The sequence below is a fragment of the Ranitomeya imitator genome, chromosome 3, assembly GCF_032444005.1.
Source record: "Ranitomeya imitator isolate aRanImi1 chromosome 3, aRanImi1.pri, whole genome shotgun sequence".
In the NCBI taxonomy this organism is placed as follows: Eukaryota; Metazoa; Chordata; class Amphibia; order Anura; family Dendrobatidae; genus Ranitomeya; species Ranitomeya imitator.
In genome coordinates this window covers 56582765-56654853 of record NC_091284.1, presented here as the reverse complement: position 1 = coordinate 56654853, position 72089 = coordinate 56582765, and positions in this window count along the sequence as shown.

Genomic DNA, 72089 nt, shown 5'->3' with positions numbered 1-72089 from the left:
GTGTTCCGGTGCCCATGCCCGTGTCTTCTGCTGACTCCTGGGTGGCAGACTGGGCTGTGGAGGCACGGGACATTTGGGACCGCACGCAGGATGTCATTCGGGCCTCCAAGGAGAGAATGAGGTCCTCCGCCGATGTTCATCGGCGCCCCGCTCCGACTTTTGCTCCTGGCGACTTGGTGTGGCTCTCCGCCCGTAACATCAGGCTGCGAGTTGAGTCCACTAAGTTTGCTCCTCGCTACTTGGGTCCCTTCAAGGTTCTCGAACAGGTTAATCCTGTGCTCTACCGTTTGGCTCTTCCTCCACGCTTGGGTATCACCGACACCTTTCATGTGTACCTCCTGAAACCCGTATACATGTCCCGGTTTTCCGAGTCATCTGCCGGGACATCGGGTTCGTCTACGGACGATTACGAGGTGAACGCTATTTTGGGGTGCAAGGTGGTACGCGGCAAAAAGTTCTATCTGGTGGATTGGAAGGGTTATGGCCCAGAGTACAGGTCATGGGAGCCTGCTGAAAACATTCGGGCCCCACAGCTCATTGCTGCCTTCGAGCGTAGCGAGGCCCAAGGAGGGGGGGCCCTAGGAGGGGGGGTAATGTTAGGTCTTGAGTTCCCGCTTCTGCACAGGGGAAATCTCAAGCCATCTCTGCTGTGGTCTCCCATTCTTATCCAGCTGCAGTGGAGTCTGCTCAGCAGGGACGTCGGTCCCAGCGTCTTGCTCAGTCTCACTCTGTACAGAGAGTTACTGCTGCTTTTTCAGCTCCTGCCATTAAAGCCAGTGCTGGTCAGCAGCGAGCGGACTTCTCTGGGACTAAGTCCTTGTCTGCACACACTGAGCATGCCCAGGGCAAGATCTCCCGTTGGAGATCGAGGGTCATGTGCTCAGGCCCTGCAGCACATTCCATTGGTCCTCTTGGCAGGTCTTGGAAGGGCAAAGTTTCTGTGGCCACTTCCTGTGATGCAACTATATAAACTGCGCATGACCGCACGGCCATGCGCTAGTGTACATTTGCTTACGTGTGTTTGTTGTGAGTGCAAGTCGTCCTTGGATACCCCTTCCCTATTGAATGTCTGTTCGCGGAAGGTGTATGGTTGCTATCTAGCGCCCGACTTAGCCTACAGCACTAATCACATATTACAGCGTCCAGTTGCTGTGACCGCCAGTACGGCGCCGTGCACTTCCTCTGTGCTTTCCTTACCCAAGCCTGGGTGGTTATTGGCGTTCGTCAGTGCGGCACCGCATGCACTTTTGTGCCCTAATATTGTTATTAAGCTTCCTTACACACCCAGTTGCGGTGTTGTGCCAGCAAGGGTCTAATCGGACTTCAATCCTAGTTGGGGTTGAGTTCGCTGACTACTTGCTCGCCTTCTATGTGCGGTACCGCGATCCTGTGACGCAACAGGATCGCTTCCTGTTGTGAATTCTGTGGCAGAGCTCCCTCCTGTGGTCACAAGTGGTACTTCGGCTGATTCCATCTGGGAGCTTCCGTTTGTGGAGGAAACTGGTACTGCTGCTTCTGAGTTTCCTCCCTCAGGTGATCTGGTGAGGTCGTTAGGTGCTTCTCTACTTAACCCCACCTAATGCTTTGATTCATGCTTCCTGTCAATGTTCCAGTGTTGGACTTGTGTTTCTCTGGATCATTCCTGTGGCCTGCTGCTCTGCATAGCTAAGTGCTTCTTTGCTATTTGTTGCAATTTTTTCTGTCCAGCTTGTCTATTTGTTTTGCTGGAAGCTCTGGGACGCAAAGGGTGTACCTCCGTGCCGTTAGTTCGGTACGGAGGGTCTTTTTGCCCCTTTGCGTGGTTTTCTTTAGGGTTTTGTGTAGACCGCAAAGTTATCTTTCCTATCCTCGTTCTGTCTAGAATATCGGGCCTCACTTTGCTGAATCTATTTCATCCCTACGTTTATCTTTTCATCTTACTCACAGTCATTATATGTGGGGGGCTGCCTTTTCCTTTGGGGTATTTCTCTGAGGCAAGGTAGGCTTATTTTTTCTATCTTCAGGCTAGCTAGTTAAACACCTTCTTCTCCACGGTATTCACGGTGGAAAATGAAATGCTAGGTGAAATCTCAAGAAACAATGAAAACCCTATATTAAGGGTCACCAATCTAACCCAAGAAGAGGTGCGAAACCGGCTAAATAAGATTAAAATAGATAAATCTCCGGGTCCGGATGGCATACACCCACGAGTACTAAGAGAACTAAGTAATGTAATAGATAAACCATTATTTCTTATTTTTAGGGACTCTATAGCGACAGGGTCTGTTCCGCAGGACTGGCGCATAGCAAATGTGGTGCCAATATTCAAAAAGGGCTCTAAAAGTGAACCTGGAAATTATAGGCCAGTAAGTCTAACCTCTATTGCTGGTAAAATATTTGAAGGGTTTCTGAGGGATGTTATTCTGGATTATCTCAATGAGAATAACTGTTTAACTCCATATCAGCATGGGTTTATGAGAAATCGCTCCTGTCAAACCAATCTAATCAGTTTTTATGAAGAGGTAAGCTATAGGCTGGACCACGGTGAGTCATTGGACGTGGTATATCTCGATTTTTCCAAAGCGTTTGATACCGTGCCGCACAAGAGGTTGGTACACAAAATGAGAATGCTTGGTCTGGGGGAAAATGTGTGTAAATGGGTTAGTAACTGGCTTAGTGATAGAAAGCAGAGGGTGGTTATAAATGGTATAGTCTCTAACTGGGTCGCTGTGACCAGTGGGGTACCGCAGGGGTCAGTATTGGGACCTGTTCTCTTCAACATATTCATTAATGATCTGGTAGAAGGTTTACACAGTAAAATATCGATATTTGCAGATGATACAAAACTATGTAAAGCAGTTAATACAAGAGAAGATAGTATTCTGCTACAGATGGATCTGGATAAGTTGGAAACTTGGGCTGAAAGGTGGCAGATGAGGTTTAACAATGATAAATGTAAGGTTATACACATGGGAAGAAGGAATCAATATCACCATTACACACTGATTGGGAAACCACTGGGTAAATCTGACAGGGAGAAGGACTTGGGTATCCTAGTTAATGATAAACTTACCTGGAGCAGCCAGTGCCAGGCAGCAGCTGCCAAGGCAAACAGGATCATGGGGTGCATTAAAAGAGGTCTGGATACACATGATGAGAGCATTATACTGCCTCTGTACAAATCCCTAGTTAGACCGCACATGGAGTACTGTGTCCAGTTTTGGGCACCGGTGCTCAGGAAGGATATAATGGAACTAGAGAGAGTACAAAGGAGGGCAACAAAATTAATAAAGGGGATGGGAGAACTACAATACCCAGATAGATTAGCGAAATTAGGATTATTTAGTCTAGAAAAAAGACGACTGAGGGGCGATCTAATAACCATGTATAAGTATATAAGGGGACAATACAAATATCTCGCTGAGGATCTGTTTATACCAAGGAAGGTGACGGGCACAAGGGGGCATTCTTTGCGTCTGGAGGAGAGAAGGTTTTTCCACCAACATAGAAGAGGATTCTTTACTGTTAGGGCAGTGAGAATCTGGAATTGCTTGCCTGAGGAGGTGGTGATGGCGAACTCAGTCGAGGGGTTCAAGAGAGGCCTGGATGTCTTCCTGGAGCAGAACAATATTGTATCATACAATTATTAGGTTCTGTAGAAGGACATAGATCTGGGGATTTATTATGATGGAATATAGGCTGAACTGGATGGACAAATGTCTTTTTTCGGCCTTACTAACTATGTTACTATGTTACTATGTAGTTTCTCAGGCTGTGCCGAGTTGCATAGTTAGCATTAGGCGCAATCCACGGCTGCCTCTAGTTGTGTTTGGAGAGGATCAGGGATTGCGGTCTGCAGAGTTCCCACGTCTCAGAGCTCGTTCTATTATTTTGGGTTATTGTCAGATCACTGCATGTGCTCTGACCTCCATGTCCATTGTGATACTGAATTGCCTCCCATAACAGTACAGGAAGCCAAAAGTACTAATGATTCTCAATAGAGGGAAAAAAGAAGTTCTGAGACCATTTTTTTTTCTTGGCTTTGTGTTTTGTCTTTTTTTTCCCCTAGACATTTGGGTGGTTCAGTACACAGGTGTAGCGATGGACATTAGAAGTCTGTCTTCATTTGTGGATCAGCTCTCGGCAAGAGTACAAAAGATTCAAGACACTATTGATCAGAAATCTATGTTAGAACCAAGAATTCCTATTCCTGATTTGTTTTTTGGAAATAGAACTAAGTTTCTGAGTTTCAAAAATAATTGTAAGTTGTTTCTGGCCTTGAAACCTCGTTCCTCTGGTGATCCAGTTCAACAGGTTTTGATTATTATTTCTTTTTTGCGCGGCGACCCTCAGGACTGGGCATTTTCTCTTGCGCCAGGAGATCCTGCATTGAGTAATATCAATGCGTTTTTCCTGGCGCTCGGATTGCTGTACGATGAGCCTAATTCAGTGGATCAGGCAGAAAAGAATTTGCTGGCTCTTTGTCAGGGTCAGGATGAGATAGAGGTATATTGCCAGAAATTTAGAAAATGGTCAGTGCTCACTCAATGGAATGAATCTGCGCTGGCAGCTATGTTCAGAAAGGGTCTCTCTGAAGCCCTTAAGGATGTCATGGTGGGATTTCCTATGCCTGCTGGTTTGAATGAGTCTATGTCTTTGGCTATTCAGATCGGTCGACGCTTGCGTGAGCGTAAATCTGTGCACCATTTGGCGGTATTACCTGAGCTTAAACCTGAGCCTATGCAGTGCGATAGGACTTTGACCAGAGTTGAACGGCAAGAACACAGACGTCTGAATGGGCTGTGTTTCTACTGTGGTGATTCCACTCATGCCATCTCTGATTGTCCTAAGCGCACTAAGCGGTTCGCTAGGTCTGCCACCATTGGTACGGTACAGTCAAAATTTCTTCTGTCCGTTACCTTGATCTGCTCTTTGTCATCATATTCTGTCATGGCGTTTGTGGATTCAGGCGCTGCTCTGAATTTGATGGGCTTGGAATATGCTAAGCGCTGTGGGTTTTTCTTGGAGCCCTTGCAGTGTCCTATTCCATTGAGAGGAATTGATGCTACGCCTTTGGCCAAGAATAAGCCTCAATACTGGACCCAGCTGACCATGTGCATGGCTCCTGCACATCAGGAGGATATTGCCTTTCTGGTGTTGCATAATCTGCATGATGTGGTCGTGTTGGGGTTGCCATGGCTACAAGCCCATAATCCAGTATTGGATTGGAAATCCATGTCGGTGTCCAGCTGGGGTTGTCAGGGGGTACATGGTGATGTTCCATTTTTGTCAATTTCGTCATCCACCCCTTCTGAGGTTCCAGAGTTCTTGTCTGATTACCGGGATGTATTTGATGAGCCCAAGTCCGATGCCCTACCTCCGCATAGGGATTGTGATTGTGCTATCAATTTGATTCCTGGTCGTAAATTCCCAAAAGGTCGACTGTTTAATTTATCCGTGCCTGAGCACACCGCTATGCGCAGTTATGTGAAGGAATCCCTGGAGAAGGGGCATATTCGCCCGTCATCGTCGCCATTAGGAGCAGGGTTCTTTTTTGTAGCCAAAAAGGATGGTTCGCAGAGACCTTGTATAGATTATCGCCTTCTTAATAAGATCACTGTTAAATTTCAGTACCCCTTGCCTTTGTTATCTGATTTGTTTGCTCGGATTAAGGGGGCTAGTTGGTTCACCAAGATTGATCTTCGTGGTGCGTATAATCTGGTGCGAATCAGGCGAGGCGATGAATGGAAAACTGCATTTAATATGCCCGAGGGTCATTTTGAGTATCTAGTGATGCTATTCGGACTTGCCAATGCTCCATCAGTGTTTCAGTCCTTTATGCATGACATCTTCCGAGAGTACCTGGATAAATTCCTGATTGTGCACTTGGATGACATTTTGATCTTCTCGGATGATTGGGAGTCTCATGTGAAACAGGTCAGAACGGTTTTTCAGGTCCTGCGTGCTAACTCTTTGTTTGTGAAGGGATCAAAGTGTCTCTTTGGTGTGCAGAAGGTTTCATTTTTGGGGTTCATCTTTTCCCCTTCTACTATCGAGATGGATCCTGTTAAGGTCCAAGCCATCCATGATTGGACTCAGCCGACATCTCTGAAAAGTCTGCAAAAGTTCCTGGGCTTTGCTAATTTTTATCGTCGCTTCATCTGCAATTTTTCTAGTATTGCTAAACCATTGACCGATTTGACCAAGAAAGGTGCTGATGTGGTCAATTGGTCTTCTGCTGCTGTGGAAGCTTTTCAAGAGTTGAAGCGTCGTTTTTCTTCTGCCCCTGTGTTGTGTCAACCTGATGTTTCTCTTCCGTTCCAGGTCGAGGTTGATGCTTCTGAGATTGGAGCAGGGGCTGTTTTGTCGCAGAGAGGTTCTGATTGTTCAGTGATGAAACCATGCGCTTTTTTTTCCAGGAAGTTTTCGCCTGCTGAGCGGAATTATGATGTGGGCAACCGAGAGTTGCTGGCCATGAAGTGGGCATTCGAGGAGTGGCGTCATTGGCTTGAAGGAGCTAAGCATCGCGTGGTGGTATTGACTGATCATAAGAACCTGACTTATCTCGAGTCTGCTAAGCGTTTGAATCCTAGACAGGCTCGTTGGTCGCTGTTTTTCGCCCGTTTTGACTTTGTGATTTCGTACCTTCCGGGCTCTAAAAATGTGAAGGCGGATGCTCTGTCTAGGAGTTTTGTGCCCGACTCTCCGGGTTTATCTGAGCTGGCGGGTATCCTCAAGGAAGGAGTAATTGTGTCTGCCATCTCCCCTGATTTGCGGCGGGTGCTGCAAAAATTTCAGGCTAATAAACCTGATCGTTGTCCAGCGGAGAAACTGTTTGTCCCGGATAGGTGGACAAATAAAGTGATCTCTGAGGTTCATTGTTCGGTGATGGCTGGTCATCCTGGAATCTTTGGTACCAGAGAGTTAGTGGCTAGATCCTTTTGGTGGCCGTCTCTGTCGCGGGATGTGCGTTCTTTTGTGCAGTCCTGTGGGATTTGTGCTCAGGCTAAGCCCTGCTGTTCTCGTGCCAGTGGGTTGCTTTTGCCCTTGCCGGTCCCGAAGAGACCTTGGACACATATCTCTATGGATTTTATTTCAGATCTTCCCGTCTCTCAAAAGATGTCAGTCATTTGGGTGGTCTGTGATCGCTTTTCTAAGATGGTCCATCTGGTACCCTTGTCCAAGTTGCCTTCCTCCTCTGATTTGGTGCCATTGTTCTTCCAGCATGTGGTTCGTTTGCATGGCATTCCAGAGAATATCGTTTCTGACAGAGGTTCCCAGTTTGTTTCGAGGTTTGGCGAGCCTTTTGTGGTAGGATGGGCATTGACTTGTCTTTTACCTCGGCTTTTCATCCTCAGACTAATGGCCAGACCGAACGAACCAATCAGACCTTGGAAACCTATCTGAGATGCTTTGTTTCTGCCGATCAGGATGACTGGGTGTCCTTTTTGCCTTTGGCTGAGTTCGCCCTTAATAATCGGGCCAGCTCGGCTACCTTGGTTTCGCCATTTTTCTGCAATTCTGGGTTCCATCCTCGTTTCTCTTCAGGACAGGTTGAGTCTTCGGACTGTCCTGGTGTGGATACTGTGGTGGACAGGTTGCAGCGGATTTGGACTCATGTAGTGGACAATTTGACCATGTCCCAGGAGAAGGCTCAACGTTTCGCTAATCGCAGACGCCGTGTGGGTCCCCGACTAAGTGTTGGGGATCTGGTTTGGTTATCTTCTCGTCATATTCCTATGAAGGTTTCCTCTCCGAAGTTTAAACCTCGTTTCATTGGTCCTTACAGGATTTCTGAGGTTATTAATCCTGTGTCTTTTCGTCTGACCCTCCCAGATTCTTTTTTCATACAAAACGTCTTCCATAGGTCATTGTTGCGGAGATACGTGGCACCTATGGTTCTATCTGTTGACCCTCCTGCCCCGGTTTTGGTGGAGGGGGAATTGGAGTATATTGTGGAGAAGATTTTGGATTCTCGTGTTTCAAGACGGAAACTCCAGTATCTGGTTAAATGGAAGGGTTATGCTCAGGAGGATAATTCCTGGGTTTTTGCCTCTGATGTCTATGCTCCCGATCTTGTTCGTGCCTTTCATGTGGCTCATCCTGGTCGGCCTGAGGGCTCTGGTGAGGGTTCGGTGACCCCTCCTCAAGGGGGGGGTACTGTTGTGAATTCTGTGGCAGAGCTCCCTCCTGTGGTCACAAGTGGTACTTCGGCTGATTCTCTCTGGGAGCTTCCGTTTGTGGAGGAAACTGGTACTGCTGCTTCTGAGTTTCCTCCCTCAGGTGATCTGGTGAGGTCGTTAGGTGCTTCTCTACTTAACCCCACCTAATGCTTTGATTCATGCTTCCTGTCAATGTTCCAGTGTTGGACTTGTGTTTCTCTGGATCATTCCTGTGGCCTGCTGCTCTGCATAGCTAAGTGCTTCTTTGCTATTTGTTGCTATTTTTTCTGTCCAGCTTGTCTATTTGTTTTGCTGGAAGCTCTGGGACGCAAAGGGTGTACCTCCGTGCCGTTAGTTCGGTACGGAGGGTCTTTTTGCCCCTTTGCGTGGTTTTCTTTAGGGTTTTGTGTAGACCGCAAAGTTATCTTTCCTATCCTCGTTCTGTCTAGAATATCGGGCCTCACTTTGCTGAATCTATTTCATCCCTACGTTTGTCTTTTCATCTTACTCACAGTCATTATATGTGGGGGGCTGCCTTTTCCTTTGGGGTATTTCTCTGAGGCAAGGTAGGCTTATTTTTTCTATCTTCAGGCTAGTTAGTTTCTCAGGCTGTGCCGAGTTGCATAGGTAGCGTTAGGCGCAATCCACGGCTGCCTCTAGTTGTGTTTGGAGAGGATCAGGGATGGCGGTCTGCAGAGTTCCCACGTCTCAGAGCTCGTTCTATTATTTTGGGTTATTGTCAGATCACTGTATGTGCTCTGACCTCCATGTCCATTGTGATACTGATTTGCCTCCCATAACAGCTTCCTTCACGCTGGGTGAAGTTTAACCCACGTGTGTATACTTATGAGTACCGCCATATAGTCCGTCATTACTTGGCAGCAGGTTCCATCTCTGCACGGTGGACCCCGGGCTGCAAACGCACCATACTCTATCTGTCATATTATTTGGTGTGTTCCGCTAGCCCTAACACCGTGTATGGCTATAAGGGCAGCCCCCGTGCAGAGATGGCGTAATAGACGCGGTGTCCACCGCCAGTCGGACTAGCGGTGGACACCGCGTCTATTACGCCATCTCTGCACGGGGGCTGCCCTTATAGCCATACACGGACCATCACTCTGCATCATTATTGAAATTAACTATTGTCAGCCCATATGGGAACATCCCTTCCAAGAACTCTACATAGCACGTGACTGATGAAGGTCCAGTTTTTGGGACCGAAACGTTTTGTTGCTGATAAATAAAAAATATCTCCAGACATAAAGTTGAGTGCCAGGTTTTATTATATATGGTTATAGTGTTGGAACCTACCTGAGCACCACCAATATACAGGCAGTGCACAAGTTTATAAATCAAGTCATGATTAATTAAGACCAGCAATTTACATGCAGGTCTTAATGAGAAGATGTGCTGCAATCAGACACTCCTGATTCATGAAAAAATTTACCCCATTCTAGTGGCCTACTGCAGTATCTGGCTTTATGGACTTGTACGTATCTAGCATTTCTTGCTATGTCCATTTGTGGCAGGAAGGAAGAATAATTGAGTTTGAAAAGACAGACAAATGTCAACTACTATGTTGCGAAAAAAAGGGAATGGAAACTGGTGTGGTAGTGCAAAAGAAAGAAAAAAATGCCACTACTAAAATTTTGTGAGCCGCAAGCAACAACAACACTATCACCACTAGTACAATACCTCTGGTTAACAGTAGTACCAAACGCCAGTTACAATAATCCTCCTTTGCAAGCCTATTATTGGGTATGAAGCAGAAGGTTTCATGGTATATATGGCACATTACTCATCTCAATCACATGAGAATGATGTTACCTCTGAAAGTGACACTGTCAGGTTGAGTCAGAATTTTCTACAGTCCTCTTCATCCACCACCACAACCATTAGACTGCAGACTTTCAATTTTTTGTCACTGACATCTCTATCTCTACTGCCCCTTAGTTTTCTAAGCCACAGGATTCCAGGGGCTAAAGAACATATTTCACAACAACAAATACTTCCAGTTCATTTATTGAACATAATGAACAGTCAGCTTTTGAACTCAGATGAGAGCTGGGGATACTTTTCAAATGAAGATTAAAATGACTAGATTTGTTTCTGGCTTTGTCATGTTGATGTTTGATAATAGGAGCACTGGCAGTGGCAGCCAATGTGGTTGCATCACTCAACGTCAGAGCAAAATGGGGAGACAGGTGACAGAGGAGAAAGAATCTCAGGACATTTTTGACACTGAGTCAACTGTCAGTCAAGTCAGGGATCATAATGATATTGATTATTGTGTGATAAAAATGGTAGAGGGAGGGTGTGATTTCATCAGCATACAGTTAGGGCCAGAAATATTTGGACAGTGACACAATTTTCGCGAGTTGGGCTCTGCATGCCACCACATTGGATTTGAAATGAAACCTCTACAACAGAATTCAAGTGCAGATTGTAACGTTTAATTTGAAGGGTTCAACAAAAATATCTGATAGAAAATGTAGGAATTGTACACATTTCTTTACGTAATTGGACAAATAAACATAACCCAAACAAAATATTTTTATTTTCAATATTTTGTTGCAAATCCTTTGGAGGCAATCACTGCCTTAAGTCTGGAACCCATGGACATCACCAAACGCTGGGTTTCCTCCTTCTTAATGCTTTGCCAGGCCTTTACAGCCGCAGCCTTCAGGTCTTGCTTGTTTGTGGGTCTTTCCGTCTTAAGTCTGGATTTGAGCAAGTGAAATGCATGCTCAATTGGGTTTAGATCTGGAGATTGACTTGGCCATTGCAGAATGTTCCACTTTTTGGCACTCATGAACTCCTGGGTAGCTTTGGCTGTATGCTTGGGGTCATTGTCCATCTGTACTATGAAGCGCCGTCCAATCAACTTTGCAGCATTTGGCTGAATCTGGGCTGAAAGTATATCCCGGTACACTTCAGAATTCATCCAGCTACTCTTGTCTGCTCTTATGTCATCAATAAACACAAGTGACCCAGTGCCATTGAAAGCCATGCATGCCCATGCCATCACGTTGCCTCCACCATGTTTTACAGAGGATGTGGTGTGCCTTGGATCATGTGCCGTTCCCTTTCTTCTCCAAACTTTTTTCTTCCCATCATTCTGGTACAGGTTGATCTTTGTCTCATCTGTCCATAGAATACTTTTCCAGAACTGAGCTGGCTTCTTGAGGTGTTTTTCTGCAAATTTAACTCTGGCCTGTCTATTTTTGTTATTGATGAATGGTTTGCATCTAGATGTGAACCCTTTGTATTTACTGTCATGGAGTCTTCTCTTTACTGTTGACTTAGAGACAGATACACCTACTTCACTGAGAGTGTTCTGGACTTCAGTTGATGTTGTGAACGGGTTCTTCTTCACCAAATTAAGTATGCGGCGATCTTCCACCACTGTTGTCATCCGTGGACGCCCAGGCCTTTTTGAGTTCCCAAGCTCACCAGTCAATTCCTTTTTTCTCAGAATGTACCCAACTGTTGATTTTGCTACTCCAAGCATGTCTGCTATCTCTCTGATGGATTTTTTCTTTTTTTTCAGCCTCAGGATGTTCTGCTTCACCTCAATTGAGAGTTCCTTTTACCGCATGTTGTCTGCTCACAGCAACAGCTTCCAAATGCAAAACCACACACCTGGAATCCACCCCTGACCTTTTAACTACTTCATTGATTACAGGTTAACGAGGGAGACGCCTTCAGAGTTAATTGCAGCCCTTAGAGTCCATTGTCCAATTACTTTTGGTCCCTTGAAAAAGAGGACGCTATGCATTACAGAGCTATGATTCCTAAACCCTTTCTCCGATTTGGATGTGGAAACTATCATATTGCAGCTGGGAGTGTGCACTTTCAGCCCATATTATATATATAATTGTATTTCTGAACATGTTTTTGTAAACAGCTAAAATAACAAAACTTGTGTCACTGTCCAAATATTTCTGGCCCTAACTGTTGGTTGGTAGCATCATATGTGAAGAGTAGAGCGGACATTTTGTCAAAAGATCTTCCGGGGTGAGATCTGCTTCTTCAGCTCAGGAGCAGGTGATGCCACAACTGCTGTTGATGAAGGCTCAAGAGCATCTAAAACCTTTCGTTGCAGAACTGGCAGGTCCTATATGCAGGCATCTGAAGTGTTGGACTATGTTTTCCAAATTGCCAGTTATCAAATCTTTTGCAATATTCAGAATCTGCAAAAGGAAAATAAGCCATAGACATTTAGGTTAGATCAAGATATCTGGCACACCATAAAGCATGCAAAGCTGCATCAACTGCTCATATCTCGTGATGCGTGAACCCGTGAATGTTCATGTACAGCAGTTTTTGCAGAAGTTTAAAAAAAAAATTTGGTTCAGGTACCAGAACAGTACCTGAATTCGAATTGCTGTCATCTGTCACGTGGCCATGCAGGAAACACGGGCTCTGATCGGCGGTATGATCTATACCACTGGTTGGAAAGCTGCAGTTCCCACACTGTCAGATGACAGCATATGAGCCCGCAACTTTGACCGGTGGTAAAAACATTGTGACTGGTAACAGGCGTTGGCTGAAAAGAGTACTACTCTCATCATCCTACACCTGCTATCACAAATTGGAGCGAGAGCAAGGAAGGATGATGAGAGTATTCATCAGCTGGAGCCTGTGCAATAAATTAATTTTAAAAAATGACGTGTGGTCTCTTCTATTTTTGATAGCCAAGGCAGGCAAAACCGACACCTGTGGGCTGCAACCCAGAGCTGTCAGCACTGTCATGGCTGGCTATAAAGAATGGAGGGGGTCTCACATTGATTTTTTTTAATTATTTAAAAACTGTAAACTGTATATTATTTCCAACTGTCATGGCACTCACATGATGTACTTACTGTAGTCATTTTTGGGGGGGCTGAGAGACTGCGGTCCATGACCTAGGTGATGCTATTTCTCTTTTCTTCTGAAATCTTCTTCATGGCTGCTACTTCATTGAAACCAGTGATTTTTGGCTCGTTAATCAAATTAATAACACAATGAATAGTGATGAGCGAATAGAGAAATGTTATGATTCGAGAAAATCGGCACAAATAATCTCTAATATCAGTGTATTCGTACCGAATAGCGAATCCAATGTAAGTCAATAGGAAATCTGAATATTTTTCTGATGGACCCAACTAATAGGTCTGGTGGCATGAGAAAAAAGCTGAAATGGTTGGGAAAGAGCTAAAACTAAGTGGGAAAAGCAGTAATGTTTTCAGACTATTGAGTCGGTTTTCCTTTTTTTAAAAAAAAAAAAAAAAGACCTACCAAACCAAAAATTATTTTTAAAGGGAAAAATGCAAGAAACATTATTTCCTTCATAATTACATGTATATAATGCAAAATAAAAAAAATAATTAAAAAAAAAAAAAATATATATATATATATATACCTCCCCTTTAGCATATGTTCACACAGAGCGTTTAGCCTTTATTTATTTTTTTTTAACATTTGAGCTGGCTCTCAGTCTTACATTTGTGAGGACCCTCCCTCATACCAAATGATTAGTAAGAAAGTGAAATACATTTTCCCCATTGCTTTGCAATGCCATTTAAAACATGCCCATTTGAATTTTGGGCTTTGCTTGCCACCACCGCCATGTTATTATGTGGATCTCTCAGACAAAAAGCATAATGCCAGCAGGTACCGTGAAACCTGAGCAGGTCAAGAGCCCTCAGGTGGCCCTGTATCATACATTTGGGAGAGCTCTCACTTCTACGTTTGGAAGGTCCCTCCCTCATGCCAAATACTTAGCTAAATAGTGGAATACAAATTCCCCGTCCCTTTACAATGTCTTTTTAGGCATGTCCATTTGAATTTTAAACTTTGCCCGTCACCACCACCATGTCCACTGCCATTTCATTATGCGCCCCTCGCTTACAATTTGAAGAGAGTCAGCAGGTTCTGTGAAACCTGCATTTTGTAAGCTCCACAGTTCATTTTTTGCCACCGGTTCCTAAGGGAACAACTGTTATAGTGGGTGAAGCTGCTGTAAAGTGACTATAATGCAGGAGTTGGGGAGATGTAATATCAAGGTCAGTAAATTGTATTCTACCAGACACCATAAGCATGAGAATTAAATTCTGAATACAGTGTATGTAAGTGACGGCCTGTATTTTGGTCAGTCTGTCAGGTCTGAAACCCATATAAGAGAAAAACTTGGCACTCTGAATGAGTAATTATCATATGCAGGAAAAAGATTTGATGAGCATCCATAAAGGCAAGTTGAATGTTTTCGGTCCACATCCGGACCTTTATCAGAACAAATATACTGGTTCAGGGAAAAACGTATATCCTGTCTCTATAGATTTCAAAATAATATGGTAGCCTGGATGCAGCAGGGAGCCCTGTCCACGTTGAGTGCACATGTAATACGACAGGAGTCGCTGTGTGATGTGGACCGAAAACGTTCAACTTGCCTTTATGGATGCACATCAATAAATCCTTTTCTTGCACATGATAATTACACATTCAGAGAGCCAAGTTTTTCTCTTATTTGGATTTGTTGGGCTGGATACCCTACTTGAGCACCTACCCTAGACATTATCATGAGTGCCGTGTTGCTCTATTGTTACATAGGTCTGAAACCCATGTCAGGAACATGTGCAATCCTCATTTTACTTGGAAGCAGACTCCTCAAGGGAAAGAGACAGGAGTGCCTTTGACCAATCTGCACAAGCTTACACATTTTCTATTGGTTTAAAAAATAGCTTATCTTTATCTAGATTTTGTGCGACTGTCACAAACCCTGCAGAGATACACAAATGTGATAATTTATCTCTAATTTTCGTGAGTCTGCTGTTGTCGTGTGTAATAAAGCTGATATCTTTAAAAAAAAATTGTGAAACATTGCTAGATATATTGAATTTGTACGTAACACCTCTAAAAGGGTACTTGTCCAAAATAATGCCAGGAATTTTTTTTCATGAGCATAAAGCATTTAATATTAGAAAGGGTGACGGTAAGGGACTAGGATGTGATGGTGCCTGCCATGGCCATGTTACAGATCAGAATGTGACTGTATCTTGTACTAGCTTCCGGTCACATTGTAGTCAGTGCGGTACACCACTGACGAACCCAGACACTTGCCAGGATGTTGTGGGTTTGATGGCAGACAAAGGCTTCAGGGTGTTGACAAGCAGCACCACAAAGTCTTCCACACGGTCCAGTCTCAGCAGCCAAGAGGCTGGGCCCCTGATTTCTCAACCTGGTCCCTCTTCCTCTCTCCATCAAGAGTCTCAGAAGACATATGACTAGTGATGAGCGAATACATTCTGCACTATTCGCTACTCGCATGAATAGTATAGTAATTGGGCTATTCGTTACTTGACGAGTAATTTGGTATTCACCAAAGGATATTCAAGTGATCTGCCAGCATCTTTAACGCTTTATTCCAATAAACATGCTGGGCCGGCATGACAATCACAAAAATGCTGACACCATCTTTAGTGTGGCATTACTGTAATTGGCTGGCCTTCCAGTATCATAGGGACTATGTAAAGGCTACGGGCACCATCTTGCGCGCATTGCAGCCAGAAACAGCATAGGTAGAGCATAGTTTCAGCGTAGGGACAGCAAAAGAAGCATAGGGACAGTAATAGAATGTTATAGTGAACATTATTTTTTCCAAAAATTTATTTTAAGAGCTGAAGACTGTCAAGATTATTAGTTTTTGCTTGTTAGGTGAGGATTTAGTAAGGATGATATTTAATAGGAGGGAGGAAAGGAGGGCGGGTGGAAGGCAGGCAGGCACCTGAATGTTCTCATCATTGGAAGTACATGCTGCAACTCTGCTATTTTCCACTTAAAATCTATATATAGATATATAGATTATATATAGATATATATATAGCCGGCCTCGACCAATCAGCGACAGGCACAGTCTGCCGCAAATTCTGGAATCATCATTGTCCTCCACTGCTGTCAAGTGCCGCCATTGTGTTGTCTAAGGGTCTAATTGTCTGTCTGTCTCGGATATCAGCCAATCAGCGATATTAGTGTGGGATTTAAACACCACTTGCAGCGCAACATACATACATACATACATATTCTAGAATACCCGATGCATTTGAATCGGGCCAACATCTAGTAGCTAATATTTGTCTAGCAGTTGTGCGACTGGCGCAATCTAGGTAGAGAGAATCATACGTGACAATTTAACAGGGGCAATAATCTTCATTACTCCACATTTGGAGTGTGTCAGCAAGATGATTGAAAAAAAACTCATAATTTTCTATTGTTTTAAAAAATTGTGATTCTGTATCTAGTAGTTGTGCGACTGGAGCAAACTGGATAGAGATAATCGTACGTGACAATTTATCAGTGGCAATAACCTTCATTACTCAATATTTGGAGAGTGTCAGCAAGACAACCAAAAAAAATCATAATTTTCTATTGTTTTAAAAAATTGTGTTTCTGTATCTAGCAGTTGTTCGACTGATGCAAACTGGGTAGCGATAATCGTATGTGACAATTTAGCAGCAGCATTCATTTTTATTACAATGCATTTGGAATGTGTCAGAAAGACGATTGAAAAAAAATCATAATTTTCTATTGTTTTAAAAAAATGTGCACCTTTATCTAGCAGTTGTGTAACTGGCGCAACCCGGGTGAAGATAATCTTATGTGACAATTTAGCAGGGGCAATAATCTTCATTACTCCGCTGTTGTAGTGTGTCAGCAAGGCAATCGATAGTACAAGATGGTTGGCGATGATAACGCTATTGTCAGCGTAACCATCCCGCTCTTCTGTCTATTAAAACATTCACTGCAGAATCTCAAAGAGGAAGCTTTGAATGCCAAGCAGGTGGCTATGGAGCAAGATTTTACAGTGGATGATACCACACAGCCCAAACTCACACAATATGTTCAAGTCACATTGGGTGATGATGAGGAACAGGAGGAGGAGGAGGAGGAAGAAGAATAGGAGCTTTTGGTCTGCGCTACAGAGGGAACTCCCAATCCCAGCTTCATGCCTGTCCAGCATGGATGGCCTGGAAAGGAGAAAGAGGAGGTGGAGGCTATGCATCGAGAGGAGAGGATGGTTAGTGTTCTTGCTGGTGAGGACTCTGAACATTTGACTCTTTTTAGTCTGCCACTCATGGCAAAGTTCATGTCCAGATGTCTTTCCCAAGACCCATGCATGAAACACATTTTCGTCAACATGGAATTCTGGAAGTGCATCTTTCTTGACCCATGGTACAAGGAGAAATTTGCTTCTCTCATTTCATAGACAGACAGAACTTTTTCAGTGCATGCATGGCCATTGTGGAAGACTAAAAAGATAACCCTTAGACAAAGGTACCGACTCTTTTCACCCATAAGGAATACAGGGGAGGGACAAACACACCAGGTGCAACTTGGGGGGTAAGGTTCACCAACTGGGCCATTTTCATAAGACCGTCACATCAGCACTGTCTATCTGTGGGTGTAACTATGACAAGGAGGGAGAAGTTGACCAAGATGGTGAAGGACTACTTAAGTGACCATACCAGCGTCCTTCCTTATTCTTCAGTGCTCTTTAACTGTTGGCTGTCCAAGCTCCACATTTGGCCCAACTTCTCTTTCTACACTTTGGAGGTGCTGCCATGCCCTGCTGCAAGTGTGTTGTCTGAGAGGGTTTATAGGTTGGCTGGTGCAATCATAACGGATAGTTGCACATGATTGTTAACGGAAAAAATTGCAGACAGATTCTTCTAAAATTAAACAAGGGCTAGTTTTCCTGCCACTTTGTAAGCCCTACGGATGACAGCAACTTAATATAAAAGCAGCCCAAACATCCATCCCTTACTATCTAAACCCATTTTGTTCATGAAATTACCTCCTCCTCCAGCTTCTATAACAAGTACTTAGTGGTCATGTATGTATACCCCACGTGGCTAATGTTTTGTACTTTGTGAAAACTTGGCACATTGTGCAAGGGTGAAACCTGTACTCACTATCGATTGCCTTGCTGACGCACTCCAATAGGGGTGTAATGAAGATTAATGCCCCTGCTAAATTGTCACGTAAGATTATCTCTACCCGGACTGCGCCAATTGCACAACTGCTAGATAAAGAAACGCTATTTTATAAAGCAATGAAAATTAGGAAATTTTGTTCAATCGCGTTGCTGACACATTCCAAATCCTGAGTAATGAAGATTATTGCCTCCCATTAAATTGTTACATAAGATTATCTGTACACGGATGGCACCAGTCACACCACTGCTAGATAAAGAAATGCTATTTTTTAAGGCAAGAGAAAATTATTAATTTATTTTCAATCGCCTTGCTGAGACACTTCATATGCGGAGTAATGAAGCTTATTGCCCCTTCTAAACTTTCACATAGAATTATCTCTACCCAGATTGTGCCAGTTGCACAACTGCTACATAAAGAAATGCCGTTTTTTAAAGCAATAGAAATTATTATGTTTTTTGCAATCGCCTTACTGACACACTGCAAATGCTGAGTAATGAAGATTGTTGCCCCCGATAAATTGTCACGTAAGAAAATGTCTACACAGATTCTGCCAGTCGCACAACTGCCAGAAAAAGAAACGCTGTTTTTTAAACACATATTTTTGGGGGCAAAATTTTTTTTTTAAATCGCCTTTATGAGGCACACCAACAGCAGACTCAGGGAAATTAATGGGAAATAGTGACATTTCCGTAGCTCAAGAGGTTTTGCGCCAGTATCACAACTGCTAGAAAAATATTAAGTATTAAAGCAATAGACAATGAATATTACTTAGTAATTAGTTTAAGGAATGTATGTTACTATATGCTGGCACAGATGAGGATTATTTTGCTTAAAAAAAATAGGCTGCTAGACAGGAATATTTTGTGGTGCCCCCCAAAATTGTTCCTTACATGCTATTATTGCTGGTGATGAGCGAGTATACTCGTTGCTTGGGTGGTTTCTGAGTATTTGTTAGTGCTCAGAGATTACGTTTTTATCAAAGCAGCTGCATGATTTACCGCTGCTAGACAGCTTGAATACATGTGGGGATTCTCTAGCAACCAGGCAACCCCCACATGTACTCATGCTGGCTAGAAGCTGTAAATCATGCAGCTGCTTTGACAAAAACTAAATTGCCAAGCACAAGCAAATACTCGGAGACCATCCAAGCGTGCTGGGGAAAACCCGAGCAACCAGTATACTCACTCATCACTAATTACTACCTAATATTTATTTACCTCTACAAAGAGCTGATTTGTATATTATGGTAGTGGATGAAACCCTCCTTATTTCACCGTAATCCCACAGTCTGTTCCTAATAATAATTATTATACAACAAAGTGGAAAATAGCAGAGATCGGCAGCATGTACTTTCAATGATCAGAACACCCAGATTGCTGCTTCCCAAAAATATATATTCTGGAAAGCTTGTTAAAAATATGTACCGTATATACTCGAGTATAAGCCGACCCGAGTATATGCCGACCCCCCTAATTTTGCCACAAAAAACTGGGAAAACTTATTGAGTCGAGTATAAGCCTAGGGTGGAAAATGCAGCAGCTACCGGTGAATTTCAAATATAAAAATAGATGCTCCATACCGTTCATTATTGCCCCATAGCTGTGCCATATAGTGCTCTGCACCGTTCATTATTGCCCCATAGATGTACCATAGAAAGGTGTGCCATATAGTGCTCTGCACCGTTCTTTCTTGCCCCATAGCTGTGCCATATAGTGCTCTGCACCGTTCATTCTTGCCCCATAACTGTGCCATATAGTGCTCTGCACCGTTCATTTTTGCCCCATAACTGTGCCATATAGTGCTCTGCACCATTCCTTATTGCCCCATAACTGCCATATAGTTCTCTGCACCGTTCTTTCTTGCCCCATAGCTGTGCCATATAGTGCTCTGCACCGTTCTTTCTTGCCCCATAGCTGTGCCATATAGTGCTCTGCACCGTTCTTTCTTGCCCCATAACTGTGCCATATAGTGCTCTGCACTATTCATTATTGCCCCATAACTGCCATATAGTGCTCTGCACCGTTCTTTCTTGCCCCATAGCTGTGCCATATAGTGTTCTGCACCGTTCATTATTGTCCCATAGCTGTGCCATATAGTGCTCTGCACCGTTCATTGTTGCCCCATAGCTCTGCCATATAATGCTCTGCACCGTTCTTTCTTGCCCCATAGCTGTGCCATATAGTGCTCTGCACTGTTCATTTTTGCCCCATAGATGCTCCATATAAATCTGTGCCATTGCTGCTGCTGCTGCAATAATAAAAAAAAAAAAAAGCCATACTCACCTCTCTTGCTTGCAGCTCCCAGCGTCCGGTCCCGGCGTCTCTCCGCACTGACTGATCAGGCAGAGGGCGGCGCGCACACTATATGCGTCATCGCGCCCTCTGACCTGAACAGTCAGAGCGCAGAGATGCCGGGAAGATGGAGCGGTGCCGGGAAGACAGAGCGGCGCCCGGCGGCTGGAACGGGGACAGGTGAATATAATACTCACCTAGTCCTGCCGCTCCTGACGCTGCCCCTGCCTGTCACACTGTCCCCGGGTGCCGCAGCTCTTCCTGTCAGCGGTCACTGGCACCGCTCAGAGGAATGAATGTGGCTCCACCCCTATGGGAGTGGAGTCCATATTCATAAGTTTAATGAGCGGTCCCACGTGACCGCTGAAGAGGGGAAGAGCTGCAGCACCCGGAGACCGTGGGATGGGCAGAGGGAACATCAGGAGCGCCAGGACTAGGTGAGTATGCCTCAGCACCCTCTCCCCCTCACCCGCTGACCCTGCCACCCACCGTGACTTGAGTATAAGCCGAGAGGGGCACTTTCAGCCCAAAAATTTGGGCTGAAAATCTCGGCTTTTACTCGAGTATATACGGTAGGTTCTTCATTTAATGGAAAGCTTTTAGCAGGTTTTTCTATGTACCCTGAAAACAGCATGAAATCAGGACCCTGATTCCAGTGATGTATCACTTAGTTTAATAAATAAAGCAGTTATAATAGAATCAAAATTTTCGCTGCTGCAGAGTTAGAAAAGCTCAGTTGGTGATACCTCCCAAGCTACAGCTTTATGGTTACATTGCACAGTAACAGAGAGCTACTAATCAGTGCTAGAGGCATGGTTGGACTACCCTGCACAAGGCAGCTGGTCCTCTAGTAATAATATCCTGCTTATAATACACTGATTTTATTGAAACAGAAAAACACCTCCTGTCTTGTTGGCACTTGAAGGCTGCAGCCAATATGTGGCTGTAGCTGTGAAACAACCAAGAAGTTTGCTAAAAAATGTTATCTGTCTTAAAATAAATCTATTTAGTGGTTTAGGGTCACCAAACTAATTACATTGCTGGCTAGGGTGTTCAAAGAAAAATTCACTAATTCATCCCTGGTCAATGCGCTGAAAACTTAGGTTTGAATGTTTATATAATTGTGTCTTCAAACCCAATCGCTGGCAACTGCACAAATACCTTGCATTATTCCCTTTCTAGTGCCTTCAAAAGTGCTTGATTGACATCTCTGCTGCTCTTTAGTACAGAAATGACATTAATAGGGCAATAATAATAGTAGAGGTGTTAGGTATGGGCAGTGACGCTGCTACCATGAGGCGATTTGAGCTCTTTGGCTCAGGCGGCAGAAGAGAGGGGGCAGCAGATTCTGTAGTAAGTATATACTCGAGTATAAGCCGAGATTTTGAGCCCATTTTTTGGGCTGAAAGTCCCCTTCTCGGCTTATACTCGAGTCATACCCGGGGGTCAGCAGGGGAAGGGGGGCGGGGGGGTCTAATTATACTCACCTACTCCCGGAACGGTCCCTGCACGTCCCTGCTTCTTCCAGCGCTGCAGATTCTTCCTGCACTGAGCGGTCACATGGTACCTATGGGAGGTGGAGCCGCATATTAATTTCTGTAATGAGCGGTAACTGTGACCGCTCAATACAGGAAGAAGACGCAGCGGTGGAAGAAGCAGGGATGCAGCGCCAGGAGCAGGTAATTATACGGGGAGGGGGAGTGCTGCTCTGCGCGATATTTACCTCTCCTCGTTCCGGTGTGGCTCCGTCTTCAGCGTCCTCTGGCAGTGATGCTCAGGTCAAAGGGCGCGATAACGTAGTCAGTGCGCGCCCTCTGCTGAACGTCACTGCCAAAGACGGAGCCGCACGAGGAGCAGGTAAATATTGAAAGTGCCGGGGGTCTTGAGCGAAGAGAGGTGAGTATGTGATTTTTTTTTTTATCGCAGCAAAAGCATATGGGGCAAGTGACAATACGGAGCATCTTATGGGGCCATAACACTTGTGCAGCACTACATGGGGCAAGTGGCTGTGCGGAGCATCTTATGGGGCCATAACACTTGTGCAGCACTATAAGGGGCAAGTGGCTGTGCGGAGCATCTTATGGGGCCATAACACTTGTGCAGTACTATAAGGGGCAAGTGGCTGTGCGGAGCATCTTATGGGGCCATAACACTTGTGCAGTACTATAAGGGGCAAGTGGCTGTGCGGAGCATCTTATGGGGCCATAACACTTGTGCAGTACTATAAGGGGCAAGTGGCTGTGCGGAGCATCTTATGGGGCCATAACGTTTGTGCAGCACTATAAGGGGCAAGTGTCTGTATGGAGCATCTGTATGGGGCCATAATGTTTGTGCAGCACTATAAGGGGCAGTGACTGTATGGAGCATCTTATGCGGCCATAACACTTGTGCAGCACTATAAGGGGCAAGTGACTGTACGGAGCATCTTAATGGGCCATAACACTTGTGCAGTACTATAAGGGGCAAGTGGCTGTGCGGAGCATCTTATGGGGCCATAACACTTGTGCAGTACTATAAGGGGCAAGTGGCTGTGCGGAGCATCTTATGGGGCCATAACGTTTGTGCAGCACTATAAGGGGCAAGTGTCTGTATGGAGCATCTGTATGGGGCCATAATGTTTGTGCAGCACTATAAGGGGCAGTGACTGTATGGAGCATCTTATGCGGCCATAACACTTGTGCAGCACTATAAGGGGCAAGTGACTGTACGGAGCATCTTAATGGGCCATAACACTTGTGCAGCATTATAAGGGGCAAGTGACTGTACGGAGCATCTTAATGGGCCATAACACTTGTGCAGCATTATAAGGGGCAAGTGACTGTATGGATCATCTTATGGGGCCATAACGCTTGTGCAGCACTATATAGTGCAAATATCTCTATGGAGCATCTTATGGGGCCCTTATTACCCTTTATGCAGGATTATATGAGGCATATTTTTTTTTTCAATAGTTTTTATTGGTGTTTTTAAACTTTAACAGGGAAGGGAAAACGAGGAGGGGGAGGAGGGGAAGGGGGGGGGGATATGAGATCAGGAAAAGAACACCCCTATAACATAGGGGAAAAGAGGCAGGTTGACATACATATATGAACTATATGCTTACGGTGCAGCCTGAAATAGAGTTCTTACCTTATGCTATATATTTTAGATTAGATTAGAGTAGGCTTAAACAGTGTGCTCGAATTAAAATACATCCTGGAATAATGTTCTTGCATGTATACAGTAGCTTATAATGTAGATTAGAGTAATATTGAAAAAGCTTAAACAGAGTGCTCAAATTAAAATACAAAGTGATGTTATGTAGCGCTCAGTAAGATATGAAAACCTGCCCGGCACGGAGTCACCTAGTGTGACCCAGAAACCATTGGTGGGGCAATGTCCAGTTCAAAATCAGTAAGAAAAGCAAGTGGAGAGTATGGTTTTTCAAGTAGGGTATGCATCTGACATGGCCAGAAGGGCGGCATCAGGTGGAGTTGTAGTAGGCAATAGACCCAATCTTTTTAGGAGGGACATTCCCTCCTCCGGACTTGAGAGGACACATTCTTTAGAGGCGATTTTTACTGGTAAGTTGGAAGACTTAGTCCACTGGTAACGGATGCCGGCGTGGGAGAGTTCCCGAGTGGTTTGGAAAAATGATTTACGTCTGTGTAAGGTTGTTTTTGGCAGGTCTTTAAAAAAAGATAGGTTACTGTATGGAGCCGGGAGAACTTTTGAGAATCTTGTCAGTCTAAGAAGGTCATTTTTAACCCCTGTGGGGAAGAAAGACACAATGACGTCGCAGACAATATGTGGAGGGAGATTAGAAGGCCTCTGTATTCTGAAGACCCTCTCAATCAAATTTTCCCCATCTCTTTTGGGCAGCAAGTGGGAAATCATTGAGGAGATGTATTTTTTTGCTGTGCAGGTTGAATCGACTCAGGAATTCCTCTTATTTTAATGTTGTCTTTTCTTCTGAAGTCCTCATAATTGGCCAAATACTCTCTGAAACAGGTGATGTCTTTTTGGATCCCTCCTACCCAGAGTTCCCTTCCTGGGAGCCCTGTGGAATTTGAGACCCATGTGCCGACAAAGCAAGGTCATAAGAATCAGGATGAGAAATCCGAGATCTATTCTCCTTTTACGTTAATAGATACCATACCTGCTTCCGACGACTACCCATCTGAAAGCTTCATGATAGACATTTGCAGAGCTCTTTTAACATCTACAAATACTTTGAAAAAGGGCAACAATCATTTTAGTGCTTGAGAAAGGCTCAGTCTGAGCCGAAACGTCGCCCTGAACAGTGGGTTGATTAAATCCTGCATTTTGAACATTGCAAATATGGAGTGCTGCCTCTTTTTTGCCTAATATTGATAGAGTTGGATACAAGGACTGTTATCCTGGGGCCGTGCACTTAAAGATAAGTACATCTTGTGCTGTTCCTTTTTTCTTTATATTTATATATACAACAATCATTCTAGCTATGAACCAAAAATAGCCGTTTCCCAACAACCAAACGAGGAAAGAGCTTCTGAATCGTTTATCAAACAGCTCTTCAAAGATTTAGCTCATTTTATAGTCGAGGACTCTAATTTTTGCCCTAATAGGATCATCGGTACCCCGCTCCAGGACCAAGGGACAGTGGAACCTCCGGAGCAAAATTACCGCACCTCGCTTTCTTCTCAGACTGACAACCCGGGACATATTTTAATATGGAGCATCTAATGAGGCCCATCAAACTTTATAGAGCATTATATGAGGCTCCTGATTCAATATGGATATTCAAAAACACTTAACCTACTGATGTCTCAATTAATTTTACTTTTATTGGTATCTATTTTTACTTTTGAAATTTACTGGTAGCTGCTGCATTTTCCACCCTAGGCTTATACTCGAGTCATTAAGTTTTCCCAGGTTTTTTTGGCAAAACTAGCGGGGTCAGCTTATACTCGGGTCGGCTTTTACTCGAGTATATACGGTAACTGGATTTGCGCTGCTAGGTTTTTTTTTTTGTTTTTTTTTATAAAACTCCGGGGTCAAGTGCCCGCCCCCCCTCCTCCCTCCCTCCTTCCCGCCCCCTCCCCCCCCCCAGCAGGGACTGTGTGTGGGGGGAACGCCTTTTTTCTGTTCGCCTCAGGCAGCAGAGAGGCTAGGTTCACCCCTGGGTGTGGGATGCACTGTTTGGCTTGTAATTGCCCCGCATGGGGTCCATGTGATAGCATAACATTCAGATTTTATGTAATTAGTTTAGTGAGTCTAAAGCTTCTGACAGCTTCCCTTAAAATGTTCTATTTGTCTAAAAATGAAATCGGAAAAACAAAGAAATAACTGAAAAATCGCATTAGAAAATTATTTAGTTTAAATCAACATGTCTATTTTTATAGACCATTTGCTTGACTTTCAAAATACCAAGTCTGTAAATTAGCAATGTATGCAATTGTGTGAGTCAATAAATTTTCGGTGGTAGAGATGTTGTTTACTTGAGAGATACCATGGCAATTACTGAAATAAAGAAAATAATGAACAAATGGTAACAAAGCAAGGAATAGAATTAATTTAGGCAATAATTAGATCTTCAAGGTTACTCTGACATTAATCAATCAGGGTTTTCTGCAAATTAGAAGACGTGAATTGCTGCTTTGCATGTCGTGCAGCTCTTACAATGGAAGAAATAGTCTTATTACCATTTACATTCTCTTTTTTAGTGCAGTAGTACTATTTGATGAAAATAAAGCTGAACTTGCATGTAAATGAAAACCTAAACATATAAATTACAGAAACGGACAAACAAATATTAACATACCAATATGTGGTATTCTCACAAGCAACATAAAATAGATGCTGCATAATAATCACGTAAAGCAGATATTCACCTAACATATAAAGATAACACATGTAGTAGAGGTTTGTATACAATGCAAATTATTATTATAATTATTTATTACTATAGCTCCTTTTATTCCAAATACAAACAATACAAGTCACAACTGGTACAGGAGGAGAGAGGACCCTGCCCGCGATGGTTCACAACCTACAAGATGAGTATTATACACTTCTTTGCATTGAAATTGTAATTCTGAGAAGGAAAAGTTGTGGAGTTATGGAAATCTCAGGACTGATAGACATGTTAATGATATGCAAATGATGAAAACATTGAAAGTTTTTTATAAATCTCTATTTACTATATATAGTATTGAGTTTGAGCACTAAACGTAGAAATACATGCACTTACATGCTTTGCCATGAGGTTAGTAATCGTTGTCTGAGGAGTCAGGACTATTCTGCTGCACTGAATTGACTTGTGCGCACAATCATCAATGTCTGCTGCTGGCAGCTTATTTTGTAATTGCTGATCAAATACGTCCAAATGTGTTTAAGGAGAGACAAGAACAGAGATTTTAAAAGCCATGGTAACACGTTTAGGTCATGTAGGCTGCTCACAGTAGCAAGCACAAAATGCTGTCTGGCATCATAATAAAACACAGCCTTTAAGACGCATTTGGAGATTTGGCTAAATCATTGGTTTCATGACAATATCAATGTAACAGCGCCTGGAGCGAAGGCTAGATGGGTCTGACTACAATAATACACAGAGGCATAGCTAGGGTTTTGGTTCAGGGGGGGGGGGGGCAAAACTTCTGAGTGGGCCCCAAACCTGGTAACCTTGATTACAACTCGGTGATGCGCCCTAATACTGGAGGAGATCCTCAGCAGATGACCGCGCTGTCACTGAAGATAATCTCTATATAAAGACCAAAATGGATATTACCGCCATATGGTCAGTGGTAGATACCAGCCCAACAGAACATATAACAGATCACTGCACAGTTACAGATAATGACTTACAGCTGTCGTCCTTGCTGATGGAATCGGTCACTTTTCCCGTCTTTTCCATCTGGCCCAGACCGACATGACAACTTCTTCCAGCAATAACTCACCTGCAGAGAAAACAACAAAAACATGTTTCACTTCTCATATTCCAGCCCCATCACCATTTAATTCCCAACCTGCACAAACTCTTCATCCTACTGATACCCCAATACTGAGCAGCTGCTGCCGTATGTGTCCCTATTACTGCAGCTAATACCCCAATGCTGAGCTGCTGCTGCCGTATGTGTCCCTATTACTGCCCCTGATACCCCAATACTGAGCCGCTGCTGCCGTATGTGACCCTATTACTGCACCTGATACCCCAATACTGAGCCGCTGCTGCCGTATGTGTCCCTATTACTGCCCCTGATACCCCAATACTGAGCCGCTGCTGCCGTATGTGACCCTATTACTGCACCTGATACCCCAATACTGAGCCGCTGCTGCCGTATGTGTCCCTATTACTGCACCTGATATCCCAATACTGAGCCGCTGCTGCCGTATGTGACCCTATTACTGCCCCTGAAACCCCAATACTGAGCTGCTGCTGCCATATGTGTCCATATTACTGCCCCTGATACCCCAATACTGAGCCGCTGCTGCCGTATGTGACCCTATTACTGCCCCTGAAACCCCAATACTGAGCTGCTGCTGCCATATGTGTCCATATTACTGCCCCTGATACCCCAATACTGAGCCGCTGCTGCCGTATGTGTCCTTATTACTGCACCTGATACCCCAATACTGAGCTGCTGCTGCCGTATGTGTCCCTATTACTGCCCCTGATACCCCAATACTGAGCCGCTGCTGCCGTATGTGTCCCTATTACTGCAGCTGATACCCCAATACTGAGCCGCTGCTGCCGTATGTGTCCTTATTACTGCACCTGATACCCCAATACTGAGCTGCTGCTGCCGTATGTGTCCCTATTACTGCCCCTGATACCCCAATACTGAGCCGCTGCTGCCGTATGTGTCCTTATTACTGCACCTGATACCCCAATACTGAGCTGCTGCTGCCGTATGTGTCCTTATTACTGCACCTGATACCCCAATACTGAGCCGCTGCTGCCGTATGTGTCCCTATTACTGCAGCTGATACCCCAATACTGAGCCGCTGCTGCCGTATGTGACCCTATTACTGCCCCTGAAACCCCAATACTGAGCTGCTGCTGCCGTATGTGTCCCTATTACCGCACCTGATACCCCAATACTGAGCTGCTGCTGCCGTATGTGTCCCTATTACTACACCTGATACCCCAATACTGAGCTGCTGCTGCTGTATGTGTCCCTATTACTGCCCCTGATACCCCAATACTGAGCCGCTGCTGCCGTATGTGTCCCTATTACTGCACCTGATACCCCAATACTGAGCTGCTGCTGCCGTATGTGTCCCTATTACTGCCCCTGATACCCCAATACTGAGCCGCTGCTGCCGTATGTGTCCCTATTACTGCCCCTGATACCCCAATACTGAGCCGCTGCTGCCGTATGTGACCCTATTACTGCCCCTGAAACCGCAATACTGAGCCGCTGCTGCCGTATGTGTCCCTATTACTGCAGCTGATACCCCAATACTGAGCTGCTGCTGCCATGTGTGTCCATATTACTGCACCTGCTGTGTGGTTCTCTGTGCCATTTAAATTCTAAAGCAACCCTCTATAATATAGTAATGCCCGGTACAAGGGCCCTAGAAAAGAGAGCCCATATTTTGCCCCGTAGAAAGTATTATTGCCCTGTGTGCCCTTTGATAGCCACAGTAACCTGAGTTCCCCTATAACAATAAGTGCCCACTTTACATTTAATAATGTCCTAAATCTTCCCCCTGTACAGCTCCCCTATACACAGCATGATGCTCTCTTATACACAGTATAATGCCCTCTCACCGTATAACACCACCCACACAGTATACTGACTCCTTAGTAGCCCCCAAACTGTTTGATGGCTCCAACAATGTATAATGACCCCCATAATCTCCATACTGTCTTATGGCCCCCTAGATAGCCTCCATATACAGTAGCATAATGCACCAAATAGTTCGCAATATAATATAATGCTCTCCCCATAAGCAGACTCTATAGCATAAGGCAGCCCCCATAGGCAGACACTGTAATAAGGCAGCACCCCCATATAGGCAGACCCTGTAATAAGGCAGTACCCCCATAGGCAGACTCTGTAGTATAAGGCAGCACCCCCATAGGAAGACCATGTAATAAGTCAGCACCCCCATACGCAGACCCTGTAATAAGGTGGCAGACCCTGTAATAGGGCAGCACCCCCATAGTCAGACTCTGTAATAAAGCAGCCCCCATAGTCAGACCCTGTAATAAGGCAGCACCCCTATAGGCAGACCCTGTAATAAGGCAGCACCCACATAGTCAGACCATGTGATAAGGCAGCACTCCTATAGGCAGACCCTGTAATAAGGCAGCCCTCATAGTCAGACCCTGTAATAAGGCGGCAGACCCTGTAATAAGGCAGCACCCCCATAGTCAGACCCTGTAATAAGGCAGCCCACATAGTCATACCCTGTAATAAGGCAGCCCCCATAGTCAGACCCTGTAATGAGGTAGCACCTCTATAGTCAGACCCTGTAATAAGGCGGCAGATCCCCATAGGCAGACCCTTTAATAAGGCAGCCCCCCATAGGCAGACCCTGTATCAAGGCAGCAGATCCCTTTAGTCAGACCCTGTAATAAGGCGGCAGACCCCCATAGTCAGACCCTGTAGTAAGGCGGCAGATCCCCATAGGCAGACCCTGTAATAAGGCAGCCCCCATAGTCAGAACCTGTAATAAGGCGGCAGATCCCCATAGGCAGACCCTGTAATAAGGCAGCCCCCATAGTGATACCCTGTAATGAGGTGGCAGATCCCCATAGGCAGACCCTGTAATAAGGCAGCACCCCCATAGGCAGACCCTGTAATAAGGCGGCAGATCCCTATAGTCAGACCCTGTAATAAGGTGGCAGAACCCCATAGCCAGACCCTGTAATATGGTGGCAGATCCCCATAGGTAGACCCTGTAATAAGGTGGCACCCCCATAGTCAGACCCTGTAATAAGGCGGCAGACCCCCATAGTAAGACCCTGTAATGAGGTGGCAGATCCCCATAGGCAGACCCTGCAATAAGGCGGCACTCCCATAGTCAGACCTTGTAAAAAGGTGGCAGATCTCCATAGGCAGACCCTGTAATAAGGCAGCAGACCCCCATAGGCAGACCCTGCAAAAAGGCGGCAGATCCCCCTAGGCAGACACTGTAATAAGGCAGCAGACCCCCATCAGACCCTGTAATAAGGCAGCAGATCCCCATAGGCAGACCCTGTAATAAGGCGACACCCCCATAGTCAGACCCTGTAATAAGGCAGCACCCCCATAGTCAGACCCTGTAAAAAGGCGTCAGACCCCATAGGCAGACCCTGTAATAAGGCAGCAGATCCCCATAGGCAGACCCTGTAATAAGGCAGGAGACCCCCATAGTCAGACCCTGTAATAAGGTGGCAGATCCCATAGCCAGACCCTGTAATAAGGTGGCAGATCCCCATAGACAGACCCTGTAATAAGGCAGCAGCACCCATAATAAAGAAATTAATGCTCACCTCTCTACTTTCTGGTTCTTGCGCTGCTTCCGCTGATCTCCTGACAGCGGGCGCTGGGCAGTGATGTCATCGTGCCCGCGACGTCAGATGCCGAAACTGACAGGGGGATAATGGGAGAAGGAGCGTAGCGCTCCTTCTCCCATCAATGTAATCAGCTGTATCTGCTAAATGCCGGTACAGCTGATCTTCTGATGACGGCAGGGGGCCCACTGCTGGCACCAGACTGCGCGCGCTGATACAGTTGCAACAGCGTAGCTCCGGGTGGGCCCCCTCAGAGCACCGGGCCCGGGGTGAGCGCACCCTCTGCCCCCCCGGTAGCTACCCTACTGATCCGACACCATAATCTTGGGAGTTGAACCGGTGTGTTGTTTCCCCACAGAGTCCTCTTCAGGGCAAAGCCCACATTGTCTCCAGACTAATCTCTGGCTATGATTGAGTCCAAGTCAAAAGTGGGACTCAATTGTTACAAGTCTTACAAAAGGATGAAGCACTCTTGAAATTTATATGATATTGAAGTGTGATCACAGAACCATCAAAAGTTTTGTTGGAAATAGTAAATAGATTCACAAATATGTATTGAGGAAAAAATGCACACGCTAACTGCCAATGATTTCAAAAGAATCAAACATTAAACAACCAGGAACCCATCATCCTCCAGTACTGACATATTCCAGAATTGCAACCTACAGGAAATAGTCAGAAGTACAAGGTGTTCAGTGCTAAGAGACATGACTAAGGTAAGGAGGGCTGAAACCTGACCATCACTGAACAAGACATATAAGTTGAAACGTCAAGGCCAGGTTAAGAAATATCTGAAGATAGATTTTTCAAATGTTTTATGTGTTGAAGAGATGCCAGTCACTCTAGACGGAGGAGATAGCTGAGCCCATGCCTTTATCGGTAACAGGTACATACCTCAAATTCCTCTCAGATACTAGTAAGTTGAACGAGGGGTACTCTTATGGGCTGTTACTATTAAAGATAAGCTAACTGGACCATTTCAGTTTGAAGATGGACTCAAAATCAACTCCCAAGCCTACTACCAGATTAGAAGACACTTTCCTCAGAGGTATAGAAAAACGTCTGCCCTTTCAATGTTTTTTTATGTAGGACAATATTCCATCACAGTATCAAAATCTTCACTGTTAAGTTGCCAGTGAAGGCCCTAAAGATGAAAGAATAATGACATGGCCCCTTCCGCACCTGACTCAAAGAATACTGAGTATGGACTCTTTTAAATGGGAGATTTACAGTCACCTTTTGTGCACAATGTCTGGGAGGTTGTCGCTGGTGTTGCCCAAAACTTATTCTCAGTTGATCAAATGAAAATAAACAATTGAGATGGGAGCATTAACATTTTTAACTTAGTCACATGATATATCACATCAAATACATTTAGTACAAATTGAATTTGACAGAAAGTAGTTAACACTAGTGTTGAGCGATACCGTCCGATATTTGAAAGTATCGGTATCGGATGGTATCGGCCGATATCCGAAAAATATCGGATATCGCCGATACCGATATCCGATACCAATAGAAGTCAATGGGACACAAATATCGGAAGGTATCCGTAATGGTTCCCAGGGTCTGAAGGAGAGGAAACTCTCCTTCAGGCCCTGGGATCCATATTAATGTGTAAAATAAAGAATAAAAATAAAAAATATTGATATACTTACCCTCGGACGGGCCCTGGTTGTCACCGCTGCAATCGCCATGCTTTTCTTCCTAAGAATGAGCGCTTTAATGACCTTCGATGACATCGCTGCTTGTGATTGGTCGCTGAGCGGTCATGTGACCGCTCACGCGACCAATCACAAGCCGCAACATCATCGAAGGTCCTTAACGCGCTCATTCTTAGGAATGAGCGCGTTAAGTACTTTCGATGACGTCGTGGCTTGTGATTGGTCGCGTGAGCGGTCACATGACCGCTCAGCGACCAATCACAAGCCGCGACGTCATCGAAGGTACTTAACAAACTCATTCATAGGAAGGAAAACATGGCGATTATAGCGGTGACAACCAGGGCCCGTCCGAGGGTGAGTATATCAATATTTTTTATTTTTATGCTTTATTTTACACATTAATCTAAATCCCGATACCGATTCCCGATATCACAAAAATATCGGAACTCGGTATCGGAATTCCGATACCGCAAATATCGGCCGATACCCGATACTTGCGGTATCAGAATGCTCAACACTAGTTAACACCGTTCCAAAAGCTGCCTTGCTGCTGCTGCTTCTCTGATCAGCTGCTCTATAGTCTGTCTTCTATCTTCTGTTTCCAGGCCTCTGGCACTGCTGTTCTTCACTAAGCCCCACTAAGTCAATGATGTTAATAATGTATATCTCACCCCCAAATGACCACGATCAGCACTCTGCAAGTCATTAGCACACATCACAGGTTTCCCAACTTAACTTTTTATTTTTTCTAGACAGTTTATCAAAAAATAACTTACAGACAACTTTTTTTGTGAGCACATTTGAAAGCTATAATAAATCATTATGATTTTAAGTAATAAATTCTAATAGAATGCATTACCTGCATTGAAAATTAATGATCATTAATAAATTAAAGTCAAAATAATCTATATAAATTTCTTCAGATCCAGAAAATAAGACGCCTTAAAGGTTTTCATGGACAGGGAAAAAAGTGCTTTATTTTTATGGACCGTCCTGGAATTTCTAAATGGTTGGCAACCTTGATGTGACAGTGTGGGACCTAGTGAAGAATGACACCATTGGAACATGTGAAACAGAAGACAGAAGAGCGCAGACAGAGGAAACACTCTAAGTATTGGTTGCAAGGGAGAGGTATTGAGATGGCCAATGTGAGCATGAGTTTTTTTGAAAGCCTTTCTGACGGCCATAATCCAGCAAAACGGTGGGCTGCTGAAATTTTCGATTATTGAATAATAAAAAATATTGGATTTTTTTAATCCAAATTTCTGAAAAATGTGACCTTTTTTAGGAAATTCATTGTAATTCCTCAGAAATCAAGTCACTTATCTTTAGTCACATGAAAAAATACACAATTATTGACATTTGCTAATATTATTCGGAATTCCCATTTTCAAATCAGAAGGAAAAATGCATTTAATAGGTAAGTAGTTGCGGTGACTGTTAAAGGCACATGATGGCTCATTAAATCAGCCATCATCTGCTGGGAAACATGTGGGTTGGTATGCGAGCCCTCATTAAAGTGATGGACACGACATATGACATAAATGTACGTCAGGTTGTGATGGAGTTAAAGGTTTTGTCCAGAATTAGAAAAACATTTCCAAAAACATCACCAAACCAATTTATAGGTGGTGTGTGATTTTGCAGCTCAATTCCACGGAAATTAGTATGGTTCATCTGTAATGCCACACAAAGCCTGGTCTTGGCAGAGAATGACATGTTTTTCTAATCCTTGATACCACTTCAATTTTGTCAATGCTATGTAATCTGAGGCTGGTTTCACACTTGCGTTTCAAAACGCATGCGTTTTTTAAAAAAACGCATGGTGAAAAAACGCATGTAAACGCGTGCAAACGCTGCATTTTTTTGATGCATGCGTTTTTGCATGTGGTGAAAAAAACGCGGCGTTTTGACGCATTTACATGCGTTTTTTCATGCGTCGTTTTTTAAACGCATGCAGATAAATGTGTGACAGCTGCCAATCATCAAAATAAAGTAAAAAACCCACTATAAACAGAAAGAGCTAGGGTTAGGGTTAGGGGTAGGGTTAGGGGTAGGGATGCTAACCCTAACCCTAAGGGGATCCTAACCCTAACCCTAACCCTAACCCTAAAGGGATCCAAATCCTAACCCTACCCCTAACCCTAACCCTAACCCTACCCCTAACCCTAACCCTACCCTTAAAGGGATTAGGGGTAGGGTTAGGGGTACGGTTAGGGGTAGGGTTAGGGGTAGGGTTAGGGGTAGGGTTAGGGTTAGGGGTAGGGTTAGGGTTGGGGTAAGGTTAGGGTTAGGGGTAGGATCCCTTTATCAATTTTATGGTGTGGGGTGGTTTATCCGTGTGTTGTTGTTTTTTTAAACGCATGCGTTTTTAACGCATGCAAATGCATGTGGTTAAAAAGGCATGCGTTTACATAGACAGTAATGCATTTTTTGCCGCAAAAAACGCATGCGTTTTTTTGCGGCAAAAAAAAACGCCGCTAAAAATACTACATGTTGCATTTCTGCAACACAACGCATGCAGAAAAAACGCATGCGTTGCAAAAATGCGTCAAAACGCACACAAAAAAAGCATGCGTTTTTAATGTTAAATATATTGAAAAAAACGCATGCGGTTTTTTTTGCGTTTTTTGCCGCAAAAACGCAAAAAAAAACCGCAAATGTGAAACCACCCTGAGAGAAACTGTGTAGCAATTGTCAAGAATGTTAAGATTTGCCTATTTATCAAGAGATACACTGTTAAACAATGATTAGATATTTTAAACAAAAAAGTTTCACTACATTTAATCACATTTTCCATGCGATTAGAGTTAAGTTTGCAAAGTTATTTTATCTCAACTATTATAGAAAATTTTCAATGATAAATCCACTTGCAAATCTGTAAGTCCTTTTCAAAACATGCCCCTATATTTGTATGGAATTTTATGAGACGGTTTATGATGCAACTAAGTGATAATATCTTTGAAATTCACTTTGATACGTTACCGAAGCTTTGGATTTTGAGTTGATTGAAGTCCTTTTATCAATTCACTATCAACATGAATATGAAAAGGTTATTAGATAAAGTACAGTGTGTACTAATGCTATATGGAAAGAAGCAATTACGAAAAGGACATGTTATGGATAACAGCTCTCATACTCTGCCTTGCACCGAATTATATAAATAAACTAAACATAATATTGATCAAAATGATCACTATATGAGGCTCAGACTAAAAGCATCAGAGTAACAGAGGAGCATTCAGTAGAACATCTAAGTGTTGAGGAAATGTGCACTATTGAACAAACTAAAAGATCAGTTTACATAATATATAATAATAAATGTTACAATAATTGTATTCATGTGTTTCTTATTGCTAATGTAGGGTCAACAATATCTGCAGTGGAGGATGATATCACGACACATGAGTCTTAGTCTTCAGTGGGGACCACAAAATGTCCAAACTCGAAGCTAATTTTCTACATTGCCTTTATGCACCATGATTTATGCAGAGGGGTATAGTCATGCTGGAACAGAAAAGGGCTCTTTCTCAAACTATTCCAAAGAAGTTAGAAGAACACAGTTGTCAAAAATGTCTTGGTATGATGAAGCATTATGATTTCTCTCCACTGAATCTAAGGGGCAACCATTGAAAATCTAGGATTTGACCACTGAAAATCAAGCCCATTGTATCATCTCTCCTCCACCAAGTGTTACGCTCAGGGACCAGGAAAGCGAGATAAGTGGACCCACTGGACCGAAACAGCGAACCTCCCCAGGACGAGTGGACCAGGTGGACCGCCCCCTATACAGGGAGCGTTAGGAGCAGGCCCAGGGGAGACTACTGAACGGCAGCCGGTACCAAAGTACAAGGAAAGGAAAAGGTCAGGGCAGGGACGACGGAAAAGAGAACGAAGAAGGAGAAGCGGAACGGGTAACGGGAACTGACAAGATAGACAGAGAATGGAAGGACAAACCGGAAGACAGGATGGAGACACGAGACCACGGAAGCGCAGGAGACGATGGCGGAAGGACTAGGCAGAGGATCTGGAACACTGGGAGGAAACTAAGGTACAGGAAAACTGGAGCTGCAAGGGAAGAACGGAGACAGTTAATGATAATACACAGAAACGAAAAGTCAGAGACAAGCAGCAGGGAGAACGTAAGGTATGCTAGGAAGCGAGGGAGCCAGAGGCATTTGCCAGAAAACAAATGACAGACAGGCACAGCCAAAAGGAAGAGGCGGCCTTAAATGCAGAGTGGCAGCATACCTTCCGGGTCATGGTCCTCCAGGACCACAGAGAGCAGGGGAAAGAGAGTCCAAAGAAAAAGGCAGAGTGCGCATACAAGTGCTCCCAGTAGAGGGCGCTGTGGACGCGCAGGAGCGCTGCTAGTAACGTCAGCGCTGCCAGCGAGACACAGGGCTGACCGGAGCAGGGAAGGCAGAGTGCGCGTGCGCAGGAAACCCTAGTGCGCGCGCGCCCGACAGGAAGCAGGAGCCGGGAGAGCGAGCAGAGAAGGCAGCGCTGGAACAGGAGCGCGCCAGGACGCCGAGGAGCGGTAAGTAAAAGCGGACAGCAGGGGCCGCGGCGGTGATAATGGCGACCTGACACCAAGCTTTAGAGATGGCATATTACAGTTAGACAGGTGATGTTCTTCTGGCATTTGACAAATTCATACTCATTCATCAGATGCCACATAGAGAATACTTTTCTACAATTGGCTAGCCTGTAACATTATGCAGTCTGCCACTTTTTGTTGACTTTCTGTGGTTTCCAAACACTTCAACTTTTTAATATTGCAAGGAAGGAGCATGTCCAAGGGTTCAGTACAGCACTAAGAAGACTTTAGACTTCCAAAGAGATTCAGGCATATTTTTGTCTTCTTCTCTTGAAGGCCACAATCAATAGTCATAAGAGAAAGGGAGCTTTTTCTGTCACCATATTAAAGATACCAACGTGTTCCAATTTTCTATTTTAACCAGAAGTCTAATTAAATCTTTTTCATGCTTAGAGAGTGTCTCAATCACAAAAACCCTTCAATTATGTCCAACAACTCTGACATTACATGTACTTATTAAACAATGTTATTTTTACCACTTAAAATAAATAAAAAACAATCATTATTCAGCTACAGTTTTGTAAAAAAGGTTCTTAAAATGCAAAGATGAAAAAAAAAAAAAACATTAAACTTGGACTAAAAAACTTTACTTAGAGTTATAAAGATGTTTAAAAAATCAATATAAACTAGAACATAAAATTTAAAGGGGTTGTCAATGCTTGTGCCAAAAGTCTGTGACTGCAGACTTTTGAATTTCACAAATCACAAACCATGCGCTGTCAGATTTCTCCGGCGCTGGAGGCGATTGGGGGCAGTCATGTGAACGCAAGTATCCGATATGCCTACTTTAGGCCATATTCTGTCTAGATGAGCACAACCTCACTCAATGAACTTGCAATGAATAATGCAGAACATGTCTAGTTGGAATGTGACTGGATGTATGCATATCGCATACTTGTGGTCACATGACTGCCCACTCTCAACTACGACACTGGAGAATCCTGACAGCGCACGGTGTGAATACTGTGAGGATTCAAAGGTCTGCAATAATACATAGGGCACAAAGACTAACATTACAAAACTGGACAATTCCTTTAAACATAATTTACCTACATCAAGTTTTTCAATGTGTTAAATGTTCTTATGTGGTATTTAGATTGAAAATCACTGGGTTGAAATACAAACAAAAAGTCACAATATTTTATGCTTTTATATTTACCCAACTTTTCATTCTTGACATTTGAAACATGATAATTTAATTAAAAACTGCCTAAATAGTAATAATTAAAAGCTTGCACAAAGAAAAGAACTCATCTTCCTTAAAACACCTGTCCAAGATCATGAAAAAGCAATAAACCTGGGAGTACAGTTGTGATTCTAAGTTATAGGAAAACATAAAAGAACCATGAGGAAATCCACACAGGTATAAAGAACATATAAGCTCTATATAGGCAGTGTCCCTTATGAGATTAAAACTCTGAGTTTAAAATTGGCACAAAGTGTTAACTCATTGACACTGAAGAGCTCAGCAACATGATGATCTGCAGAAGGCTATGAATTACACTCCTTGTCATGTCTGATATCAGGCAACATTTGGCATATTGATGGATTATCTCATTTTGTATGATAGAACTCATCAATATGTATGCCTCTGCGGTTTATGGCGTTTCTAATATTTTCTAACATTAAGACAAACTATTTTAAAATGAAATAAAAATGCATTAGTTAAATGAAGAAGCTAACTTTGAACGGAATATAAAGCGTTATACCTAGTATAGTAGATTATCGGGTGCTGGTACAGAAATTACAAGAAACTTTGACTACCCTAATAAAAGGAAATGACCATTTCAGCATTAAAAGTGCTACTGCAGTTATGTAGTTGATGGAATCAGGTAGTTTGTGGAGGAACATGAGATAACACCTCTCCATCAGACATCTCTCCAGTTGAAAAATAGGTGGCTAACACAGTATTTTCTCATGGGAGGAGACTGATGGTCACATGTTCATTCATTGGTAGCCATTTTGCAGGCATGAAAGCCGTACAGTCTTTGGGATGTTCTAAGACGTTGTCCTGCTTCACTTTCAGGCAGTGTAAGAAAAAACTTCTTGCCTTCTGCTGCAGCTGTCCTAAGTTGTCCATCAGTCTGGGCATGGTAAAACATTTGGATAAAGCCATCCTTTGAATTAGCGCATCCCTGTCTGGGCGCCAGGCTTTGTCGTTGCCACATATTGTGTGATGTTCTGAGACATTGTGCATGCTTCAAGTTAAATTGTAAAATCCAAATACAAGCAAAGAAGATACACGCTGATACATTGAGCATCAAGGCAGATCTCTGTTTATTTTATGATTGGTCAGTGTTTATACAGGCATTTTCTGTACATATATTTCAGCAATATAATTGGCTCAGCTTATCTCTACAAATGTGCTGGCACTGGCATACATACATCTCATTGGCTAAAGTTAATACTCTCTACATCCAGCTGAAGAGTTTAGGTATGGTACCTCTTACTTTCACTTTGCTATATGTGTTATCTATAAATCCCATTAGACAAAAAAATTCCTGAGACTTTATATCTCAAAACATACACAGACTCCATTTGGGAAAGCAAGAGATAAGTGTAGAATAAACAAAAAGGTGCAAGGATAGATAAATAAATCCTGATCCGACAACTCTCTTCTCTTGTGGCAGTGGGTGGATGTTCCAGACAAAGTGCACACCTACAGATTCCCACAGATACATTCTCCTCCCCTATTAGAATAAACTTGCCTTTCTACACTGCTTCACAGGATTCTCCTGACTGTCACACCATCGCATGGAAACACACAAGCCACAATCAACAAGGACATACATTTACATTACAAAATACCTAAGACTAACATCTCCCGTAATCCGAACCTCGCACCTCCGTCTTCAAGACTTTTCCCATGCTGCGCCAGCTCTCTGGAATGCACTTCCCCAGACGATCAGACTGATACCTAGCCCCGACCTATTCAAGCGCGCTTTAAAAACCCATGTCTTCAAACAAGCCTACCACATCAACTGCTCAGTAAACTAACTTTGTCCTGTTCCCTCCTTCCAAATATTATCTGCATGTGAATCTGCACCCTACTACTCATCTGTCTCCACACCTTCCATACACACGATAACTGCACTTGATACTTGACTATTGCACTTAAACACACGGGCTGATGACCGGATCATGCAGCTTTATATGAAAATCCCTATTTATTATAATTGCCAGACCTGAAATAACAAGCACTTTTCACCTATTGTGTCCCTCCATTTCCTTGTAGATTGTAAGCTTGCGAGCAGGAACCTCACCCCTAATGTCACTGTTTAAATTGTCTTAACTTGTACTGCATTTATTGTCTGTACATGTCCCCGCTTAATTGTAAAGTGCTGCGGAATTTATTGGCGCTATATAAATAAAAATTATTATTATAAGGACGCTAAACGGGTGCCTAATTTATGTGCTGATCAGAATTATCATCAACGGTTGGTCAAAGTAGGTATAATTTGTCCAGTCCACAATTGTATTCACTGTAACCATGTAGAATAGTGATTCAAATCCTACTGCTACTCGGTCTCTAGCTTTGAACACCTCTTTCACTCCTCTTGGGACTCTAATGGCATTAATGTACACACAAGAGTCAAAAGAAGTAGGAATACTAATGTCACGCTTACATCTCTGATTTTCCATTGCATATTTGTGGAACTCTGTATTGGAGTCACAATCTGGAATGGTATCAGGAATTTAATATTAGCCCATGTATTTTTCCATCCCACTGGCAATACTAGATAAAAGTCACCATGTCCACACATACACCACAAGTCAGCCCTAGCAACCATCTGATTCAGAAGGGCATGGCTTCGTACCAAGTTAGTGGTGGTGGTAGATTATCAGATACAAAAACCGTGTGCACTACTGGAGAAGAATGGTGCTAGGTTAGGTTCCCACACCTTCATAGACTATAAAGAAAAAGAACCCAGCACTCAACTGATGCTTTAGTGCAATTTTAATCGTAGTAGTACCCAATAATTAATAATTATTGGGTACTACTACGATTAAAATTGCACTAAAGCATCAGTTGAGTGCTGGGTTCTTTTTCTTTATAGTGGTGGTGGTAGGACTGCAGTATAAGGATCCTAAATACGTTAGGTCAATGGTACCCGTTAAACTCTGAAAACACATGTAATTCCCGGAATAGGAGCCACCTCCAGTGGCCTGTACCTTTTTAGGTTTTATGGGGGAATGCAACTGCTGGTGCAAATTACACTCCAAAGTATTTTCTTCTTCCACAAAATAGCTGAATTAGGCAGGCAAATGCAATGAGGTTTGTCTAGTTGCTTAAAGGGAAAAGAACTAGGAATGAGTCTTTGGAAGTATTGGGTTATGGGTAGAGATGAGTGAATTTGAGCATGTCCCTGTTATTCAGCAAGCTATAGCGCTTACCCAATAGGCTGCAGAGGGAACCCAGTTTCCTGGATCACTCCAGCTGATCAGCTGTTCGGCTCCGCAGCTGTTTGTGTCGTGGCTGTGTGACAGTCACATGCATGGAGTGCCTGTGTGTTGTGACTTTTCAAAAACCTGACCGGCACATCCAAACATAGACTCAGTGTGAACAGGTGCTGGTATAAGAGAGATGCCGTAAGTTTGTATGTTCTAGCGCTGCAGTGTGCTGCCTTATTTACTTAACTATATACGAGTTGGCGACTCTAGGTTCAGCACCTGTTCACACTGAGTCTATGTTTGGATGTGCCGGTCAAGTTTTTGAAATGTATTCTTTAGCCTTCTGATCGTGCACTCCATCTCCTAGCTTCAGGTGTTTTAATTACAGCAGGTCCAATACCCCTCCACAGAGAGAGAGAATTTTAGTCTAGTAAGAGGTTTTCACATGTACCCATTCAGATGGAGACGTTTGTTCTCAGCGAGGTAAGGCAAGTTTAGGACCTGGTATAAGAGAGATGCCGTAACGGGGCTACCAGGTACACATAAAATTGGCCATTTTTATGCGCTAAAAGCTCTCATTTTTCATATTTCTAGTGCAGTAATGCAGTTCAAATTTCGTTTTTCAAGTTTGTATGTTCTAGCGCTGCAGTGTGCTGCCTTATTTACTTAACTATATACGAGTTGGCGACTCTAGGTTCAGCACTAGTGTTGAGCGATACCTTCCGATATCGGAAAGTATCGGTATCGGATAGGATCGGCCGATATTCAAAAAATATCGGATATCGCCGATACCGATACCCGATCCCAATGCAAGTCAATGGGACCAAAATATCGGAATTAAAATAAACCCTTTCTTGCCTTGTAGGTTCATTCTACATGAAGGAAAACAACTAAGAATAATGCCGGATGTATTTGGGGAGGTGGCGGAGACATTAAAGTCATAGAGGTTTATCCCAATCAAATAGAATAGCATGTTTTTTTTTTTTTTTTTAAGACGTTCGGAGTGACAAAGATATTGACTATGTAAATTTTTTTTTTTATTTTGTCAGATATTGATGTTTCACTATTCCACGCCCTTCCCCTTCTTTTTTTTCTTTTTTTTTTTTACTTTTCCCACACTTTCATCTTCATCATCATCATCAGCATCTTTGACATCAACTTCTTCTTCACCTTATTCATCTTCTTCTTCATCCTTTACCTTTTTTTTTTTTGATTACATTCTTCATATTCATTTTATTCAACTATTATTATTCTTCCTATTCTACATATTCTTTTTATTCCACTGTTATTATTCTTCCTATTCTAATTCTTCATCATATTCTCATTTGTGACAGGCATTCCCGTAGTTGTTATCTATAAAAGTTTGAAGATTACACCTTCCGTTCTGCCAGTCACAAAAGTTACATTTGTCCGCGTTCAGTTTGGCCTGCAGCATCAGGCTTTATCCAGGGGCACCACGAGGAGGAACGGACTCACCCCGATACACTGCTTAGTCTTCTTCTGCATATAATTTAGATAATATCTTTTGCTCTGATATTAAGTCTTATGCTTAATGTTCTTCTGCTCTTTGTTCTGCAGCCTCTTGTTCTTCTGCTTCTCGGTCTTCCATGTCGTCATCTCCAGGGTCGTCGTCTCCAGTGTCGTCATCTCCGCCGTCGTCGTCTCAGCCGTCGTCGTCTCCGCCGTCGTCGTCTCCGCCGTCATCGTCTCCGCCGTCGTCGTCGTCGTCGTCGTCGTCATCGGGGTGGTCTTCCGGGTCGTCGTCGTCGTCATCGGGGTGGTCTTCCGGGTCGTCGACTTTAGGGTCTTCAACTTGGAAATGTAGCAGAAGGTACAAGAAGGCTGAGAAAATGCCAAGAACCAGCTGATGGAACTAGAACTCGGATGGCTACCCGAAGGTTCAAGAGCCTATGGAACTACCGAGGACCAGCTGACGTTACTGGAACCCGGTTACTAAGCAGGAGGTACCCGTGCTAAAAAGCACTACCAAGGACCGCCTGACGTTGGTGGAACTCAGATACCCAGAAGGAGGCACCTAAGCCAAAGGCTCTGCCCGGAACCAGCTGACGGTACTGGAACCAGGATGGGGAGCAGAAGGTACAAGAGCAAAAGACACTGCCGAGAACCAGCTGACGGTACTGGAACCCGGATGGGTAGCCGAAGGTCCAAGAGCCAATGGAACTACCGAGGACCAGCTGACGTTACTGGAACCCGGTTACTAAGCAGGAGGTACCCGTGCCTGAAAGCACTACCAAGGACCACCTGACGTTGGTGGAACTTGGATACCCAGAAGGAGGCACCTAAGCCAAAGGCTCTGCCCGGAACCAGCTGACGGTACTGGAACCAGGATGGGGAGCAGAAGGTACAAGAGCAAAAGACACTGCCGAGAACCAGCTGACGGTGCTGGAACCAGGTGGTGGACCTGAAGGCCCACAGGAGAGGAGAGAACAGCTAGGCCGCGAGGCAGCCGCAGTTACCGAACCCCAACAGTCCTACAGGGGGAGCTGGGCCTACTGGCACTACAGAACCAGCCTTGACTACCAGTTCACGCAGCCCACATAGGAAGCTCCTAAACTGGAGGCACCCTGGAGTTGGCTAACCCGACAGCACCACGACGGGGCAAGCATAGGCGTCTCAGTGAGCTTGACACAACCTGGAAACAGCTGACGGTGCTGAAACCAGGCTTGGCACGAGGGAGTACCTGTGTCAAAAACACTGCCGAGAACCAGCTGGCGTTGCTGGAACCCAGATGCGTTGCCCCAGTGTGCAAGAGCCAATGGCACGACCGAGGACCAGCTGACGGTGCTGGAACCCGGTTACTAAGCTGTAGGTGCCCGCGCTTAAAAGCACTACCAAGGACCGCCTGACGTTGGCGGAACTCGGATACCCAGGAGGAGGCACCTAAGCCAAAGGCTCGGCCCGGAACCAGCTGACGGTGCTGGAACCAGGAGGTGGACCCGAAGGCCCACAGGAGAGGAGAGAACAGCTAGGCCGCGAGGCAGCCGCAGTTACCGAACCCCAACAGTCCTACAGGGGGAGCTGGGCCTACTGGCACTACAGAACCAGCCTTGACTACCAGTTCACGCAGCCCACATAGGAAGCTCCTAAACTGGAGGCACCCTGGAGTTGGCTAACCCGACCGCACCACGACGGGGCAAGCATAGGCGTCTCAGTGAACTTGACACAACCCGGAAACAGCTGACGGTGCTGAAACCAGGCTTGGCACGAGGGAGTACCTGTGACAAGAACACTGCCGAGAACCAGCTGGCGGTGCTGGAACCCAGATGCGTTGCCCCAGTGTGCAAGAGCCAATGGCACCGAGGACCAGCTGGCGTTGCTGGAACCCGGTTACTAAGCTGTAGGTGCCCGCTCTTAAAAGCACTACCAAGGACCGCCTGGCGTTGGCGGAACTCGGATACCCAGGAGGAGGCACCTAAGCCAAGGCCTCGGCCTGGAACCATTTGACGGTGCTGGAACCAGGAGGTGGACCCGAAGGCCCACAGGAGAGGAGAGAACAGCTAGGCCGCGAGGCAGCCGCAGTTACCGAACCCCAACAGTCCTACAGGGGGAGCTGGGCCTACTGGCACTACAGAACCAGCCTTGACTACCAGTTCACGCAGCCCACATAGGAAGCTCCTAAACTGGAGGCACCCTGGAGTTGGCTAACCCGACAGCACCACGACGGGGCAAGCATAGGCGTCTCAGTGAGCTTGACACAACCCGGAAACAGCTGACGGTGCTGAAACCAGGCTTGGCACGAGGGAGTACCTGTGACAAGAACACTGCCGAGAACCAGCTGGCGGTGCTGGAACCCAGATGCGTTGCCCCAGTGTGCAAGAGCCAATGGCACCGAGGACCAGCTGGCGGTGCTGGAACCCGGTTACTAAGCTGTAGGTGCCCGCGCTTAAAAGCACTACCAAGGACCGCTTGGCGTTGGCGGAACTCGGATACCCAGGAGGAGGCACCTAAGCCAAAGGCTCGGCCTGGAACCAGCTGACGGTGCTGGAACCAGGAGGTGGACCCGAAGGCCCACAGGAGAGGAGAGAACAGCTAGGCCGCGAGGCAGCCGCAGTTACCGAACCCCAACAGTCCTACAGGGGGAGCTGGGCCTACTGGCACTACAGAACCAGCCTTGACTACCAGTTCACGCAGCCCACATAGGAAGCTCCTAAACTGGAGGCACCCTGGAGTTGGCTAACCCGACCGCACCACGACGGGGCAAGCATAGGCGTCTCAGTGAACTTGACACAACCCGGAAACAGCTGACGGTGCTGAAACCAGGCTTGGCACGAGGGAGTACCTGTGACAAGAACACTGCCGAGAACCAGCTGGCGGTGCTGGAACCCAGATGCGTTGCCCCAGTGTGCAAGAGCCAATGGCACCGAGGACCAGCTGGCGTTGCTGGAACCCGGTTACTAAGCTGTAGGTGCCCGCGCTTAAAAGCACTACCAAGGACCGCCTGACGTTGGCGGAACTCGGATACCCAGGAGGAGGCACCTAAGCCAAAGGCTCGGCCTGGAACCATTTGACGGTGCTGGAACCAGGAGGTGGACCCGAAGGCCCACAGGAGAGGAGAGAACAGCTAGGCCGCGAGGCAGCCGCAGTTACCGAACCCCAACAGTCCTACAGGGGGAGCTGGGCCTACTGGCACTACAGAACCAGCCTTGACTACCAGTTCATGCAGCCCACATAGGAAGCTCCTAAACTGGAGGCACCCTGGAATTGGCTAACCCGACAGCACCACGACGGGGCAAGCATAGGCGTCTCAGTGAGCTTGACACAACCCGGAAACAGCTGACGGTGCTGAAACCAGGCTTGGCACGAGGGAGTACCTGTGACAAGAACACTGCCGATAACCAGCTGGCGGTGCTGGAACCCAGATGCGTTGCCCCAGTGTGCAAGAGCCAATGGCACCGAGGACCAGCTGGCGGTGCTGGAACCCGGTTACTAAGCTGTAGGTGCCCGCGCTTAAAAGCACTACCAAGGACCGCCTGGCGTTGGCGGAACTCGGATACCCAGGAGGAGGCACCTAAGCCAAAGGCTCGGCCTGGAACCAGCTGACGGTGCTGGAACCAGGAGGTGGACCCGAAGGCCCACAGGAGAGGAGAGAACAGCTAGGCCGCGAGGCAGCCGCAGTTACCGAACCCCAACAGTCCTACAGGGGGAGCTGGGCCTACTGGCACTACAGAACCAGCCTTGACTACCAGTTCACGCAGCCCACATAGGAAGCTCCTAAACTGGAGGCACCCTGGAGTTGGCTAACCCGACCGCACCACGACGGGGCAAGCATAGGCGTCTCAGTGAACTTGACACAACCCGGAAACAGCTGACGGTGCTGAAACCAGGCTTGGCACGAGGGAGTACCTGTGACAAGAACACTGCCGAGAACCAGCTGGCGGTGCTGGAACCCAGATGCGTTGCCCCAGTGTGCAAGAGCCAATGGCACCGAGGACCAGCTGGCGGTGCTGGAACCCGGTTACTAAGCTGTAGGTGCCCGCGCTTAAAAGCACTACCAAGGACCGCCTGACGTTGGCGGAACTCGGATACCCAGGAGGAGGCACCTAAGCCAAAGGCTCGGCCTGGAACCAGCTGACGGTGCTGGAACCAGGAGGTGGACCCGAAGGCCCACAGGAGAGGAGAGAACAGCTAGGCCGCGAGGCAGCCGCAGTTACCGAACCCCAACAGTCCTACAGGGGGAGCTGGGCCTACTGGCACTACAAAACAAGCCTTGACTACCAGTTCACGCAGCCCACATAGGAAGCTCCTAAACTGGAGGCACCCTGGAGTTGGCTAACCCGACAGCACCACGACGGGGCAAGCATAGGCGTCTCAGTGAGCTTGACACAACCCGGAAACAGCTGACGGTGCTGAAACCAGGCTTGGCACGAGGGAGTACCTGTGACAAGAACACTGCCGAGAACCAGCTGGTGTTGCTGGAACCCAGATGCGTTGCCCCAGTGTGCAAGAGCCAATGGCACGACCGAGGACCAGCTGACGGTGCTGGAACCCGGTTACTAAGCTGTAGGTGCCCGCGCTTAAAAGCACTACCAAGGACCGCCTGACGTTGGCGGAACTCGGATACCCAGGAGGAGGCACCTAAGCCAAAGGCTCGGCCTGGAACCAGCTGACGGTGCTAGAACCAGGAGGTGGACCCGAAGGCCCACAGGAGAGGAGAGAACAGCTAGGCCGCGAGGCAGCCGCAGTTACCGAACCCCAACAGTCCTACAGGGGGAGCTGGGCCTACTGGCACTACAGAACCAGCCTTGACTACCAATTCATGCAGCCCACATAGGAAGCTCCCAAACTGGAGGCACCCTGGAGTTGGCTAACCCGACTGCAACACGACGGGGCAAGCATAGGCGTCTCAGCGAGTTTGACACAACCCGGAAACAGCTGACGGTGCTGAAACCAAGTTTGGCACGAGGGAGTACCTGTGACAAAAACACTGCCGAGAACCAGCTGGCGGTGCTGGAACCCGGATGCTTTGCCTATCAAACATTGTCTTCCTACGGCCCCAACTAGCGGTGTTGGAGCAAAGGGTAAGCAGGGGGAGCAGAGTGTAGGCCGAAGCCTGCACTGGAGTCAGCTTTGTGTCTGTGTTGCGTTTGCAGGACACTTTGCCGGCTACACAGTGGGGGAACAGCAGGCGGTGCTGAACCCCACTAACACATTGGCTGGTGTTTTTCTCTGTGCAGCTAGCACTTCCGGGCAAAAAATGGCGGTGTTAGAGCCCAGGGTCAGCAGGAGGAGGAGAGGAGCAGAGTGTAGGCCGAAGCCTAGTTGAACCAATTTCAAAGGTAACCTTTAACCCCCCTCAGGTGTTGCAAGGTACAAGAGCCACACCTCGTGCAGCATTAATGCTGCACAAGTAAAAGGTTGCTCTCTTAATTTTTCTCCTTGCACACGCTGAATAAAACACGTACACTATTTAGCCCATTATACTGTCAAACAGTAGTGGAGGCGTGACTTGTCTTTTTAAGGAGATGCAGCACAGGTGTCAAAATTTACACCTAGGTGCTGGGCACAGATTCCTGAGCGTTGTTATTTGCTGTACAGGAGTCTGCGCTCTTGTTATCCCTTGGCCATGCGCTGTGAGCGATGCCTGTCTTCTCATCTCATTTCATGATGGCCGGTGCGGTTAGCGATGGCCATGAAACCCAGACCCGCAGTGTCTTTTAATAAAGTCACACTGCAGAGCTGGGATTCGTGACCTTGCGCAGTAAATTTTGTCGCCTGTCCCTCATGTCCTTACACCTGCATCAGACTGGGCGGCCTCATCTGATCCCTTCTCGCATGCCGCGGCCATGAGGCCGCACATTCTGAAGAAGGCGGAAGGAGATGAGTAAAGACAGGCGAATATATCCACTGCTCGTGCCCATCAATCACACCCTCGCAGTCAAAATAAGTAAGACAACGAGGAGCGTGGTTTCAGGCAGGGCGGACGCACAGCCGCAACCAGCCAACCAAAGATGTCAGAAGACGGGCAGCGCTAACAAGGGGGGTGCTGCGTGTCATTAAAAAGGAAAGTCACACCTCAGGGACATTGTAATGGTCTGTAATGAGACACATTTTTTACGTGTTTAATTAAATGTGGGCAAGTAGACAAAGTCAGCCACCTTGTACAAATGCAGCAGTACTGCTGTACAAGGTGGCTGTTATACATAGAAACACCTTGGGGTGGGTCCCTTTAATTTCAGTTCATGTGCCTGCGTGGCGTTTGCAGGTCACGTTGCCGGCTACACAGCAGAGGAACAGCTGGCGTTGCTGAACCCCACTAACACATTGGCTGGTGTTTTTCTTTGTGCAGCTAGCACTTCCAGGCTAAAACTGGCGGTGTTAGAGCCCAGGGTCAGCAGGAGGAGGAGATGAGCAGAGTGTAGGCCGAAGCCTCCACTGGTGGCAGCTTTTGGTCGGTTGTGCCAGCTTGGCTTGTGCTGGACACGATGCCGGCTACACAGCAGGGGAACAGCTGGCGGTGCTGAACCCCACTAACACATTGGCTGGTGTTTTTCTCTGTGCAGCTAGCACTTCAGGGCAAAAACTAGCGGTGTTAGAGCCCAGGGTCAGCAGGAGGAGGAGAGGAGCAAAGTGTAGGCCGAAGCCTAGTTGAACCAATTTCAAAGGTAACCTTTAACCCCCCCTCAGGTGTTGCAAGGTACAAGAGCCACACCTTGTGCAGCATTAATGCTGCAGAAGTAAAAGGTTGCTCTCTTCATTTTGCTCCTTGCACACGCTGAATAAAACACGTACACTATTTAGCCCATTATACTGTCAAACAGTAGTGGAGGCGTGACTTTTCTTTTGAAGAAGACGCAGCACAGGTGTCAAAATTTACACCTAGGTGCTGGGCGCAGACTCCTTACCGTTGTTATTTGCAGTACAGGAGAGTGCGCTCTTGTGTTATCCCTTGGCAATACCCTGTTAGTGCAGGCCGTCTTATGACCTCATTTCATGTTGGCTGGTGCGGTTAACGATGGCCATAAATCCCAGACCCACAGTGCCTTTCCATAAAGTCACACTGCGGTGCTGGGATTCGTGGCCTTGTGCAGTAAATATGTTCGCCGCTCACACATGTCCTTACACCTGCTTCAGACTGGGCGGGCTCACCTGATCCCTTATTGCCTGCCATGGCCATGAGGCCGCACAGTCTGAAGAAGGCGGAAGGAGGGGAGTGAAGACAGGCGAACATATGCACTGCTCGTGCCATCAATCACACCCTCGCAGTCAAAATATATGAGACAACGAGGGGCGTTGTGTCGGGCAGGGCGGACGCACAGGCACAGCCAGCCAACCAATGATGTCTGAAGACGGGCAGCGCTAACAATGGGGGTGCTGCGTGTCATTAAAAAGGAAAGTCACACCTCAGGGACATTGTAATGGTCTCTAATGAGACACATTTTGTACGTGTTGAGTTCCACGTGGGCAAGGAGAAAAAGTCAGCCACCTTGTACAAATGCAGCAGTACTGCTGTATAAGGTGGCTGTTATACATAGAAACACCTTGGGGTGGGGGGCAGGCTCACTTCAATTTCAGTTCATGTGCCTGCGTGGCGTTTGCAGGACACGTTGCCAGCTACACAGCAGGGGAACAGCTGGCGTTGCTGAACCCCACTGACACATTGGCTGGTGTTTTTCTCTGTGCAGCTCGCATGTCCGGGCAAAAACTGGCGGTGTTAGAGCCCAGGGTCAGCAGGAGGAGGAGAGGAGCAAAGTGTAGGCCGAAGCCTGAACTGGTGGCAGCTTTTGGTCAGTTGTGCCAGCGTGGCTTGTGCTGGACACGATGCCGGCTACACAGCAGGGGAACAGCTGGCGGTGCTGAACCCCACTAACACATTGGCTGGTGTTTTTCTCTGTGCAGCTAGCAATTCCGGGCAAAAACTAGCATTGTTAGAGCCCAGGGTCAGCAGGAGGAGGAGAGGAGCAGAGTGTAGGCCGAAGCCTGCACTGGTGGCAGCTTTTGATCAGTTGTGCCAGCGTGGCTTGTGCTGGACACGATGCCGGCTACACAGCAGGGGAACAGCTGGCGGTGCTGAACCCCACTAACACATTGGCGGGTGTTTATCTCTGTGCAACTAGCACTTCCAGGCTACAACTGGCGGTGTTATAGCCCAGGGTCAGCAGGTGGAGGAGAGGAGCAGAGTGTAGGCCGAAGCCTGCACTGGTGGCAGCTTTTGGTCAGTTGTGCCAGCGTGGCTTGTGCTGGACACGATGCCGGCTACACAGCAGGGGAACAGCTGGCGGTGCTGAACCCCACTATCACATTGGCGGGTGTTTTTCTCTGTGCAGCTAGCACTTCCAGGCTACAACTGGCGGTGTTATAGCCCAGGGTCAGCAGGAGGAGGAGAGGAGCAGAGTGTAGGCCGAAGCCTAGTTGAACCAATTTCAAAGGTAACCTTTAACCCCCTCTCAGGTGTTGCAAGGTACAAGAGCCACACCTTGTGCATCATTAATGCTGCACAAGTAAAAGGTTGCTCTCTTAATTTTGCTCCTTGCACACGCTGAATAAAACACGTACACTATTTAGCCCATTCTACTGTAGAACAGTAGTGGAGGCGTGACTTGTCTTTTTAAAGAAAAGCAGCACAGGTGTCGAAAATAACACCTTGGTGCATGGGCGCAGCTTCCTGAGCGTTGTTATTTGCTGTACAGGAGTCTGCGCTCTTGTTATCCCTTGGCCATGCGCTGTGAGCGCTTCCTGTCTTCTGACCTCATTTCATGTCGGCCGTTGCGGTTAGCGATGGACATGAATCCCAGACCCACAGTGTGTTTTCTAAAAATCACACTGCGTGGCTGGGATTCGTGGCCTTGTGCAGTAAATATGTTTGCCGCCCACACATGTCCTTACACCTGCTTCAGACTGGGCGGCCTCATCTGATCCCTTATCGCATGCCGCGGTCATGAAGCCACCCAGTCTGAAGAAGGCGGAAGGAGATGAGTGAACACAGGCAAACATATGCACTGCACATGCCCATCAATCACATCCTCGTTGTCCAAAAAAATAAGACACAGAGGGGCGTTGTTTCGAGCAGGGCAGACGCACAGGCGCAGCCAGCTAACCAATGATGTCAAAAGACGGGCAGCGCTAACAAGGGTGGTGCTGCGTATCATTAGAAAGGAAAGTCACACCTCAGGGACAGTGGAATGGTCTCAATGAGACACATTTAGTACGTGTTTAATTAAACGTGGGCAAGGAGAAAAAGTCTGCCACCTTGTACAAATGCAGCAGTACTGCTGTGTAAGGTGGCTGTTATACATAGAAACACCTGGGGGTGGGGGGCAGGCTTCCTTCAATTTCAGTTCATGTGCCTGCGTGGCGTTTGCAGGACACGTTGCCAGCTACACAGCAGGGGAACAGCTGGCGTTGCTGAACCCCACTGACACATTGACTGGTGTTTTTCTCTGTGCAGCTCGCATGTCCGGGCAAAAACTGGCGGTGTTAGAGCCCAGGGTCAGCAGGAGGAGGAGAGGAGCAAAGTGTAGGCCGAAGCCTGCGCTGGTGGCAGCTTTTGGTCGGTTGTGCCAGCGTGGCTTGTGCTGGACACGATGCCGGCTACACAGCAGGGGAACAGCTGGCGGCGCTGAACCCCACTAACACATTGGCTGTTGTTTTTCTCTGTGAAGCTCGCATTTCCGGGCAAAAACTAGCGGTGTTAGAGCCCAGGGTCAGCAGGAGGAGGAGAGGAGCAGAGTGTAGGCCGAAGCCTAGTTGAACCAATTTCAAAGGTAACCTTTAACCCCCCCTCAGGTGTTGCAAGGTACAAGAGCCACACCTTGTGCATCATTAATGCTGCACAAGTAAAAGGTTGCTCTCTTAATTTTGCTCCTTGCACACGCTGAATAAAACACGTACACTATTTAGCCCATTCTACTGTAGAACAGTAGTGGAGGCGTGACTTGTCTTTTTAAAGAAAAGCAGCACAGGTGTCGAAAATAACACCTTGGTGCATGGGCGCAGCTTCCTGAGCGTTGTTATTTGCTGTACAGGAGTCTGCGCTCTTGTTATCCCTTGGCCATGCGCTGTGAGCGCTTCCTGTCTTCTGACCTCATTTCATGTCGGCCGTTGCGGTTAGCGATGGACATGAATCCCAGACCCACAGTGTGTTTTCTAAAAATCACACTGCGTGGCTGGGATTCGTGGCCTTGTGCAGTAAATATGTTTGCCGCCCACACATGTCCTTACACCTGCTTCAGACTGGGCGGCCTCATCTGATCCCTTATCGCATGCCGCGGTCATGAAGCCACCCAGTCTGAAGAAGGCGGAAGGAGATGAGTGAACACAGGCAAACATATGCACTGCACATGCCCATCAATCACATCCTCGTTGTCCAAAAAAATAAGACACAGAGGGGCGTTGTTTCGAGCAGGGCAGACGCACAGGCGCAGCCAGCTAACCAATGATGTCAAAAGACGGGCAGCGCTAACAAGGGTGGTGCTGCGTATCATTAGAAAGGAAAGTCACACCTCAGGGACAGTGGAATGGTCTCAATGAGACACATTTAGTACGTGTTTAATTAAACGTGGGCAAGGAGAAAAAGTCTGCCACCTTGTACAAATGCAGCAGTACTGCTGTGTAAGGTGGCTGTTATACATAGAAACACCTGGGGGTGGGGGGCAGGCTTCCTTCAATTTCAGTTCATGTGCCTGCGTGGCGTTTGCAGGACACGTTGCCAGCTACACAGCAGGGGAACAGCTGGCGTTGCTGAACCCCACTGACACATTGACTGGTGTTTTTCTCTGTGCAGCTCGCATGTCCGGGCAAAAACTGGCGGTGTTAGAGCCCAGGGTCAGCAGGAGGAGGAGAGGAGCAAAGTGTAGGCCGAAGCCTGCACTGGTGGCAGCTTTTGGTCGGTTGTGCCAGCGTGGCTTGTGCTGGACACGATGCCGGCTACACAGCAGGGGAACAGCTGGCGGCGCTGAACCCCACTAACACATTGGCTGTTGTTTTTCTCTGTGAAGCTCGCATTTCCGGGCAAAAACTAGCGGTGTTAGAGCCCAGGGTCAGCAGGAGGAGGAGAGGAGCAGAGTGTAGGCCGAAGCCTAGTTGAACCAATTTCAAAGGTAACCTTTAACCCCCCCTCAGGTGTTGCAAGGTACAAGAGCCACACCTTGTGCAGCATTAATGCTGCACAAGTAAAAGGTTGCTCTATTTAGTTTGCTCCTTGCACACGCTGAATAAAACACGTACACTATTTAGCCCATTAAACTGTCAAACAGTAGTGGAGGCGTGACTTGTCTTTTTAAGGAGATGCAGCACAGGTGTCAAAATTTACACCTAGGTGGTGGGCGCAGATTCCTGAGCGTTGTATTAGCTGTACAGGAGTCTGCGCTATTGTGATCCCTTGGCCATGCGCTGTGAGCACTGCCTGTCTTCTCACCTCATTTCATGTTGGCCGTTGCGGTTAGCAATGGATATGAATCCCAGGCCCACAGTGTGCTTTCAAAAAATCACACTGCGTGGCTGGGATTCGTGGCCTTGTGCAGTAAATATGTTTGCCGCTCACACATGTCCTTACACCTGCTTCAGACTGGGCGGCCTCAGCTGATCCCTTATCGCCTACCACGGCCAGGAGGCCGCACAGTCTGAAGAAGGCGGAAGGAGATGAGTTAAGACAGGCGAACATATGCACTGCACATGCCCATCAATCACACCCTCGCAGCCAAAATATATGAAACGAGGGGGGTTGTGTCGGGCAGGGCGGACGCACAGGCACAGGCAGCCAACCAATGATGTCAGAAGACGGGCAGCGCTACCAAGGGGGGTGGTGCGTGTCATTAAAAAGTAAAGTCACACCTCAGGGACATTGTAATGGTCTGTAATGAGACACATATTTTACGTGTTTAATTCTACGTGGGCAAGGATAAAAAAACAGCCACCTTGTACAAATGCAGCAGTACTGCTGTACTAGGTGGCTGTTATACATAGAAACACCTGGGGGGGTGGGGCCAGGTTCCCTTTAATTTCAGTTCATGTGCCTGCGTGGCGTTTGCAGGTCACGTTGCCGGCTACACAGCAGGGGAACAGCTGGCGGTGCTGAACCCCACTAACACATTGGCTGGTGTTTTTCTCTGTGCAGCTAGCACTTCCGGGCAAAAACTAGCGGTGTTTGAGCCCAGGGTCAGCAGGAGGAGGAGAGGAGCAGAGTCTAGGCCGAAGCCTGCACTGGTGGCAGCTTTTGTTCTGTTGTGCCAGCGTGGCTTGTGCTGGACACGTTGCCGACTACACAGCAGGGGAACAGCTGGCGGTGCTGAACCCCACTGACACATCACCTAGTGTTTTTTCTGTGTAGACAACACTTCCAGGTGGCAACTGACAGTGTTGAAACCCAGGGAATCAAAGAGGAGCAGAGTGTAGGCCGAAGCCTGCAGTGGAGCAAGTTGAAAGGGAACCTTTAACCCCCCCCCCCAGGCATTTGTTGCTGAAAGAGCCATCTTGTACAGCAGTAATACTGCACATGGAAAACGGTGGCTCCAAAAATTATGCTCCTTGCAAACGCTGAAGTACACACTCATATAATGTGTCCCCTCACACCGTCAAACCATCCCGGAAGTGGGACTTTCCTTTGTAATGTGACACAGCACAGCCGTCATTCCAACCCCCTTGGTGCCGGGCGCCACCTCCTCAATGTTGTTTGGTTCTGTCACGGAGCCCGCGCTGTAATGTTATCCCTTGGCCATGCACAGTTAGCGGTGCCCGTCTTCTGACATCATGTAGGTGTCAGGCTGGCAGTGCCTGTGCGTCCAAGCTGCCCGAGATCCAACCTTGCAGTGTAATCTAATGTAGTCCCACTGCGGGCCAGGGATCCATGGGCATGCGCAGTGCATATCATCGCCTCTCACTCACCTCCTTCCTGCTTCTTCAGACTGTGCGGCATCACGGCCGTGACATGCTATTAGGGATCAGCTGACGCCGCCTAGTCTGAAGAAGCGTGAAGAAGGGAAGTGAGAGGCTAGTATATGCACTGCGCATGGCCATGGATACCAGGCCCACTGTGGGATCACATTAGACGACACTGCGAGGTGTGATTTCGGGCAGCGTGGACGCACAGGCGCAGCCAGGATGACAACAAATGATGTCAGAGGACGGGCAGCGCAAACTGTGCATGGCAAAGGGATAACATAACAGCGCAGGGTCCATGACGGAATCAAACAACGCTAAGGAGGCAGCGCACGGTGCCAAGGGGGTAGCAATGACGGCTGTGCTACATCACATTACAAAGGAAAGTCCCACCTCCGGGACGGTTGGACGGTGTGAGGGGACACATTACATGAGTGTGTAGTTCAGCGTTTGCAAGGAGCATAATTTCAAGAGCGACCTTTCCCTTGTGCAGTATTAGTGCTGCACATGGTGGCTCTTTCAGTAACAAACGCCTAGGGGGGGGGGGACAGGTCCCCTTACATTTTAGATGTGCCAGCGTGGCGGTCGCATGACACGTTGCCGGATACACAGCTGGGGATCAGCTGACGTTACTGAACCCCAATAACAGAGGAGCGACTGTTGACTGTGCACACAGCACTTCCAGGCACCAACTGGCGGTGTTAGAGCCCAGGGACAGCAGGAGGAGCAGATTGGAGGTATTGCCGCACACACAGCTGGGGATCAGCTGACGTTACTGAACCCCAATAACAGAGGAGCGACTGTTGACTGTGCACACAGCACTTCCAGGCACCAACTGGCGGTGTTAGAGCCCAGGGACAGCAGGAGGAGCAGATTGGAGGTATTGCCGCACACACAGCTGGGGATCAGCTGACGTTACTGAACCCCAATAACAGAGGAGCGACTGTTGACTGTGCACACAGCACTTCCAGGCACCAACTGGTGGTGTTAGAGCCCAGGGACAGCAGGAGGAGCAGATTGGAGGTATTGCCACACACACAGCTGGGGATCAGCTGACGTTACTGAACCCCAATAGCAGAGGAGCGACTGTTGACTGTGCACACAGCACTTCCAGGCACCAACTGGCGGTGTTAGAGCCCAGGGACAGCAGGAGGAGCAGATTGGAGGTATTGCCGCACACACAGCTGGGGATCAGCTGACGTTACTGAACCCCAATAACAGAGGAGCGACTGTTGACTGTGCACACAGCACTTCCAGGCACCAACTGGCGGTGTTAGAGCCCAGGGACAGCAGGAGGAGCAGAGGAACAGAGTGTAGGCCGAAGCCTGATTGGAGCAAGTTGAAAGGGAACCTTTAACCCCCCCAAGACGTTTGTAGCTGAAAGAGCCATCTTGTGCAGCACTAAGGATGCAAAAGGAAAAGGTGGTTCTTTTAATTATGCTCCTTGCAAACACCGAAGTAAACACTAAAAATGTGTCCTTTTATACCGTTAAACCGTCCCGGAGGTGCAAATTTCCTTCGTAATGGGACACAGCACAGCTGTCATTCCTATCCCCTTGGTGCCGTGCGCTGCCTCCTCAGCGTTGTTTTAAGCTGTCACGGAGCCTGCGCTGTTCTGTTAGCCCTTGGCCATGCCCAATTAGCGCTGCCTGTCTTCTGACATAATTTGGTGTCAGGCTGTCAGTGCCTGTGCGTCCACGCTGCTCCAGATCCCACCTCGCAGTCTCGTCTAACGTAATCCCACTGCGGGCCTTGGAACCATGGGCATGCACAGTGCATATCCTCGACTCTCACTCCCCTCCTTCCCTCTTCTTCAGACTGTGCGGTGTCACGGCCGTGGCATGCTATTAGGGATCAGCTGACGGCGCACAGTCTAAAGAAGGCGGAGGGAAATGAGCGAGACCCCGAGGGGAAGATATGCACTGCGCATGCCCATGGATCCCAGGCCCGCAGTGTGACTCAATCAGAAGACACTGCGAAGCGGGATCTCGGGCAGCGCGGCCGCACAGGCGCAGCCAGCCTGACACCAAATTATGTCAGAAGACAGGCAGCGCAAATAGGGCAAGCCCAAGGGATAACAGAACAGCGCAGGCTCCGTGACAGCTTAAAACAACGCTGAGGAGGCAGCGCATGGCACCAAGGGGGTAGGAATGACGGCTGTGCTGCGTCACATTACGAAGAAAAGTCCCAGCTCCGGGACAGTATAACGGTATCAGTGAACACATTTTATAAGTGTTAAGTTCTGCGTGTGCAAGGAGCTAAAAAAAAAAGAGCTACCTTTTCCTTGTGCAGCATTACTGCTGCACAAGACGGCTCTTTCAGTAACAAACGACGGGGGGGGGGACAGGTTCCCTTACATTTAGGTTGTTGTGCCAGCGTGGCGGTCGCAGGACACATTGCCGGCTACACAGCTGGGGATCAGCTGACGTTACTGAAACCCAATAACACTGGGTCATATGTTTTTACTGTGCAGCCTGCACTTCTGAGCCGCAACTGGCGGTGTTGGAGCCCAGGAATAGCAGTTCAGGTGGTAGAAAGATGAACACAGCAGGAGACCTGGATGACACCCAATTACTTAATCAGGCAGAGGAGTGGCAAATTCCTGCGAGATCCAGGCCTGGTTCATTTTCAGGAAATTAAGCCGGTCAATGTTATCGGAGGATAGTCGCATGCGTCGGTCTGTTAGTACACCACCTGCGGCACTAAAGACACGTTCCGATAAGACACTAGCCGCAGGGCAAGCCAGCACCTCCAATGCATACTGGCTTAGCTCTGGCCATGTATCCAGCTTAGAGACCCAAAACTTGAACGGGGAAGAGCCGTCTGGGAGTACAGTAAGAGGGCAAGCCATGTAGTCTGTCACCATCTGACGGAACCGTTGCCTCCTGCTGACTGGAGCCGCCGGTGATGGTGTAGACATTTGGGGCGGGCACACAAAAGTGTGCCAGAGTTGTGCCATACTGGGCTTGCCTTGGGCAGAGGCACTGCTTCTGCTCCCTCTTTGGGCAGAGCCTCCCCCACTGCCTCGACGCACTGAGCTGCTTTGTAAAGCACTAGCAGCACTCCTCTCAGTTGGACAGGAGAAGATGATGGAATTCACCAGTGTGTCGTGGTACTCCCGCAATTTACGCTCCCGGGTCAACGCAGGGATGAGGTTTTGGACATTGTCCCTGTAGCGAGGATCGAGGAGGGTGAACACCCAATAATCAGGCATGTTGAGAATGTGGTCGATGCGGCGGTCGTTTCTCAGGCACTGCAGCATGAAATCCACCATGTGCTGCAGAGTGCCAACTGGCCCAGAAACGCTGTCCCCTGCTTGAGACATGATCTCTGCCCGCTCGTCATCACCCCACCCTCGCTGTACACACTGACCACTGGACAATTGTGTCGCTCCCTCCTCTGGACGGAGCTCTTCCTCCTCCATTGACTCCTCCTCATCCTCCTCACAAATTGGCCCCTGCGTACCCCTTTGTGAGGAACCACGTGGCGCTGACTCTCCAGAAGCTGATGGAAAAGGTGACTCCTCATCCTCCACCTCTTCCACAACATCATCCCTTAACCCTTGCAAAGTTTGCTGAAGCAGGCAAATAAGGGGGACAGTCATGCTGACTAGTGCATCATCTGCACTTGCTATCCGCGTGGAATAATCAAAAGGACGCAAAACCTGGCAGACGTCCTTCATAGTGGCCCACTCTGTGGTTGTGAAGTCTGATCGGCGCTGACTGCGACTTCTTTGCGCCTGATGCAGCTGGTACTCCATAACTGCTTGCTGCTGCTCACACAACCGCTCCAACATATGTAACGTGGAATTCCACCGGGTAGGTAGGTCACATATGATGCGGTGTTCCGGAAGGCGGAATCGGCGCTGCAGAGCAGCAATGGAGGTTCTGGCCAAGCTGGAACGCCGCAAGTGAGCACACTCTAGGCGGACCTTGTGCAGCAGGGCATCAAGATCCGGATAGTCCCTCAGAAAACTCTGCACAACCAAATTGAGCACATGTGCCAGACATGGGATGTGAGTGAGGTTGCCAAGGGCCAAAGCTGCCACCAGATTTCGGCCATTGTCACACACTACCATGCCTGGCTGGAGATTCGCTGGCAGTAACCACACATCGCTCTCCTGCTTGATGGCATTCCAGAGCTCTTGCGCTGTGTGGCTTCGATGCCCCAATGAAACTAGTTTCAAGACGGCCTGCTGACGTTTGGCCACAGCTGTGCTCATGTCGGTCATAGGTAAACGTTCACGGGTCCATGTGGAGGTGGACTGTGACGGATCCTGCAGAGAGGAATCTGAGGAACTGGTGTAAGAGGAGGAGTCGATGCGTACAGACTGGATTCCTGCAATCCTTGGAGTGGGCAGGACACGTCCTGCGCCACTCGCACGATCTGTACCTGGCTCAACAACATTAACCCAATGGGCAGTGAGGGAAGCATATCGCCCCTGTCCATGCTGACTGGTCCACGCATCGGTGGTGAGGTGGACCTTGCTACTGACGGCGTTCAGTAGCGCATGTTTTATGTTTGCCTCAACATGCCTGTGCAGGGCAGGGACAGCCTGCCTGCTGAAGTAAAAGCGGCTGGGCACCTTGTACTGTGGGACTGCCAATGCCATCAAGTCACGGAAGCTGTCAGTCTCCACCAGCCTGAACGAGAGCATTTCCAGGGACAACAGTTTGGCAATGCCTGCATTCAGAGCCTGTGCTCGGAGGTGGTTGGCCGAGAATGCCCGCCTTTTCTCCCATGCCTGTACTACCGATGGCTGTAGAGTAGACTGGGAGTGTGAGGATGACTGGGAAGGTGGTGCTGTGGGTGGAATTACACAAGGTCTCTGGACAACAGTGCCAGAGGTTCTTCCATGGCAATCCTGGGAGGAAGCCAAACCAGCTGTGCGTGAGCTGGAGGAAGAGGCAACACGAGCTGAAGAGGTGGTAGCTGCCGCTGTTGGTTGGCCTACATCTTCAGTCTATTTCTGTAACTCCACCGCGTGCCTGGTCCGCACATGTTTCCACATATTTGTGGTATTGAGGTTGCTGACATTTTTCCCTCTTTTTACTTTCTGATGACACAGCTTGCATTTGACAAAACAAATGTCATCTGCAACTGTGTCAAAAAAGGACCAGGCACTGCAAGTCTTGGGAGCGCCCTTTTTGGCTTTGGAAAGAGACAGGCTCCTAACGGGTGCCAAAGTGGAGGCTACAGGCTCCGCAGTCTTCCCCCTCCCTCTCCCTCTTTGGCCCGTAAGGGGAAGCTCTTCCTCAGAGCTGCTCCCACCACCTTCCTGTTCCTCACGCCACGATGGGTCAAGGACCTCATCATCTCCACTACCATCTGCCACCAACTGCTCCTCCTGGGTAGTCTCGGCAGCACAGTACGCATCAGAAAGCGGCACCTGAGTTTCATCATCAGATGCGTACTGCGCTGTGGTCACCGGAGGCACTGGCCCACCTGCCTCTTCAGAGTCAGAGAGAAAAAGCTGTTGGGCATCACTGCACACTGCCTCTTCTTCCATTTCTCCAATGCTGCTTGGCTGGCCCCCTGTTTCCAAGCCAAGAGATTCAGAGAACAGAAGTAGAGACGGCTCCTGTCCTGGGCTCTCTGACTGCCTGGCCAATTTGGCAGGTGGTGAAGAGACAGATGGCTGCTCTCCAGTGGTCTGTGCCTGAGAGGATGTGGCACTAACTGAAGTCGATGCCGAGGCGTTAGCTGCCATCCACCCGACAACGGCTTCAATTTGGTCTTCACGCAGCAGCGGTGCACGGCGCTCTCCGACAAAGCTGCGCATGAAGGACTGTTCCCTGCTGAAACTGAGTGACGACGAGTCACCGGCGCCCGCAGCAGGCACAGAATCACCACGTCCTCTCCCTGCTCCTCTCCCTGCTCCGCGCCCACGCCCACGTGCCTTACTCCCTGCCCTCTTCATCTTGGTTGACAGATAAAGATAAGCAGAAAAGTACTAAGGCCTCAGTGTGCTTATTCCTGAAATGCTCCTCCTAACAGGTGTAAGAAACACTAATGTTGTAAAGTGTGGACTAAACTTTATTATTTTTCAAATGTGGCCTACACAAGTGTTAAGTTGTGTTTGGTGAACTTTACTTTTTTTTTGTGCAGATCGGGCTACAGAGCTAGTTTAAATCACACGGAGACCGTGCAGACAGCCGTAAACGGCGCTGCAAGGCCAAAAAACCCTCCTCTAGGTTATCCTATGTAGTGTTTTTCCACTATTTAGCTGGAGACGGGTGGAAAGACACTAATAGGAATTTTTTTTTTAAAATTTTAAACAGGCTGCACTATTTGAAAAAAAGGAAATTGTTTTTCAAGGTATGAGGCAGTAACGCACCCTGAGCTGAATCCAACCGGCTATGGCTGCACACAGACTACAGGGCGAGCTGCGCTTACACAGAGACCGTGCAGACAGCCGTAAACGGCGCTGCAAGGCCCAATAAACCCCCTCTAGGTTATCCTATGTAGTGTTTTTCCACTATTTAGCTGGAGACGGGTGGAAAAACACTAATAGGGAATTTTTTTTTTAATTTTTAAACAGGCTGCACTATTTGAAAAAAAGGAAAATTTTTCTCAAGGTATGAGCCAGTAACGAACCCTGAGCTGAATCCAACCGGCTATGGCTGCACACAGACTACAGGGCGAGCTGGGCTCACACGGAGACCGTGCAGACAGCCGTAAACGGCGCTGCAAGGCCCAAAAAACCCCCTCTAGGTTATCCTATGTAGTGTTTTTCCACAATTTAGCTGGAGACGGGTGGAAAAACACTAATAGGAAATTTGAGAAAAAATGTGCAGCAGGCTGCACTATGAGCAAAAAAGGACAACTGTGTGAGGCAGTGTGAACCCCCCCTGAGCTGAATACAACCGGGTATATGGCTGCACACAGACTACAGAGTGAGCTGCACACACACACACAGAGACCTTGCAGAACGCTGTTAAAACAGCGCTGCAAGGCAAGAGCAAGGTGAACAGTGAAGAACACACAGCGTTTTGCTAAATTAGCCTTTGGAAAGGAAAATAAAGTAATTAGCTAGCTCAACTGGCCCTCAGTTAGAACACAGCGTCCTGTCCCTAACTGAAATCACAGCAGAGTGAGCGCAAAATGGCAGCAGCGTTTTTTATAGTGCAGAGTGACATCATTTCAGCAGCCAATCACAGCCTTGCCAGTACTTACATGCCCACCATGCTAAACAGGATGTGCCCACACTTCCAATCATTCCTCATTGGCTGCTGCGTTCAGTTTGAATTCTGGGAACTTCCGATTCCGGTATCCGATACGCGGGAAGTATCGGAATTCGGTATCGGAATTCCGATACCGCAAATATCGGCCGATACCCGATACTTGCGGTATCGGAATGCTCAACACTATTCAGCACCTGTTCACACTGAGTCTATGTTTGGATGTGCCGGTCAGGTTTTTGAAATGTATTCTTTAGCCTTCTGATCGTGCACTCCACCTCCTAGCTTCAGGTGTTTTAATTACAGCAGGTCCAATACCCCTCCACAGAGAGAGAGAGAATTTTAGTCTAGTAAGAGGTTTTCACATGTACCCATTCAGATGGAGACGTTTGTTCTCAGCGAGGTAAGGCAAGTTTAGGACCTGGTATAAGAGAGATGCCGTAACGGGGCTACCAGGTACACATAAAATTGGCCATTTTTATGCGCTAAAAGCTCTCATTTTTCATATTTCTAGTGCTGTAATGCAGTTCAAACTTCGTTTTTCAAGTTTGTATGTTCTAGCGCTGCAGTGTGCTGCCTTATTTACTTAAAAATGTGTGTTGTGACTGTCACACAGCCATGACACATATTTGTGCCCATCATGTATAGTCCTGCATCCATAACAGGATTTTTTTCAATTGTCAACTATAGGGAAAGACAGTTGCCAGATTACAAGTAAGACAGGACCCCACTGTATGGAGTTTGGACATGTATTCTGGTTATAACATAGTCATTCTTCAAAGGAGTCTGTCTTGTTCGTCTTTTCTTGAGCAACGGAAGGGTTGTAGGCCCAGTCTTCCAAAGTGTTCCACCCCACCATACTCCAGGACCCATAGCCAGTATTGGCAGTAGTGGCACATATATATTTTGGGTGAATCTATAGGTGTTCCCATGCTGCCTCTCCACCCTAGGGCATGAGACCATGTTGCACAGATCGAATTTATATCTGACTGCACGGTCTGAGGTATTAAACCAGAAAGTGATAAATAGCACCCCAATTTTTCTCTCTATGGACAAAGCCCTTGATGAGCCCCCATTTATCCATACAAAAATGATAATGCATAAGGTGTGCATACACATCATTTGGTGGCATTCCTGGGATCAGCTATCTTGTTCCAGTGTGAGGCATGAATCCAGTTGGGCTTTCCTCGAGGTTTAAAGCTTTCTCAGTTGTTTTTAGAGCTTGGAAGGGATCATTAAATAGAGGCTCAAGGTCTCTTCTGATGTGTCTTATGACCACTACCCAGTATTTCGTCCTGCAGGGGGTGGCTCCTTTCCACAGAATTTGGATCTGGAAGATAAGCATAAATTCGAAAGTATATGTTAGACATGCATTTTGTGAGAGCAATAACATAAGACAGCCTATCATGTTGCATCAGGAGCTGCTGTGGCAAATGCAACCCTAGCATAGGGGCTGGCTCAAATAAAACCTCATAGGTACTGAGGCCAGTTTTTTCGATGGGAGTATACCTGATTGAGAAGAGAGCAAGGGGCAAGCTTTCTACCCATATTCTGCCTGTTTCAGCCATGGCTTTCTGGATTTTAAGTTTCAGAGTCCCATTAAATCTCTCTACACTACCTCAACCGCTGTGAGGAAAGATCAAGCTCTCCATATAGGTCTATAGTCTTCAGCTATCCCAAAAGCATAGAGACTGTGTGTATAAATGGTGGCAGTTTGGTCTTTAGCATGCTTGCAGGCTTCTTCTAGGGCACAGAGTTCAGCTTCCTGAGTGGTCATGTGGGGCTGGTAGTGCTTCTACTTTTATGGTTTCATGGAGAAAAACAGAATATCATGTGAAGAATTGTCCATTCATGCCATACTGTGATCCATCCACAAAGAGCTCATTGTCTGGTTTACTTAGTGGGACATCGGTAACATGACTGCAACCCCAGTTTACTGAGTCATTAGTTGTACACAGTCATGTTTCTCTTCTGGATGAGCTAGCAGATCACTTAAGTTACCAATACCACCCTTCCTCCCCCTTCAGAGGCAACAAGGTGGCTCGATTCAGAGTAGTGCAACATTGAACGGTGATGTTATCAGGCATAAGGAGGGCACATTAAAGCCTAAGATTCCAAGAACTACTGAAATGTCCTGGTTGTACTTGAGAAAAAGAAACATCACAAGGGACATAGACAGTGAGAAAGAAAGTCAGAACAATTTCAGCAGACTAATCCAACAGTAGCTGCACATCATTTATTGATTAGTGGGAACCTGACTTCCCTGCTGGAGAAAGAGAAGTAGGGTGGTTATCATGCTCTTCTCTGAGTCTAGGAGGAAGTCTGCAATTTCTCTATGTGTCCAGGCTTTCAATAATTATAACATGTGAAATGTATTCACCCTTGCCTGGTCTGTTTGTACATTAGAGGGGCTAATGACTAGGTTTCTGCCTAGTTATTCAGGCAATTGGTTGCTCTATGCCCTTGGCTACTTGGACTATCAGAACCGGAAACATGGTCTTTAATCATGGCCTTTAAACCTTCAACAAAGGCAGAGGATAGTAAACGGGTGTGGACATGAGATGTGTTGTCATATGCTAAGTCCTAACATCTTTGCTAGAGCTGGATGTACTATTTTTCTATTGACTCAGTAGCATCCTGTTGAATATCATGATTTGGTGGCTGACTGGGAAGCTAACCTGTCCTGCCCTTATTGGGTGAGTTTTCTCGCATACTGCTTCCCTGACTCTAGTGAAGGATCATCCATGTGTGGGGCTGCTATTACCCCCGCCACAGGAAGTTAGAAAGTATCCCATGCCTTTGCTGACACCAGGTCCTCTAAATCCCACCAGAAACAAGAGAAAGCCTTTCTCATTTTTTCTACCTTTCTAGGATTGATTTCAGGGTCTGACATTCTACTTATCAGGGCCAGCATTTCACTAGAATTCCAGGGGCACCATACACCCTCCTGGGGCTCTACAGTATTGGGGCCCCTAGACTGGCATGTTAGGTCTGGCGGTAGCAAATTGGGTGAGTGCTGAGGGTGAGAAACAGGGTTTGACATGAGCTGCCCATCTTGACTGGGTAACTGTCATAGTGAATCATGGATGGCAGCAAAAGACTGATGTATAATTGCTGTATCCATTTAAGTTATGTCAGGGGAGGAGCTGGAGAGCAGTGCAGGGCCTGAAGGGGCATTTGTTCCAGCCAGTGCAGGCATGATATTCATTGGTGGCATGGCCGAGATTTGTGGGGCATAGCACTTGAGGCACTGGCCAGTGTTTTATAGGCATTTTCTGGGCATACATTGTAGAATTTAATTAGCTCAGCTTATCTCTATACATACATCTCATTGGCTAAAGTTTAGACTGTTTACATCCAACTGAAGTATTTAGGTTTGCTAAATACTTTCACTATGCCATTCGTTATCTCTAAGTCCCGTTAAACAGAGAAATTCCTGAAACTTCTTATCTCAAAACACACACAGACTTCATTTTTGAAACCAAGGAGAAAGATGTAGAATAACCAAAATGGAGTAAGTATAGGCAAATACAGTAAATCCTGCTCTCACAGCTGCCATAACAAGTGCAGGACAAGAACTTGCAATACTTATGTATTAGGAGATATCCCACTCAGCACATTTGTTATAACATAGAAAAGAAAGTGGATAGGCACATACCGTCCCGTGCAACAAAATCCTTTATTGTGGCATCATCATACCAACAGCAGGCAGACAGAATGATGGAGCAAATATAGACGATGATCATTTCACGCTTACATTGCGCTTCAACAGGTTTGGACCTGTTGAAGCGCAATGTAAACGCGAAACCATAGTCGTCTGTATTTGCTCCATTGTTCTTTCCGCCTGCTGTTGGTATGATGATGCCACAATAAAGGATTTTGTTGCACGGGACGGTATGTGCCAATCTGCTTTCTCTTCTATGGACATACAGATTCTTTTTCTTTGGAAGTGGTACCCGTAATCCCTGTTGTGTGTGCAGCTTCATTAACCCGAGGTCATACAGCTGTGTCTTTGTCTTGCTTCTCTCCCATGGTACGACATTTGTTATAACAGTTTTTGAAGTGCTCTGTATATCAGTTTGCTACATTTAGACATAATTCATACCAAATTAATTTTGCTTGGCCAGATCAAAAAGGTTCACTTGTTTTTATCCTTACAGGGGCTTTCAGGTTGTGTGCACAGAGTAGCCACTTACTGTTTATGAGAGCTGAGGTAAAAGTGAAAGAAGTCAGAAAAGAACCAGGGAAGCAATTACTAGGATAGAATCTGTTAAAAAAAACAAAGTCAAGGTTAGCCGCATCAGAGTCCAGGAATAGAAGAGCAGGGATTAATTAGGCAGTAAAAAGTGCAAAATGAAGAGGACATCCAATGGTTAATCTTGAAAATAATTAGAAAGAACGCCAGGGCATAATAAAATATTGCAATCCAAGACCAAAACACATCAGATGATCAAAATCCTCTTCTCTCCATATTGTTACCCAGCGCATAAATCATAAACGAGAATATAATGTCCTTTTGTGTATTAAAATTACACATGGACAGCTGTGACATTTCTCCCATTTCACCTCGTCCACACTTTGAAATTCCATTTCCACTATTACTCAAATTAGTTTCCTTTTCAGAGAAGTTCATAACATTATTCTTGCTACAAATTCATCCTCCCCCATTCCCCTGCGCTTGGATATTACTTAAAGAATATTAAGTACCGTACTTCCTCTGTTTCATTTTTTGAGAGCTCACCTAGAATCCATTATATCAACCTTTTTTTATGCAGCCAATTAAGTATTTTCGTTGAATTAGCCATTAAATTTAATTACAGTTACAAAATAAACTGTGGAGTATACTAATCTTTGTGAACGCTTTCCTTTCTGATCTTTCCTTAAGTGAAATAGAACTATGCAAAATACTCTCGATTTTTGGCAATTATTATTCATCTTCTATTTTTTTCTGTATATTTTGCAACTGACAGGCCAATAATTGAATACAGCATGGGTTGTAATCCGCTGACAATTTATATAACATCTAAAATGCATTTTACTAGGGATGGAAGAGACAGGCTAGATCTTATAATGACTTGCAATTTCTCACTCAGAGACTACATTGGTAAGAAAATTGCCTCTGAAGCGGACCAATCTGAGATTTCTTTTAATAACCATCCTATTACTGAATACTGAACGCTAAATTAATAGCCGGCATCTTGTCTCTTGATTAATCGGAAGACATGACTTCCTGGACAACCCAACTATAGTTCGCTTAAACGTTTACCTGTAAATATAATCTCGTTATGGATATGCAAACTTTGCTAATGTTGAATACAAAGCATTTGTTTAGAGGTATACAAGGTAGAGTCGGCTAGGAAATTAGATATCAAACCAGCCATTCGACGTCTGTACTCTAGCTGTGGGTGACATGGCAGAGGCACAACGTTGAAGTTATGAAAGTAACAAGCTCAACAATCTGTAGTTCATTGCACTGATCATAATGAATGCAACACATTTATATGCAAATTGCCTTTTCAGAGAGAAAGAGGACTTAAACTCTAGCGCCACCTGTTGGAAGTAGCGATCCTACAGGTCACAATCAAGCCTTTAGATGGTGCTAGAGTTCAAGTCCTCTTTCTCTCTGAAGAGGCAATTTGCATATAAAATTTAGACACCAGAAGATGTTTTATTGTTTTCAATGCATTCAACTATGAAATGCATTAGTGATTTGGTCCAAAGGCAATGGTTACTTGGTCCAAACACAAGCAGTTTTTATTGCTTCTGCAGGTTGCCCAGCAATATAACAAACTCATAAACATAAATCCCTAGCCTTGTCCAGGCACTAACTAAACAGAACAGACCCTGGCTACTCATACACGTCTAAGCTAGACCCAGCTAGGTCAAGCAAACAGTTATACTTGCGGTTCTCTGGACATGGCTTGAGCATTTAACCATGATCACATATGTCAACGCTGGCTCATTTTAATAGATTACAGTCCTTACTCCCTGAGCAGACTTCATACATGGAAGATGCACAATCTCAACAGTTGCAGTATCCCATTCAGCTCGAGGTCCAGCAGTTTCCAGTGCCAAACAGAAGTGTTCAACTCCTGTCAAAATCCACAATGAACAGGCAGCAGCTTCAACATGGTTCTCTGCAGCTTCCACAAACAGACTGCCTAGTGCAGTCTCTATTTAGAGAGAGGCCCAGCGTGTCTCCCTATATCAGCTATAGCTCACATTTTGGCTTGCCACTCACCAGTAGCAATCTCAACTCTTATCAACCTCCAGACTGACACATCTTAAAGCTACCTCCAGCCAATACCCTATAGGTGCATCTAATTAAGACGCTCCTGAGGTGGGATTTATATGGCTTTGCTACAGATCTCCCCCTGCCAAAGCCGGGGGCTGGGAACCATCTGCTAATACACAGAGCCTACATGGATCTGCTACCTATAGATTAAACACAATATTCCGCTACCTACACATAATGCACACGGGTCCTGCTATATGCATATCACAGACACACTCACTGCCTACAACATGCAGCCAGTCTGGTACTAAAAGAAAACTTACAACACATACACAAGTTCCATACTGTTCTGCCGACACACAGCATCACTCACAATGCATGCTGCACTATCAATACCGACATCATAAGGCTGTAAACCCATTGCACACAGTCCTGAACACTGTACACAGCCCCACACACTGCCACCTCGTCTGTACCATAAGACAGAAACACAGCCACACTCAGCGTGTAGGTTTTCAAATGCGTAACAAAAATCAGGTATTTATTTAAGTCACCACAGAAATAGAAAAAAAAATGTTGTCAAGGTAACGTTTCGACCCCGTAATAAGTCTTTATCAAACCTCACTTTTAAGAAGATAAGAGAAGGAAAAGAGGAGCCGTAGTAGAGTATAGGGGCTCACAAGCAGAGCTATATGGCAGTATTTGAGTAACTCCGGAAAGGCACTGAGAGGGACATCGGTTCTGGTTGGAACTGTGGGTCCCGTGTGGAGTCCCGCCTTGTCTACACATCACCAAACATCATATCACTACACACTCCTGAGTTCTGTCAGATGAGGAAGAGCACTGCAGGCAGGATAGGCAAACTATTAGTTTTGATGGCCAATGTTGCAGTCCAATGGAAGCCGTGGACAATTGGTGGCTGACTGAATACTTTTTTCCCCACTGTATAAGTCTGATCACAAATTGTTAGTTAGATAGGGCATACATATTTGTTAGCAATTTACATTTTACGATGCTGAACAAAAACCATTGCTGGATTTTCCAGGCTCCTAAATGAGACTTGTGTCTCTTTATTAAACTGTTGCTTCTCATGAGTAATACACTCCATAGACCTCGACATTCTCTGGGACATATCCTGTAATTACTCCATTGTTGCTCAAAACCATGCAAATGATCCATTCTGCCTAGTTAGGTAGTATCCAGAAGAAGTGTGTAAGCTTGTACAGATTGGTCAATGGCACTTCTATCTCTTTCCTTTGAGGAGGCTGCTTCCAAGTAAAATTAGGCCTGTACATGGGTTTCACAGACTGACCACAATACAGGCACTCGCTTGCATACATTGTATTCAGAATTTTATTCTAATGCTTTTGTTGTCTGTAGAATACAATTTACTGACATTAATCATACAGCTCCCCCAACTCCTGTATTATATTCACCTTACAGTGGCTTCACCCGCTATGGCAGTTGTTCCATTGGGATCTGGTGGCAAAATTGAACTGTGGACCTTGCAAAATGCAATTTTCACAGCTCCTGGTGGCCCTCTTAAAATTAAAAGCGAGGGCCGCATAATGGCATGGCCGTGGGCATGGTGGTGGTGGTGGGCAAAGCCCAAAATTCAAATGTGCATTTTTGAAATGGAATTGTAAAGGGATGGGTAATATGTATTCCACTATCTTACTAACTGTTTGGCATGAGGGTGGGACCTCCCGAATGTAGGAGTGAGATCTCTTCCAAATGTATGATTCAGGGCCACATGAGTGGCATTAATACATTTAGATTTCATGGCACCTGTTGTCACTCTGCAAATTGTAAGCGAGGGCCACATAATGACATGGCGGTGGACATGGTGATGGTGGCGGGCAAAGCTCAAAACTCAAATGAGCATGTTTTAAATGGCATTGTAAAGGGATGGGGAATATGTATTCCACTATCTTGCTAACTATTTGGCATGAGGGAGGGACCTCTCAAATGTAGGAGTGAGGGCCCTCGCAAATGTTAAAGAAAAAACTAAAGCCAAAATGCTCCATGTGAACATATGCTAAAAGGGATGTATAATTTTTTTTTTCATTTTTATTTTGCTTTGTATACTTGTAATTATGTAAAAAAAAATTGGTTTGGTAGGTCTTTTTAAAAATCCGTATCCCAGATACCATATGTTAGGTCTCGAGTTCCCGCTTCTGCACAGGGGGAATCTCGAGCCATCTCCTCTGCGGTCTCCCATTCTTATCCAGCCGCAGTGGAGTCTGCTCAGCAGGGACGTCAGTCCCAGCGTCTTGCTCAGTCTCACTCAGTACAGAGAGTTACTGCTGCTTCTTCAGCTTCTGCCATTAAAGTCAGTGCTGGTCAGCAGCGAGCGGACTTCTCTGGGACTAAGTCCTTGTTTGCACACACTGAGCATGCCCAGGGCAAGATCTCCCGTTGGAGATCGAGGGTCATGTGCTCAGGCCCTGCAGCACATTCCATTGGTCCTCTTGGCAGGTCTTGGAAGGGCAAAGTTTCTGTGGCCACTTCCTGTGCTGCAACTATATAAACTGCGCATGACCGCACGGCCATGCGCTAGTGTACATTTGCATACGTGTGTTTGTTGTGAGTGCAAGTCGTCCTTGGATACCCCTTCCCTATTGAATGTCTGTTCGCGGAAGGTGTATGGTTGCTATCTAGCGCCCGACTTATCCTACAGCACGAATCACACATTACAGCGTCCAGTTGCTGTGACCGCCAGTACGGCGCCGTGCACTTCCTCTGTGCTTTCCTTACCCAAGCCTGGGTGGTTAGTGGCGTTCGTCAGTGCGGCACCGCATGCACTCTTGTG